This window comes from Ziziphus jujuba, chromosome 1 (genome assembly GCF_031755915.1).
Source record: "Ziziphus jujuba cultivar Dongzao chromosome 1, ASM3175591v1".
Lineage (NCBI taxonomy): Eukaryota > Viridiplantae > Streptophyta > Magnoliopsida > Rosales > Rhamnaceae > Ziziphus > Ziziphus jujuba.
This window is the reverse complement of record NC_083379.1, coordinates 30643206-30711401: the sequence shown is the minus strand read 5'-3', so window position 1 is coordinate 30711401 and position 68196 is coordinate 30643206. Positions and strand designations below refer to the sequence as shown.

Below are 68196 nucleotides of genomic sequence, written 5' to 3'. Positions count from 1 at the left end.
ATCCGAACTTGTGAAAATTGCTATGTGGTAGGTTTTCTTTTTCTTTTTCTTTTTCTTTTTATTTTTTTTTTGGGTTGGGGTTTTGTTGGGAATCTTAAGGTTTAGTATTATTAATACTTTTTTTTTTGGGTGAATTGAATCTTGAAGCTTTTAATTGATGTTTTTGGGTGTTTAACTAATAGGCTCAATATATATCCAAACTTGTGAAAGTTGCTGGTATCACTATAGCGGCTTCGAGGGTTAAGGCAAAGGCCACTTATGTGATTGTGATGTGCAAGAACTGTAAGAATGTGCAGAGGGTTCCTTGTAGGCCAGGTCTTGGTGGAGCCATTGTCCCTCGTTCATGTAGCCATATTCCTCAGGTTGATTCCATTTCCTAAATTAGTTAGTTTGTTTGTTTGCTTTCAGTGTTTGGCTTTTCTGTTTGAATATTGATGCAAGCATTATTTAATTTTACTTTTGTAGCCGGGAGAAGAGCCATGCCCACTTGATCCATGGGTTGTGGTTCCTGAGAAAAGCAAGTATGTTGATCAACAAACCTTGAAGCTGCAGGAAAATCCAGAGGTATTGTTTAAAAAGTTTGATGGATTTTTTTATTTTTATTTTTATATAAATGAATATTCGTTTAGTTGGTGATTTTGATTTTTTTACTTTTTTATTTTTTTTGTGGTTATTGAAGGATGTTCCTACTGGAGAGCTTCCAAGAAACATGCTTTTATCGGTGGATCGTCATCTTGTTCAAACTATTGTACCTGGCACAAGATTAACCATCATGGGAATCTACAGTATCTATCAAGCTGCCAATTCTTCCACATCGTGAGAATTGTTATATTTCGAGATGAAAATTTATTGTGTTTTTCAATTTGTACTCTTGACACTAATTGTTATTTTTTTTTTTTTATTCAGCCACAAAGGAGCAGTTGCTGTTAGACAGCCTTACATTAGAGTTGTAGGAATTGAAGAAGCAAATGAAGCCAACTCTCGAGGTCCAACTGATTTTACACAACAAGAGGTAATTGTTAACAATTGTAAACGCGTAAGGTTTCTTAGTAAGAAGGCTTCTTAGTGGAAAAAAGTACCATCTACTGCATATTAAGGATGCATGTGTATAATGAAGTTCCTGTTGCAATAGGTTTTTGCATCACCAATTGATTGCTAAATGCTTGTGTAGTAGAATAAAATTCGTTACGTGATGAGAGGTTATAAGATAAGTTAGAAAATATAACTTTTCAATGCATAACCATTTTTTATTTTTGGTGAATCAATGCATGACCATTTTGCAGATATCAGAAATAAGTTTAAGGATAAATTAACTTGAAATACCACTGTAAATCTCAAATTTTCGGAAGTTCGTCTTTAATTTTCCCTATGGTATTGAACCAAGCTTTTTGCTGCTCATGGATCCCTCGTAATGTACCTAATCAATTTAGAGTGAGATAATACAATTGCTGATAGCTATGGATTTGGATCCTTTTTTTAATAATTTTCATTGGTATAAGTGGTATAAGTTATAGGTATCTTTTGCAGATAGCAGATTTTAAGAGTTTTGCTGCAAATCCTGATGCATACAAAAACATATGCTCCAAGATAGCGCCATCTATATTTGGTCATGATGATGTGAAGAAGGCTGTGGCTTGCCTTTTGTTTGGAGGATCTAGGAAGGTATATCACAAACTTTAACTTCTTCTTCTTCTTTTTTTTTTTTTTTTTTTTTTTTTTTTTTCCCTTTTTCCATCACAAACTATAACTCTTAATATGTGAAAATTTACTGAGGGGAATAATCAAATTTTCTGTGAGCAGAATCTACCAGATGGTGTCAAGCTAAGAGGTGATATCAATGTTTTGCTTTTGGGGGATCCATCAACTGCTAAATCACAGGTTAGTTATCTATCTCTTTCAGCTCTCTTACAATTTGTAGGGAAGACTGCTGTCATCCTAGTCTTTTCTGATCCTCAGTTTAGAGCAAAATTACTCTAGTTAGTTTCTGACTAATATGTCTAGATGTATCAAATCTTGTTTCTATGACAAATCTCGCTCATGCATTAATTTCCCAATATCTGGGTGCACTAATTTAGTATTGCATAACTTGTAAAGTTTCTCAAGTTTGTGGAGAAGACGGCTCCTGTGGCTGTTTATACTTCAGGAAAAGGCTCATCTGCAGCTGGTCTTACAGCTTCTGTAATCAGAGATACTAGTTCTGTAAGTTCTTAATCTCTGTGGTTCGTATGCAAAAGTATTATTTTTAAGTTCTTAATCTCTGTGGTTCGTATACAAAAGTATTATTTTATCTATAGCTTTGGCATTGTGTTGAGGAGATCCTTTGAATGGATTAATATATTTTTTTTCTCATGGAGAAAAGTTTTTTCTGATTTCTTGCATACGTGTGCAATCCAGCGTGAATTTTATCTTGAAGGAGGAGCCATGGTTTTGGCTGATGGAGGTGTTGTCTGTATTGATGAGTTTGACAAAATGAGACCGGAAGATAGGTAAAACAAACTAGAAATATATCTTGGTGACCTGTACTTTGTCTTTCATAAGTAGTTTTAGTACTTAATCTTGATCTGCATGTGACATAGGGTTGCTATCCACGAAGCCATGGAGCAGCAAACCATATCCATAGCTAAAGCAGGAATAACAACAGTTCTTAATTCTAGAACATCAGTTCTTGCGGCTGCTAACCCTCCATCTGGGCGTTACGATGATCTGAAGGTCAATATTCATCCTTCTCAATCACTTTCAGTTTCTTCAATTCATGCTTACTATTCCTTATTGAGAGCTAATTAAAATGTTCACCTTCTTCCAGACTGCACAGGATAATATTGATTTACAGACAACGATTCTTTCTAGATTTGATTTAATCTTCATTGTCAAAGATGTTAGGAATCAAGGTCAAGATAAGGTATAGAATGTGTACTAATTTTGTTATCATATTTCAACACAACTTCTCTTTCACAATAGAATATTTTTATTCTCAGCAATAGTTATGGTTATGCACTATATGATTTTGTTTCCTGAAACCTTGATGATGATTTTTCTGACTCTTGTTTAAGGGCTTACCTTTAAATGCTATGGGAAGACAAATTGGAAAAGTTATATCTATATGCGGTCTCCTGATAACCTTAAGAAAATGCAGCAGCTACTAAAAAATTCAAAGTTTTATTTCATGACAGATTATAGCAAGTCATATCATAAAAGTCCATGCATCGGCTGATGCATCTATTGGTGACAATAGATCTTCTGAAGAAGATAATTGGTTGAAGAGGTATGTCTTTTTATAGAAAGTTAGCCTAGAATTCTTTGGTAGTGCTTTTATGTATCAACGAGGTTAATTCTATTGCAAAATATGTGCAGGTATATACAGTATTGTAGAACAAATGTTCACCCCCGTTTATCAGAACCTGCAACAACTTTGCTACAAAATAATTATGTAAATATCAGACAGGTAAGCTTGCTGCTAAATCATAAGCGGAAGATTAGTAGTTTGAAGATTGTTAATTGATGTCAAACCAGCAGAGCAAAATGGCACCAAGTGTTGAAGTAATAGTGATGCCATAAGTTATTTTCAGAATTACCATCCAATTAATTTTCCAGTCTCCCAGTTGGCAATTTAATTTGATTCAGTGCTACTGAGCATTTAATGACTCCACTATGTGGGTTATCTTATAGGATATGAGAAATCAGGCAAATGATACTGGGGAGTCTGCAGCAATACCTATTACTGTTAGGCAGCTTGAAGCTATTGTAAGGTTGAGTGAAGCACTTGCCAAAATGAAACTGTAAGTTCTGACCTTTAACTTGATATTGCTCATGGTTTATGTTATACTTGTCAGATTGATACATAGAACTTTGAGTTTTAACACATTAATAGGAAAGTGAATTTTGAATTTTATTTATTAAAGAGCTGCTTTGATAAGGTTGTGGAAGATATGGGTTATACATGCAAAATTAGGAAAGATATGAGCGTTTAATGGCCACATATGCTTTTATTATGATAACAGAGCCCAAGACAAAGTACTCTTAGGGTTGATTTGCTGGTATTCAAATACTAACATCTAAAATTTCTGACATAAAAATAAATTTATCATAGTATAAAGCATGAAATATGACAATGATTGCTTGAATCTGATCTTTTATATTTGCCTTGTGAAAATGACTTTGATTATTATCCTCTATTTGGCTATCTAAATATTGGAAGAAATGACCAATTATATGCTCACTAATGTGACATGTTAATTGCAATAAGATCCTCATCAAATGATATCAAAGATTTAACTTATGTTTGCTAAATTGAATTTCGTCTTAGTTTCTTTTCATGTTTTGCTATCTGCTTTGTTTCCATAGTCTAATTTGCAGTCAGTTTTTGTATAAGGTTTCTACTCAATTTTCACTCGTTTTATGACACTTTGATATCAGGTCTCATGTTGCTACTGAGGAAAATGTGCAGGAAGCATTAAGGCTTTTTAAAGTTGCCACAATGGATGCAGCAAGATCTGGAATAAATCAACAAATTAATCTTACTACTCAGATGGCAAATGAAGTAAAGGTTTGTAGAGTCAACTTTTCTTGTAAAAATAAGGATAAAATCCTTTTTACTCTCTTATTTTTTTTCTTTCTCCTTTCAGTGGTAGCTAATCGTAGTTCTTCTCTTAAACAGCAAGCAGAAACTCAGATAAAAAGAAGAATAGGAATTGGGAACCACATATCTGAGAGAAAGCTGATTGATGAGTTCACCAGGATGGGAATGAATGAATCTATAGTAAGTTGGAATTTAACAATATCTGATTTAAATTTGAATTTTCCATTACAATTGGCCTATTATATGTGCAATGGCTGAATTGAAACGATGTTCCACATTTTTATATCTAGAATTTATGCTGCCTTGCATTTGGTCCTTTTGTTTATGGTGGGAATTGGTTTTTGAAATGAAATATCAGGCTGTGATATTAATTTTACCTAAAGAATGTGAATATCCAGGCAAATAGTATTATTTCAGTCAGCCTTTGAACTTTATCAAATTATCATAAAGGATCTGCTTCAAATCCCAAGATATTAATAAGTTAAAGACAATTTCAACTAGGAAAATATATTGTGGTGTTCCATTGATTGACGTTCATAATTTGACAACCTATGGCAGGTGAGAAGAGCTCTGATAATCATGCATCAAAGAGATGAAGTTGAATACAAGCGAGAAAGGCGTCTTATTTACCGTAAAGCATAAGATCATTGTAATTATATTTGAAACCCCTTGTGCTTATTAACAGGAGAGGAAAAATCTAGCTTTTAATTATGTAGTGTTCTTATATTAATACCTAGAGGCTACGTTTATCTTTTGCTCGCAAGACCAAGAAAAAAGTCCAAAACAGAGATAACAGTGAAAAGTGGATGCATATCATAATGTATATTTGACCCAGAAGAGACATCTGCATTAATTTCAGACATTGGTATAACTGTAGAACAGCAAATTTTATTTTACTAATTTAATTTTAGGCGGACTAGTAGAAGTTATGGATACATAACAGCATGTTGTTCACTGTTTCCGTGTTAAAACATATGCATATGCATATACAGAACTACTATTATAGTTAATATACGTATATATCAACCACTACAACTGCCTAATCTGCAGACTACAGCTCTAACTGCTAGGTTGCAAGCAATACTAATGTTGAGTCGCTACGGATATGAATCTCTCTCCAACACTGCTTATTTGTTTTGTATATTTTCAATAAATTTCAACCATGATTAGCCTTTTAGTCCATTTGAATTTGGAGCTGTAAGATCTTTGCTCTGCGTAGTCATTCATCCATAACACAGCAAGTACTGCTACTTGGATCAATGATCAAACCATTGAACTAAAGTCTAGCAAATACTTGTAGAAGAATCACACGTCATTTTCTTCCCTGTAATATGAGCTCTAGAGCCACCCTTCCATGGTTATACACATCCTTCTTTAAAAAAATCCAACTCCTAGACCCCACTATTTATGTACGGTCCCGTATCAGTGCTGTCATTCGGTTGCACAAAGAATTGCCACTCCATGATTCATACGATTGTTGTTCCAAACTTGATTATGGGCCTTGAAGTAATTAACGATCAAGTGAGAGAGAATTGTGGTGCAATGATGTAATGTACTAATCGAAACCGATGGCAATTTTGACTCTGAAAGGCCATTCCTAAATGTTGTCCCCAACTGCTTTTGCCAAGTGTTGCCTAGGGTATTGTCCCAATCTTTCCCATTCCCAAGACATTATGCACACTGAAATTGTCCGTTTAGTGTTTCCTTGATTAGTTGTGCTAAGTTTATTTTGTTTACCAATTTTTCAAGCCTAGCACTCTGTTCATGAGATCATAACAAACTCAATTCATACATGAAATAACTCTATATTCATATGATGACCATATTCATATGATTGTGGTCATCCAGGTGTTAGCATTCAACCCCAAAACAGTTCAGATGTGCAATCTTTTGCATAACTGTTAAACGGATCTTCAAGAGATTCTTGAATACACATCAAGCAAATTATATCTTTCTCTCCATCCATCACTCACACTGAAGCTACCTAATTCAGCAAATAAGTGAAGCCAAAGAGGAATGCTAAACTAATTACAGGAAAGAACATTTCTAAAGCTTTGGACATCCTTCATGGAAAATATCCATATCTTGAATATCATTATGTTGAGATGGACGATGCTGAAATTTCAATCTTACTCCAAGTTTTCTAATTTCCCTATTTAACTCATATTTAATTTCTAAGTCAAAGGGCTACATGACAGATCATATATAAACAAAAAAAAATCAAAAAAGCATATATGACCTAGAAGAGAGATAGATAGGAATAGGATAATTCCTTACACTTTTGATACAGGTACATATATACCAATTAGCACAACAAATTTGTATTTCTTTTCACTTATTTCATTTTAGGCATACTTGGCCTAGCGTGCATGCATGTGAATGTGATATATGTAATACATCCATCATGTTCATGTGGAATAGCATGGAAAAACACCCTTCTCAAAAGAGATTTATAGTAGTCATTAGTCTGTAATTTCCATATCTCAACCACGCAACTACTTCATCTGCAGCACTAACTGCTTCTCGGTTGCCACAATATTAATGTTGAATCACTTTGGATCCCATATTTCTCACCAAAACTGCTTATTCTTTGGCATACTTGAAGCATTGTGGATCTTTGGTATGGAAAAGGCCGCACACAGTCTGTTGTGATTCGTAGGAGCTCCAAGATCTCACCATCAAATCCTTGTCCAATTAAACGTTTATCAATGATTTCATCCATAATACAACTAGTATTGCTATTTGGAGCATCATCAAACCATTCAACCAAGTCTTGTGCATACTTGTAGAAGAACCAGAAATAGTTTTCTTCCCTGTAATGAGCTCCAGAGCCACCCTTCCATAGTCATACACATCCTTCTTGACAAAATCTGACTCCCAGACCCCACCATTCTCATACAAGCCAGAATCAGTGCTACTGTCTTCTGGATACACTAACGATGCAGCATCATGATTTGATATGATTGATTTTGCAAAATTCGATATCTTGGGCTCGAAGTAATGATCAAGCAAGATAGAATTGGTATCAATGTTACGATGGATTACCAGAAAGTTGCACTCATGATGGAGCCATGCCAAGCCCTGGCTATTTTGACTCGCAGAGGCCATTCCAAGATCTTGTTGTCACCATGCACCGGATGTAACCAATCATCAAGATTACCATTGGACATGTATTTGTACACCAGCAACTTTTCATTCTTTTCTATGCAGTAACCCAACAGGGGAATTAAGTTGTCATGTTTCAATATACTCAAAGCCTATAGCTCAGATATGAATTGGCTCTCAAATTGCTGGGACTCGTGTATCCTCTTAACCGCAAGGAACTGATTGTTTGGAAATGGCGCCCTGTACATTGTCCCAATCTTTCCCTTTCCGACGATGTTATCCACACTGAAATTGCCAGTTGCTTTGATGAGTTCTGTAAGGCTTATTTTAGCAACCAATTTTTCAAGCCCTGGGACCTGTTGATGATAAATTGCTAACCAATGAATCTAGAAGTTCGTTTAATTATTGAAGATTTACAGTATTGAGATTTTAAGGTTCAAGGACAACACAATCAATCTAATGAATTAACTTTGGTATTTTCTCAATCAATCATATTTGAAGTGAATGATACATTTCCTTTATTATATACCCTATACCTATAAATATAGGGTATTGTAAGCAAGCAAGAGAGTATAAGAAGATATAGCTCTCAGGGTTTTGTGTCTTTTTTTTATCTCTTCTACTCTTTTGTTTCTTTATATTTTATCAGTTTAATTTTCCTATAATCTTATAAAAGGAATTTTTTTTTTTTTTTTTTTGGTGAAAAAAGAGGGTACAATTTAACTACTGGAGAGAGAGAGAGAGAGAGAGAGAGAGAGAGAGAGAACAAACCTCCTCATTGTGCTCCATGGTTGGTAAGTGGCTCTGATGGTCATCAGCTTCGTTTCTCTTGTTCTTGGTCCCCAGCATAGACAGTAGTAGCATCAACGTTCGGGTTACCAGTTCCTTAATTTGCACCCAAGACCAACACATAAACTCACTGCAACAACAATAGTATTCAATCACAGCTACAACAGAAACCGCATAACCAAATCCAAATCCAAATATGAATGGATTTCGATCTTTGCTGCAGGGATCCAAAGGCCCTCCACAAAGATGTTGATTGTTTGCATAGCTCTCATTCGTAAAATTAGCATTGATGAAAACAGGAACTGGTCCTGACAAGAGATTGTCAGCAACACTAAAACTTTTGATCCTATGTAGCTCACCAAGTTCTGTAGGTATATCACCTTTAAGTTGGTTGTGGTCAAGTTTAAGAACATTCAGATAACTAAGGTTAGCAAGGCTTTTTGGGATTTCACCTGAAAAATTGTTGCTAGAAAGATCAAGGAATGTAACATAAGGTAGCAAGTCTGCTATGTCAGATGGAATAATTCCTGAGAGTTCATTTTTGTAAAGGTCTAACCCTGTTAAGGTGGTGCAGTTTTTAATCCCCTTAAGGAAACTACCCTTAAAGGCCAAAATGTGAGAGTCTTATGTTTAGTACCTTGTTCTCATCAGGTTGCCAGCACTCAACCCCATCAAAATGACAGATGAATCCAATCCTTTTGTATGATTGTTGAAGGTCCATGATGAGGCAAATCTATTGGAAGGATCTTCAAGGGATTCTTTAATGGATCTCAAGCAATCTATATCTGTCTCCTCATTATCACTCGCCGCGCTCCTGCTGAATCTACATACACATGAGCATACAAATAAGTAATGAAGCAATAGGATAAGAAATATTGTTGAATTGAGGGCCATTGCTGTGTAATTCTTACTCTTCTGAGTTCATAACATTAGCGGTACATATACATATATATATATATATATATATATAGGACAGGAATCCTGTAGAGGATTTAGACTGGCAAACCAAGACCGAGACTTCTCTAATGTCAAGACTAGAAAAGTCAATACCTCTAAGTCAACAACAAGGCCCCACAGAGAATGGTTCCTCGCATTGCTCTTTCAACACAGGGTCCCCTTATTTCAAAACAATAATAACGACATTGATATGCATGCGTATTCTTAAAAAAAAAAAAAAAAAGAAAAAAAAAAGAAAAAAAAAAAAAAAGAGGAAATGATATATTTGGGATATGAAATTTACATTAATTACAATTTTATGCCTTATATTTTAAAAATTATAGCTAATATTTTTTAAAATATATGGATAATATTATTTTTAAAAATATAAAAGAAATAATTAATTATAATTTTTTTAAAATTAAAAAAAAATTGATGATATTTTTAAAATTAAAAAAATTAATTTGTATTTAAATTAAATTTCATAGAAGATGTATGAAATTAATCCAATTTCTATAAATATAAAAAAATAATAATAAAAAGAATAAAAACTAAAACTAAAAACTAAAAACCTATCGTATTAGCATAGGACATCTTTTATTTATTTATTTATTTAGGACGGCATGTATGTGATTATGATCATTTTGTGGACAACTTTTCAAACCATAAAAATTAAAGAAGGGTTTTTTACACCATTGCCTCTATAACCTTTCCGTCATTTTCACAATTTATTCCTAACCTTTATATTTGACAGTATGGGAGATGTTTGAAATTAACACAATTTCTATAATTAGATTTAAAAAAATAAAAATAAAAAGACTAAAAACTAAAAACTACCATATTAGAATAGGACACCTTCTATTTATTTATTTAGGACGGCATGCATGTAATTATTATCATTTTGTGAACAATTTTTCAAAGCATAAAAATTGAATAATGAGAAGGGTTTTTTTTTTTACACCGTTGCTTCTATGACCTTTCCATCATTTTGACAATTTATTCCTGACCTTGACTTTTATATTTGACACTATAATTTCCTGATCTTTACAAAAAGTGTTGTTATATCCCAAAATGTTAACACCGTTTATATTAAAGTATTAAAACCCAAGTTCATTGCATGCCCATATCTTTTTTCTTTTTGATTTCAAGGACAAATTAAGAACGGTAACCAACCTAACTCACCCATTCACATGCAGTGCGCACACACCCAATTACCTTTTCGCTTAACCAACATCACATATCAATTAAGGCCAATGAGTCTAAGAGCATCTCTCTGAATAGGCTTTATCAACTAATCACAAGCTCCATGAATTATACCCTTCATTAAAGCATATTATTTATCATAATATGATACCACTAACAAGCAAAATCTGGAACATTCTAAATTAAGAAACAATCAAAAATTAAATTCTACAAAATAAAAACCAGGATTAAAATATTCTTCCCAATTATACTAAATCTTGAAAAAATTATTTGCTCAGGTTAAGTAAAATTCAAATGTGAAAGCGAACAGGTGCACTCAACCAATTTATTTCTTATTGCGGCTTAAATATTAATCATCTCAAGTATATTGTAAAGGGATTGCAAGTATGACATTTGACTTGTTGCCATTTCTTCTGTTGGAATCATATTTGATAGTTCTATTTAGTTTTCTCATCATTACGAGCAGGGTACCTTTACCATCCCTTTTAATCATATCAACTTATATTTTGAAGTCACGGAAAATTTATATATTTATTATTATTTTTTTTAATCAAAAGCTTTTGTATTTGGCAAAGTATTGCAAAACTCATTAATTAATACAGTGTAAATGAATAAAATTAAACACAAAGATCATTAAAGTTTTTGGTGGCTAAGGATGGCAATATCAGTTCATTAAGGATTGCACCCACCAAATCTAAGTTTGGACAAACCGAACTAAAAAGAAAAAGTAAAGAAAAACTCAATATTTAAGACTTTCAAATTTGTAGTTATCAAATTTGTGGCTTGATGCGCAGTAGTGGTGAGGAGATAATATGATAAACAAAAATTCAACATAGCCTACTTAGGGTAATAAATAATTAAATTAAAAACCATAGTCTCCTTACCTTGTAAAATTCTTTTTCTTTAAAATAGGAGTTGTATTAACCAAAAGGAGTCAATCATACAGAAAAGCACACTGGCAATGATTCAAGATGTGGTTAACATACCACATTCCTGAAGTATAACTTCTACAAAATGTTTGGAAATTATAAAGGGGGATTTTAAGTACTCCAACTTGTTATTTTGTCTCGGGATCCAAACGAAAATTATAGAGTGAAAGAGGGAACATAAATCTAAAATCTTCTTGATAATTCCAGTTGCAGACCAATGATCAAATTGATTCCCCAGATTATTCAATTTTTGTATTACAGCTTTGGCATCACTCTTGCAATAGAGATTGAGATGACCATCATCAAAAGCTAGCAAAAAGGTATCAAGAGCCAGCAAAACTGCATTGAAAATTGCTGCAGCTTCCGCAGCTTTAGGGATTTCTATTTTTTTCCTTTAGTACTTGAACTTTTAGTACTCTTCCATTATGGTTCCTCCCAATAGAGGCATCAGAGTTAATTTTAATAACTTCATTCGGGGGAGGGGACCAAAAGCTGACTGCATCTGGGGGCCATTGGATGTGGAATTAGTGTTCATAAACTCTTCAAACCTTCTCTACAAAGCCCTAACCTCTTCTTCAAATAAGCTCCTTACCTTGTAAAATTCACACCATAAAATTTCCACCCACGAATTATATTTGTCCATGATGACCTTATGGTTTGTTGCCCTCTATTGTAGTATAACACATCCTCCATCTTTGATAATTTCTAAATTTTCAAATAAACCCTAAACTTTTACCTCTTTTGAAAATTGCAAATTGTTTTAGGTGCCAAAGAATAGTTTGGATAGATGATGTTCCACATCCTTCATCTTTGATAATTTCAAAATTTTCAAATAAACTCTAAACTTTCACCTCTTTTGAAAATTTCAAATTATTTTAGTTGCCAAAGAATAGTTTGGATAGATAATGTTCCAATTTACCCTTGAAATCTGAATGAAAAAGGGATGAGCATGTACTGCACATGGATTTTAACACCTTATATAAACGGTGTTCACATTTTGAGGTATAACAACCTATTTGAAAAGATCACTGAGTTATAGTGCCAAATATAAAAGTTAAGGGACAAATTGCAAAAATAATAAAAGATCAAAGGGCAATGTAGCAAAAAATCCTAAAGAGAAAGAACAACTGGACTAATCTATTTTATTGAAATCGACAAATCTTTCATGAAAAATTAATAATAAAAAATTTAAGTTGGAAAATAATATTTTAAAAAAATGAAATACATATTACATATAAAAGATTTTTTATTTATTTATTTACTTTTTAAACTAAAAAGAATGTATTTAATTTAAAATTTAAATGATTTTAAAAATTTTTAAAAGTTTAGAAGTATCCGATTTATATTTTAAAAGAGTCCATACAAGTTTAATAATATTCAATTCAGATTTTGATAAATTTTATAAAAATTCATTAAAATCTAGGTTTATTCAATTAGGATTTTATAAAATTTTTTTAAAATCTGATGGTATTAAAAAATGCATTAATTTTAAAAGCTTTTAAAAAATGATAGATTTTAATAAATTTGAAAGGATTTTAACAGTGAAATTATAAAAAAAATTGTTAATATGAAATCTAGCTTTAAATCCAAAAATTTCGTTGGATTTTTATAAAATCTTTATGGAATCTGTAGAATTCCATAACAATCCATCAAATTCTTTATAAAGTCTATAGTTTATTTTAAATCCATCAAATTCTAAATTAAATACATCCCTCTAAATATTTGAATGTTAGATGGCTAACTAATATTAAAAAGTGTATATATTTCTTCATTTAAAATAAATTAAACTCTTTTAAATAATAATAATAAATATTATGAAAAAAAAAATAGCGAACAAAAATAAATAATTAGTCATTCAATAAAATTTTCAAGTTATTATTCAATTTTTTCTAAAATATGATTTTGTGCTTCAGAGTTAAAGTTTTTATTTTTTATTTTTTTTAATCCTCTTTATTATCATTATTATTATAAATTTATAATTGATTTGTTTTTTAATAAATTTTATTTATTGTAATGGTGGATTATTAATTAATTGGCAATTGTGAAATGTTACAAGACTTAGAGCTAAGAATTTTAAGTTTTTATAAAACAAATATAAGTTGTTTCCGTCCATCGACATACTGTATTTGGGTCGATACCTATCTTTCCATCCTCAGTAAAATTAAGAAGAAATTATCCCAAAACTCGACACTGAAAGGGCCGTCGGAAGAGAACGATGGCTATGGCCATAGGCAGCTTGAGTCGTTTCTGTGGAGTTGATTGTAGACTAACAAACCCTCCACCATTTCTTTCCTTCTCCTCGTCCTCTGCTGCTTCTCTCTCTCATCACCATCCTCCTCTCAGGTACTCTCTCTCTCTCTCCATATATATATATATATAATATTAGTACATCTATACGCTGAAAAAGACAAGGATATAACTGAGAAATGGAATATTGTTTTGTTGTAGATACGCCGTGCTTGGTGCTGGGTTTGCTGGGCTCTCTGTTGCATGGCATTTGCTCACTGTATTTTCTGTCTTGTATCCCTCTATTTCCGCTAATGGTGGTAGTGCTTCCAAAGAGTGTTTGATATAATAGTATAATATTTTCAGCAGGTGGCTAAGGACTTGAATGTCTGCATCGACATATATGATGAATTTGGGGTTGGGGGAGGTGCTTCTGGTGTTTCTGGAGGTCTTCTTCATCCTTATTCCCCCAAAGGTTTAACATCATTTCATTTTTTTTGTTTTTGTTTTTTGTTTTATTTTATTTTATTATTATTATTATTATTATTATTACTATTTTTTTGGCTAAAACTATTGTTGCTGTAGTGAGTTTTACCTACAGTCTGCTAATATATTCATAATTTCCACAATTCCTTTCTGGGTTTCTACCAGCTAAGCTTCTCTGGCGGGGTGCTGAGTGTTGGAACGAATCCATGAAGCTTTTGAGCGTTGCCGAAGCAGCAATGGGTTTTAAGGAAACTGCACAACTTGATCCTGAGTTCCAAGGCCTCATAGTTCGCAGAAGGTTTTTTCCTCATTTTTGTTTCTCTCCAATACTAGGGTGTAGATGTTCTTTCTTTAAGTTACCATTTACAGATAAAGCGAGTAATACATTTTGATTTAGTACTCTCACATTTGAGAATGTCCTCCACTATCGTTTTGGGCTGTTGCAAAATGTGGGTATGTTTATTTAGTTCCGAATTTTAGATCTCAAACTTACTGAGCCCTGAATTCCTTTATATGGAATAGTCTGAATTATAAAATGCTTTGGTTTGAATGAAAATTTTCCGAACGTCTGGAATCCTAGTACGCAATGTGCAACTGTACTTATTCAAACTTACAGTAAGGATCATTAATTGATAATCTCTTATTTGTTTAAAAAATTTTCTACTAGGATGTTCATGCACGAGGGGTATCATTTTGTTGCCTCCTATCGTCAAAGAGTTTCATTTCTCTTATTCTTAGATCAGTTAGCTATTATGCATGGGGTTTATTGCTCTTTGCTTGAATTTCTTGATTCAGGGGCATCTTGAGACCAGCAGTGAGCATGAAGAACCTGACCTTGTTTAATGAAGTAATTTGTTCTCACCTTATCGTATGCACAGGGGATTGCTTGGTTTTGATATATGATCTCATGATGATGTTGTTGGTGCTTCTTGCTTTACGTGATTAGAATGCTCAGAATTGCCTTGCCAGTTGCAGAATAGAGAAAGTTGACGAGGATGCTGCCCAAACTCTTGTACCCAATCTATCTCTACCTTTCAACACAGCATTCTATATGCCAGAAGCTGTAAATATCCATCCCCAACGCTATCTCCAGGTCTGAATAATTCATATAATTTATCTTTTGAGCGAGTATGCTCTTTTTATTTATTTATTTATCTGTGGTTGACTTCTTCATGTCGTGCTTATTTGATAGGCACTCTACTTAGCTTGTGAAAGTTTAGTTAAAGAGTCATGCTATTCTGGTTTTGGAGGAAAAGAACTATATTTTCACAAGAAATCTGTGCACAAACTCCTCGACTTAAAAGGTGCCTTATTTTTGTTTTTATCTTTAAGTAGGTTCATGTTATTAGAACAGTTCTAGGATCTTTCGATGATTTTATTTTATTTTATTTTTCAGTTTCATGAAACTCCCACCCATAAATTTATGTTGTCTTTTTTCTGATGGTTACATTCATGATAATGAGCTTGTATATAAAACTGTATGTATGACATAATGGAGCAAAATCCAACTACCTTGAAAACATCCTTATGAGCCCTTTATATTTCAGTCAGATACCGGATCGGATTTGTTAATTAAATAGTAATATGTGATTGCATACCATGATAGGGGAGTACCAGGCAGTAATAATATGTCTAGGTGCCAAAGCAGACACACTACCTGAGCTCTCTGGAAAGCTTCCTCTAAGGATGTGCAGAGGTGTTGTTGCGCACCTTCAGCTGCCTGATGATATAGGGTAAAGTTCTTTGGTGCCTTGTATATAACATGAACTTTAAAGTTGTCATGAGGACAACTTGAACCCCTTTTATATTTGGATTGTTATCAGATATATACGGACTGCCTAATGAGGTATTTTTCATTTCCATATTGTTGGATGCATGCATAATTGCATGAACTCCGTGCTTTAAACTGGTTATGAGAGCCAAATTCAACTTTACAGTACATGTACATAATCACATAATGGATATTGAAATAGTACTTCAGTATATATTACATGTTTCTTTGAGATTGGAGTTGGTATTGCAGTGCCAGATGACCCTTTCATCCTGATTTTCCAAAACTCATATAAGTCAATGTTTCAGAGAAGAGTATCCAGATCATGGACCCTCAATATTGTCAGATGCTTGGCTAGCGATCCAGGGGCGTCGTAGCTTATATATGGGATCTACTTGGGATTGGAAATCAAGAAATTCATCCCCAAATGTCTCAACTGCAGAAGCATCAGAAGCACTCAAGGAACTTCTGCCAAAGGCATATGCCATTTATCCAGATCTAAAGAAATGGGTGTTTGCTGAAGCTAGGGCTGGTCTGAGGGCAATGCCACCACTCACTCCCTATGGATCACTTCCACTTTTGGGTTGTGTCAATGACATGGTAGGTGGAAATAGTAAATGCAAATACTGGTTTTTCGGAGGGCTTGGTTCAAGAGGATTGCTGTACCATGGTTGGCTTGGGAAGTTGATGGCACAAGCTGTGCTTTCTTGTAATGAACGGTTAATCCCATCTGAATTAACCTCATGGAAGAATATAAACAGATAGTAATAAAATTATTATTCATCTGTGTTTTTTAGCGCCAAAGCTCACCTTCAAGCATTCAATCATCAGTTACAATATATTTTGGTAAGTTCCTAAGTATAGATTTACCTTCTATATTTGCCCATGGAAAATGCAGACAACCTTCTTTGTGCTGTTATAATTTTTGAGGCATTACAGTTTCTCAAATTCAATAATTTTCTAATCATCATTCTGACTTGAATCATCCTTATTTTTCTTAATTTCTCATTAATATTTAGGACTATCAATATAATCTGAATTCAAGCTCTTTTGTCAGCAGTTAATTATGACCAGACATACTAATTTCACCAAAACTAGGGAGAAGTAATATGGAGTTTTAATTTAGGGTATATGAAACTTGTGTCATAGTTCAAAAGTCAAGGGCATTTTTCACCTCATAGCAAGAGAGAGAAGACACCTAATAACCTTTCGCTCTTTCTGCCACTGCATATTTATTTATTTATTTATTTATTTTTGGGTGAATTCTTTCAGCCCCTGCTGAAAAAGATTTTTCTACTTTCTAATGTCAACTGTCTGCTCACCTAGAAGCTGCCTAAGGTTAGCTAGAACAACAAACCATGTCTACATACGACAAGAACTCCCATTCAAAGACTAAATTCCATGGCCCAACGTCCACACATAAACCTTGCTACCACCTGTAGCTCCTGCTAGCATCCCAACATCAGAAGGGTGAGCATCAAATCTGCATGGAACTGCAGAAATGTGCGGGCTATGCAAGGTAAAAAAATATTTCCTTTGAACAGGGCAGATAATATTAACACCTCTTTTCATATTGCCAATGAAGACACACGATTTCAATTAGCAACCTTTAAAAAAGAGACAAGCAAGATAGACAAGAAGTATTTTTAGATTCAAGCAAAGGGTACCCTACAGAGTTATGCGAAGAAAAAGATCTTCCGTATTAACAACACTTGTTATGCCAATGTTCTTGTCAGAACTACATCAACAGACAAGAAAATCCCTCAAAAGTCAAAAGCAAGATCAGTCAAAATGTAACTAATAAGTCAAATGCTATGTTATATATAAGATAGAATAGAACCTTGACAGTATTATCAGTATAGCATTGAGGAAATAAATACTTAAACTGAACGTCATCTTATTTTTGAGCTCTATTGCTGCAGACTGAACTAAAAAAATATAACCGTAATTCTATATGCATTTAATAGAAGTGTTGATAATTTTAAGAAATCCAGAGGTTTTCACCTCATCTATCACTTTCACTATCAACCAAATTGCTGATATGATTTTCTTTCGGGTAGTAAATATTGCCTAATAGAATCATATGATGAAAAACAACACTGTCTAGTACATACCTAGTTGTAGCGAGGGAACTTCCATAGGATGAGAAATAAGCAGAATGTACAGCCCTTTCGTGGCTACCCGTTTTCAAGGTCTTAGGCTTATCCGCATTAATATTTCTCAAATCCCAGATAGAGGCAGTTCTATCTGAGGAACTAGTGGGGATGATGTTCGGGTTTCCTGGATCGAAGTCAATGGTGCTAATCCTATCACCATGCAAACTCCATTTGGTTGGGCAGTTTCCTGTCCTCTTATCAAAGATATTCAAACCTCCACACCCCTCACAAAAATATAAGCAGTTTCCATCGTTTGGTTGTTGAGAGAAAGAGAATATAATATTTTCACAGGGATATACTAGATCAAACACCTTTCTCCCAGCATCCATCAACAGGACAACTCCTTCATAACAACTGCTAAATATCTGCATTGAATACAACAACCATGAATCATCTAAACGTCAGAAAAAACACTAATCATTACCAAAATATATATGCAAAAAAATATGGCTGAAGTTGCTAGTGGCAATTAACAAAAGCCACCTTCAAAGCAGATGGGATGGCTTTGCAAATGGCTCAAACAAACACTTTCTAAGGAAAGCCATCTGCATCAACTATCCTACCAAATCACCAGCAGGAGGCACGGAACACGTATTAGATTGTGATTTCTTCTCGATTATACAAAATACTATCACGTGGATAGACATATATCAGCTTCAAAAATTCCTCATTCTTAACTGCGATAAGCTTCTGCTTTCATATTAATAAGTTTACCTTATCTGAATTAAATGGGCTTTCACCAAATCAAAATATTATAACAAGTAAATACAAGTCACGTTGAGAACTTAATATTAATAATGTACACACACACACACACACACACACACACACACACATATATATATATATATATATAAAATTAAAAAGCAAAAAATAGTTGTTATTTTCTGCCTATCGCATATTCCTTCATGAGGAAGCTAACAAAAAAGGCTCTTTTAGTTGTTCAAGTGTTCAACCATTTACAAGTATTCCCAAAGCAGATTCTTTTACTTAAATTTTGGGGGCAATCTGTCATTACGATAACACTGCAATATGGAATCAAGAGCAATACCCCCAATCCCAAGAGCATAAAAAGGTAATCTTTGAATCAAATATTACCTTTTTATGCTCTTGGGATTGGGAGTATTGCTCTTGATTCCATATTGCATAAAAAGGTAATATTTGAATCAAAATTACCTTGGACATGCAATGGTGCTGAACTGAAATCCCTGTAAAATAGGACCCCAATGTGGATGATTCAGATAGATCCCATCTTCTCCCTCTCCATTAGAATCAAGATTCCAAAATACAATATAACCTGAAATGTTTCCGGCCACAATCATCCTTGAATTACTACCAAGGAAGAAACTTGACCTCCGTAATCCGTCCCGGCATGACGTGTGCTACATTCTCTGAATTCAGAGTCAAAGACGACAACTTCAAACAACTCCCACCATCAATGTCATCTCTCTTAACCAAATTTTTGGAAATTTGGTCTTCCCAAGCCTCAAGGCTAACAAATTCCACTCGCTTAACCAAATTTTTGCAAATTTGGTCTTCCCAAGCCTTAACGCTACCAAATTCCACTCCAACTGAAGAATCCACTCCAGAATTCTTCTCAATACCGACAAGGGTTTTAATCAATGCTCGACTAGACTCATCTTCAACATTTAGAGGGCGGGGTGCACCAGGCTTGGCAGTGGTGGTCAGAGGCTTATGGATCCTGGCAGCTGACTCGGCTCGTTTTGCACCGGGCTTCGCACGGGTCAGAGGCTTCGGGTTCTTGGCGGCTGACTTGACGTGGAGATCTTCGACCTCCGGTGGCATTCCTCTGGTACGCAGAGACCGCAGCATTACAATCGGGGCCTCTGTTTTGGGTTTCTTCTGAGCTCTTTCTTTGTCCAATTTGGTTGCGGCCCCGTTACAAATATGAGAAATCCGAAGTGGGTTTTCGGTAAAACAGTGAAATATTAATGTCAGTATGTGTGTGTGTGTGTGTGTGTGTGTACATATATACATATATATATATATATAGAGAGAGAGAGAGAGAGAGAGAGCGAGAGAGAGAGAGAGAGACCTGTGGCGCTTGGTTGAGGCGGAGAGTTGAGTGGCCATGGAGTGAAGCTCGAGGGTAGCCACCATTTCCACGTTCAGCCAGATGTTGTCGAGCCTCTTGCGCTCGTAGTCTGTGAGCTCCTGATCCGACATGATCGATGACATCAATAAGAGAAGAAGATAGAGAGACTCAGTGAGAGAGAGAGAGAGAGAGAGAGGGAGAGGGAGTATATATAATATAATTGCTTCTTCTGGGAGTGGGAAGGGAATTTGGCGGGAATTAATATTTAATAGACTACGTGGCACGACATTGGTCGTCGACTGTAGTATGCCGTTCCGTTTGACCGTTAGATTCTGAGCATGTTATTGCAAGAGAAGAATTTTTTTATTATTATTTTTTTGGGGGAAATAAGAAAAGGAAATAAAAGCTAGACCTCATTATTGTTTTATAATAATAATAATAAGCATTTTTCTAATTATTTGAAGAATTAATGCTCCAAAATGGTTGCATATTTGCCTGAAAGAATGATGAAAAAAGAAAATAAAACTATTTTTCGATAATTTTGCCTTTGCATTACAACGTTTAAAAGAAAGATGTGGTTGGCTGTTCCACTATAAAATACTAACAAAACTTAACTTCCACTCCATTTTTTTTTTTTCGACAATTTTATAGGCCAAGACAATGTTATCCTCGTATGCCCAAAATCATATGATACATTTTTGGGCTAATCATGCAACTCATCAGAGATTAAAAGATTGTGATATTTGAAAATGTTAATTACAAATCATAAATTTCAGTTAAAATCCATATTCAAGACGGTATTAGTGTAAAGACAAGGGAAGTAAACAAAGCAAGCTGATTTTTGAAAGGAATAGAATCCATTTGAATAAAGCAAGTTGTATGATATTATACTGAAAATGAATTCAGCTTCTATTCTGTTAAGGACCTTCCTCGATGAACTGTTACGTATAGTTGGCCATGGAAAACAGTAAGCATATTGTTCATAGAACCTGATCCTCTGCCTTTTTTTTTTTTTCAAAAAAAAAAAAATAAATGCTTTTTTATTTCTAAAATGTCCAACTCATATTGTATATCTTCTATGCGAAAATGTTTCATTTTTGTAAGATCTTCTTTATTGTTATTCAAAAATTCTAATACGATATGTATATTGAACTTTTTAAAGTAGTTATAAATCCTAGGGTGCAATTCTAATTGATCAATGAAAATATATTTCAATGCTATTTTTTACTTAGTTTAACCAAACTATAATGAAAAATAAAAGAAGAAAGTAACTTTATATTGGTTTTTTTTTTTTTAAATGAAGTTTTCTTCTTTTGCATGTAAAAAAATAATAAATAAATTAATCAAACTCTGAACCTTTATGAAATTCTTCTTTAGAAGTTAAACTTTCATTTCTCCATATTTCAAAATATATATATATATATATATATACACGATGTATGATATATAAACGGAAAAAATTTATTTATCTTTTTATTCACAATATATCATAATATTATAAATTATTATTTATTTTTTTATTCACAATATATCATAATATAATAAATTATATATATATATATATATATATATATATATTGATAAAGATGATTTACCTATTCAATCGACAAAACACAGCTCAAATTGAAAAGCAAACATATATTGAACTATAATATACAAAAATAACATCATTTAAAAATGACATTATTTAAAAATCAATAAATTAAAAAAATAAAAATAAAAATAAAAGCTAGACCTGTTTATTGAAAATAAGCATTTTTGTACTTATGCTCCAAAAACGTCGTATATTTTCTCATCAAGCTGCCTGATTGGTGGTAGTAAAAACAAAGAAGCTCAATACTAACAAAACAAAACTGAATATTAACTCCCACTCATTCACCAAAATAATAATAATAATAATAACTCCCCACTACATTTTATTTTATTTTATTTTATTTTATTTTTTTTGTCCCCAAAGAATATTTTTCTACTTTTTCAATAGCCCCAACGATGTGATCCTGGTATGTCCAAATCATATGACACATTTTTGAAGGATTATGATATTTGAAAATGTTATTCACAAAATAATAATAATAATAATAATAATGATATTTGAACATGTTAATTGCAAGTTACAACTATAAACTTCATTTAAAATCTATATTCAAGTAGTGTGAATGTAATGAAAAAGGAGGTAAATAATAATTATTTAAAACCTGAAAGTAAACTGTGATTTTTCGAAACCAGTAGAATCCAGTTGAATTTAGCAAACTGAATGATATTATACCAAAAATAAATTCAATCTCAAACTCTGCAGAGGACCCTACTTAATAAACTATTACATATGGTTGGTCAGGGTGAACAGTTCGCGTAAGACTTGGTTCTAACCATTCGTCCTTGCTCTTTTTTTTTTATTTATTAATATTAATAAAGATGATTTGAACTTAGAGAAGTCTTTTCTAACAATTGCAAAATAACTTTATATACTATCCTATTCACACACATTACCGGCATAAAAAGAAAAAAAAAATAAAAAAACATATACGTATATATAAATAACTTTGTATAATATTTTTTAATTTTTAAAATGCCTATATTTCATACAATCTCAGTTAAATAAAAAATACTTTTTTTTTTTTCATTCAAAATACTTAACAGAAACTCTCTACGAAAACTAGTAGTTACGGCTGAAATGGAAACAACAAAGAATTTTCTTTCAACATTTTTTAGTAATGAAAAAATATATTTATTTGATCGCATATATATAAATACATTTGAAATAGTATTGTTTAATACATCTAAAATGTTTATCTCTAAAAATATTTAATTGCACATTTTGTAAATACAATTGCAATGTTCAGTCATATAATTTTGAATATATTTAAAATATTTAATTATATATTTATGAATATAAATATATTTATTTATTAAATATCTTTAATAGTAATTTTAAATAGAAATAAAAATATAAATTTATAATTTAACTGCATAGAGTTGATTTAGTAGTCTAATAAAAACTTCTCGAAATTATCTATACAATTGACAATTAGAATTAAAAAGCAAACATAGAAAGACATGGAAAAACAAAAATTAAAAATTAGATAGATGATTCTAATTCATTTATCTCAAAAACATAACGATAAGACAATCTGTCACAGAAACGGATTTTTCTACCATCCAATGTCAACTGTTTGCTTACTTAGAAACTGCATAAGGTTAGTGACAACATCTCTAGATACAACAATAACTCTCATTCAAAGACTAACTTCCCTGGAGCAACGTCCACACATAAACCTGGCCACCACTTGTAGCTCCTGCTAGCATCCCGACATTATAAGGGTGTGCATCAAATCTGCATGGAATTGCAGACATGTGTGGGCTATGCAAGGTAAAAACAGATCTCCTTTGAACAGGGGAGATAATATCAACACCTCTTTTCATATTGCCAATGAAGACATACGACTCGTCCCACCCCCATATCGCCCTATGTACACAGAAGTATGCTAGTTGTCAATAAGCAACACAGGAAAAAGCGACTAGTAAGAGAGACAGAAAGTATTTTTAGATTCAAGCAAAAGCTTCTCTCTAGGGTGAATCTAACAGTGGTCAAGAATTAGTAATTTGGGTGGACATAAACAGAGTGGTGGCTATTGTATTCAATCATTCAAATATTCGTAGAATTTTTTATAGAAGACTAAAACACCATACAAGAATTATGCAAAAATAAAGACCATCCGCATTAGAAATTTGCCAAAAGTCATACCTGAAAGTAGAAATCCATCGACCAGTCTGATTATAATGGTGTATCATTGATGTTTCCTCAAAATTTACTCCACTTGTTATGCCAACATTGTCATCATAACTACATCAACAGATGAAATCTCTCAAAAGCAAGAACAGTTAAAATGTAGCTAATAAGTCAACTCTTATGTTTTATGTACAATACAACAAAACTTGGACAGTATTACCAGTATTTAAAATGTATCTCAACTGCATATGAAAGAGGAAATAAATACTTTTTAACATTTACCACATCTTACTTGTGAGACTATTGATGGAGACTGAACTGAAAAATATAACTCTGATCCTATATGCATTTAATAGCAGTGGTAATCATTTCAACAAATCCAGAAGCTTTCACCTCATCTATGACTTGCACTATCAACCAAACTTGCTGATATGATTTCCTTTCAGGTAGTCAATATTGTCTAATGGAATCATAAGACAGAAAACAAAACTTTCCAGTACATACCTAGTTGTAGCGAGAGACCTTCCATATGGTGAGAAATAAGCAGAATGTATAGCTCTTTTGTGGCTGACCGTCTTCAAAGCCTTAGGTTTATCTGCATTAATACTTCTCAAATCCCAGATACAGGCAGTTCCATCTGTGGAACTAGTGGCCATGATGTTGGGGTTACCCGGATTGAAGTCTATGGTGTTAATCCTAGCATCATGCAAACTCCATTTGGTTGGACAGTTTCCAGTCCTCCTATCAAAGATACTCAAACCACCATACCCCTCACAAAAGTATAAGCAGTTCGCATTGTTTGGTTGTTGAGAGAGAGAGAATATGGTATCCTCACAGGAATATACTAGATCAAATACCTCTTTCTCGGCATCCATCAACCGGATAACTCCTTCATAACAACTGGTAAATATCTGCATTGAATGCAGTGATCATGAACTAGCTTAAACGTAAGAAAAGACATTGTGCGGTATTTAAATATATTTGCAACATAATCAGGATAATCTTGGTAGTCGCATTTATCAAATGGCACCTTCAAAGCAACTGGTCAGAACAGACACTTTATGACCTAAATGACCTAGAGGTGGCTAAGAACATGAATTAGATTGCCATTTCTTATTGGTTATACAAAAGAGTTACCGAATTAAATGTGCTCTTGTCCGCTACATCAGCATATAATAACAAGTAAATACAGGTAAGACTGAGAAAAGGTTAATGGCATTTGAAAAAGATCTTGCTTTGTACTTGTATCTTTTCTACTGCATATTCCTTCATGAAGAAGATCCTTGAATTTCACTCTAACAATATAGCAAATTGCCTTCTTATTTCCAAAACTTACATCCATGTAACAGAAAGAATGTTAATGCATGTGGAGACAAACTGTGTAATTTCAAAGAAAGATAATTAGAGAGCCAAAGCACCTATCTTTTTGTCGTCCAAGTGGATAATGTTTGATTGACAAAAGAATGATGCAGCAACGCTGTCTACTGGTGTTAGTTTCCATATGAGTTAGAGTTCAGTTAGATTGTTATGAGTGTAGTTTTTTTTTTTTTTTTTTTAATAACCATTTACGACAATTCCCCCGCTATCTCAAACCCATGAACTCAGTTTTGATAAGCTGTATGGTTATAACAAATACACCTGTAACAGTTTTATTGGTCTATCATTTATATATATATATATATAAATGAATCAGAGAGATAATCAGAATCACCTTTAGCATTGTTTAACACTTCGTCCTCTCTCACTACAACTCTCTCCAACTCTCTCTCTTTCTTCCTTGAAACTCAATCAATGTTCAACTATTTACAACCATTCCCGAAGAAGATTTTTTTACTTAAATTTTGGGCAATCTATCATAACCATAACAATAAAAAAAAAAATAAAAAGAAAAAGAAAAAAATCAAAAGCAATATTCCGGACAGCATAAAAGGGTGATATTTCAATCAAAAATTACCTTCGACAAGCAATGTTGGTGAACTGAAATTCCTGAAATAGGACCCGGATGTGGATGATACAGATAGATCCCATCTTCTCCCTCTCCCTTAGAATCAAGATTCCAAAATACAATATTACCTAACTTGTTCCCGGCTACAATCATCCTCGAATTATTACAAGGAAGAAAACGGACCGCCATAATCCTTCCCGGCATGACCCTCGCTATATTCTCCGGATTCAGAGTCAAAGACGACAACTTCAAACAACTCCCACCATCGTTGCCCTCTCTCTTAACCAAATTGCCGGAAATTTCGTCTTTACAAACCTTAACACTACCAAATTCCACTCCAACTGAAGTATCCACACCAGAATTCTTCCCAATACCCACAAGGGTTTCAATCAATTCTCGATCAGACCCACTTCCAGTATACGCTTCTTCCATATTTAGAGGGCCCCAAACGCGGGACGCACCGGGCTTGGCAGGGGTCAGAGGCTTATGGATCTTGGCGACTGACTCGACCAGATCATCGTCGAGACCTTTGGCCTCCGGTGGCATTCCTCTGGTACGCAGAGACCGCCGCATAACAATTGGGGTCTCGATTTTGGGTTTCTTCTGCGGACTAGTTTTGTACGATTTGGTTGCTGCCCTATTACTAAAATCAGAAATCCGAAGTGGGTTTACGATAAATCTGTGAAATATTGATGTATATGCACATATAGTATATATAGAGAGAGAAGGAGAGGAGAGAGATACCTTTGGCGCTTGGTTGAGGCGGAGAGTTGCGTGGCCATGGCTTGAAGCTTGAGGGCAGCCACCATTTCATCATTCCGACGGATGTTCTCAAGCCTCTTGCGCTCGTAGTCTGTGAGTTTCTGAGTCTCCATGATCGATGAGAGCAATTGGAGAAGACGATTGGGAAATAATAGAGGACTAAGACACTGAGTCAGATATATAGATATATATATATATATAGAGAGAGAGAGAGAGAGAGAATGTAATTAGCAGGTCTGGGCGGGAATTCAATCTGGCGGGAATTAATACTTAAGAGACTACGTGGCACAACAATTGGCCGTCAATTGTACAGATAGATTTTCAGAGTTTTTTTTTTTTTTTTTTTTTTTTTTTTTTGGGAAACAGAACGTCATTGCTACAGGAAGATTTTTTTTTTGGGAAAACAGAACGTCATTACAAAAGAAAACTTATATATTTTATATACATAATAAAAAAATAAATAAATAAAGAGATCATAGGGGTCTTCATCATTTCCAAATAAACATTTTTATAATTACATGAAAAATAAAGTTCCTGTTTCCCCATCAGACTGTTCGGTTGATAGGACTGTTTGGTTGGCAGGAAAGAATGGCGGTGTATTCATTTAACCAAAAAAAAAACCAAGGTGGTGAACAAGGAAAATTAAAGCTATTTTATGTAAATTTGTAATTACATTGTAATGTAAATACTAACAAAAGTAAATATCAATTCACCCAAAAAAAAAAAAAAAAAAAAAAAACAAACAAACAAACAAAGGTGAATATTAACTCCCACTTATGGAAGAAAATTTTTCTACTTTTTCCATGTGCCCCATCCATGTTATCCCAATTTATCCAAATGATAAATTTTTTGGTTAATCATGCAACTGCTGAGAGATTGAAAGTTTAGGATATTTGAAAATGTTAATTACAGCCATAATCTTTACTTAAAATCCATTTTCACCTTCAATTATACATTTTTTTTTCTTCTTATTTAACAATTATACATAGTTTTGATCAACACAAATGTAAAAATTTGAACTTGAAATCAATAAATAAAAAAAAATAATGATTTTATCATTAAATTGTTAAAATATAAATGCATTTTAGATAGCTAATTTGGCTTGGCATGATCAAGTTTTGCAGCTTAATTATCGTACATCACATCCATTGTTATATAGTTGGTGAAATGCCAAGTTATTGACAGTTAAAATATCTAAAACCTCAAAATGAAAAAGAAAACTCTTGTATAAAAAATTGAACGAGTATATTGGAAAAAGAACAATGCAGAAACAAAAGAAATATATGAGGAAACAAATATATACAAAAGGAGTTTGTCATAAAAAGAAAAAATTATGACACAAAAGCTCATTTCTATAGTAAGATATATAAATTATAAAAATGGCTCCCTTGCTCTCCATTCCATCTCATAAATTTCTTTTCCAAATCTCAAGTTTAAGGCTACATAAAATAGTCCCGTCCATTCAATCTGCTTATTTCCAATAATCTAATTTTTCATTATTATATGAAAAATTAAGAACAAAGAATGCAAGAGAGAACAAAAGAAGAAAAAATATTTAGGTTTCTAAAGAAATGTTTGTTTCTTGTACTCCCTCAGCCAATCATCTCCGTTGGTTTTTCCAAAAACATTCTAAATTTATGTTTTCTTTTTTCTTTTTTGAACAAGATGAAAAGAGAAAAAGGAAGTGTTTTTAAACAGTGTAATGTTGTTGGATAGTCTCAATGTCCAGTCCCTTTATCTTCACCACAGATTCAACATGTCCCTTCAATGTGTGGAGCTCCCTAAGCCTGCAAAACAAAAAAATAAGCTTACAATCTTTCCTGACCAAGTGTTTTGAGTTTTACTTTCTACCATTGTTTCTTTTTTTTACTGTCTTTTTTTCGAAGTGGTAAATGAAAAAACAATTTCCAGTCAATTTTGTTAATGAGCAGATGAAACATTTAGTTTGCAGAACATGTAAAAAGAAATGGAGTTTCAAAAGATTTTGGTGGGCATTCAATAGTTTTGCTCCAACTAAACAGCTTTTTGGAGTACATGGTAGCTTTAATGGTGCTGTTTCTTTTTTTTTTTGTTTTTGTATTACCTAGCAACTTCAGCACGCCTTTTGGCTTGCTCAGCAATATCTGACGTATCCTGGTGGTTGCTCTTATCATGGAAGAGAGCTTCTGGGGGTTGGAGACCATGAAGTGTGCGTTGAGCTAAGGCCCATTGTGCCTCTCTTTCTCCTTTTCCGTAGTCCATCTTTGTTGAGAAGGCAACCTTTATTGGTGTCCGCAACATACATGATGAAAATCCAGTGAGGCATATACACATATAAAAGAAAACAGAAAGAAACTAGGTAAGAAAATAAGGGGTTATGAACTTTTTATTCAGAATAAACCTTGTTCTGGTACAGGTTTTCCCAACCCTTGCCGCTCAATCCATAGCGGATCATGAATTTGAGGATATCAAGAGGGATGTACGTGATGAGGCTGAAAATCCATATAACACCTGCCCATCCCCACCCAATTCCATGGATCCTGGCAAAACCCCAGTCTGCATACACGGCAATGATGGTAGCCAACTGATTTTGGAGGAGTTACCAAATTCAAAAGACAAAGTTAGTTGTATCGGTCTTTCTTGTATACCAAAAGAAGAAAGATTTAAATTCAATGACATGGAAAGTGAAAACCTGAGAAAAAGTACTAACCAGTTGTGCAATGAGGAATGCAACAGCGAGCAAGATACCAGGGCGTTCAAAATATGACCAGCTTCTTGATCGGGTCACGAAGATGAGCGCTTGACTGATGATACTAACTTGAAGGTAGAGAGCTGAGTTAAGCTCATGCTCATTGTCTCTGATATGCCTCACGCCGAATGCATTCTGCAAAATTGTTTGTAAGTTTTTAAGTATTGTGTTCTTGATTTAAGAAGATCAATGTGTTGTTGGGATTTTCCATCTGGAAAATTTTATATACTGTTATTGACTTACAGGGAAGAAGTCAGTTTTGTGTGCAAGCCAGAAGAAGAGCACTGATATGAGGGCCATATAGGTACCGAGGACAACTCCGGTGGAAAAGATTTCCTTGAGTTTCCATGAGTCAGGCACAGGAGATGGCTTCACCCTGTCCTTTGAGATGGTCATGATGGTTCCGTCATTCAAGATGGCAATGATGAGGACCATGAATGGTGAAAAGTCAAACTTCCAGATGAGTGCAATTAGCATGAATCCCATAACAATACGGATTGTGATGGAAACAGCGTAGATTGTGTAGTTCTTCATCCTTTGGAAGATGGCCCTGCTTGTCAAAACAGCACTGACAATCACACTCAGTCCAGGCTCTGTCAGAACAATATCTGAAGCACTTCTGGCTGCATCAGTTGCATCAGCCACTGCAATGCCAATGTCTGCCTTCTTAAGTGCTGGCGCGTCATTCACACCATCTCCAGTCATACCGCAAATGTGTTTCCTCCCCTGAAGCTTCTTAACAATCTCATACTTGTGCTCTGCAATACCCAAAATTTTGAATTACCTAACAACTTACAAAATGGAAGATATTTTTGCATAAATATGACAATATCATTACCAGGGAAGACCCCAGCAAATCCATCAGCCTTCTCTATAAGCTCATCAACAGGAATGGTAGCAATAGATTCATCCTTGCACTGCCCGAGGAGAGAAGATGAAGGATACATGTTGGTTCCCATGCCAAGCCTACGACCAGTCTCTTTTCCGATGGCAAGTTGGTCTCCGGTGATCATCTTAACATTGACACCGAGTTCAAGAGCCCGACGGATGGTCTCAGCACTGTCATGTCTTGGAGGATCAAAGAGGGGCAGGAGACCCACGAACTCCCATGGTCCTCCTGCACTCTCCTTGCTCTTCTCTGGAACTGTCTGTTTGTTTTAATAGAGTACACAATCCCATCAATGTCAAAGAAACTTGAATTTGGCAAGGATTTTTTTTTCTTTTTTGAAAAAAAAAAAAAGCAAAACCTCCAGATGTTAGGCTTATTTACCTGTCGAGAAACTGCCAAGGAACGAAGACCGCGGTTAGCATAATTGTCAATGATGGCATGAGCCTTGGTCCTTTCATCTCCCTTGAGCTCACAAAGGTCGATAATCTGATGCACAAATGATACGATTAGTAGCAACAAGGAAGACGGAAATTCTATAAAAGGGTAGGAGAAAATATCAGAGCTAAACGGCCAAATTAGCACGAGAGATATTGGATTGTCTTACTTGCTCTGGAGCTCCCTTGCTGCATCTGTGCCAGTTACCTTTGCTATCAATGTAGGTGATTGCTGTACGTTTATCCACTGGATTGAATGGCAGGAAATGAATCTCTTCGATTCCGGCTCTTGCCTACAAAAACATCAAAAAGTAGAACCAATCAGATTAAAGCATTTCAACTATTCAAGGTTGCTGCTTGCTGCATGGAAGTAGCAACGGAGATATATGAAAATGTTGTATATTGAAGGTCATTGAATTTGTATTATACCTCCTTGGGATCGCCCAACATTCCAACAATTGAAGCATCAATAGCATCTTGGTTCTCAACCCTAGAAGCCCTGGCAGCAAGCAAGAGGAGAGTGTCTTTGTCCACGTCCTTGGGGAACACCTCAACCAAGGTCTTGTCCACAGTTAGCTTGTTGAGGGTAAGGGTTCCAGTTTTGTCACTGCAAAGGACATCCATTCCTGCCATTTCTTCAATGGCTGTCATTCTCTTAGTAATGGCACCTTGCTCCGACAAGCGGTGAGATCCAATAGCCATGGTCACAGACAAGACTGTCGGCATGGCAATTGGAATTCCTCCGATCAGAAGCACCAATAGGTTGTCAATACCATTTCTGTATGCCCTCTTCTGAATTGGGTACATCACAACAATCTCAATCAACATTCCCACTGCTATGGAGCAGATACAGAAGTTACCAATGGCAGTCAACACCTGTTGAGCATAGGATCCATTATCAACCATATCCAAATGTTACTTCAAAAAAAAAAAAAAAAAAAAAAAAAAAGAAAGGGTCCTCAATATGACTTAGAATTCAAAAAAACAAGTCTGCATATTTTATAAAATCCAGATCATATATAAATGTACCTTTTGGAAGTGGCCAACTTGGTTGGTGCTGTCCACAAGGTGGGCAGCTTTGCCAAAGAAGGTGTGGACACCAGTGGCAATAACAACAGCCTCAATCTCACCCTGTTTGCATGTGGAACCAGAGAAGACCCCATCCCCTGGGTTCTTAGTAACGGGAAGAGACTCACCGGTGAGAGCGGACTGATCAATTTTTAGGGGATCTCCTTCCAAGAGACGAGCATCAGCTGGAACAATGTCTCCCAACTTAATGCTGATCACATCTCCAGGTACCAAGATTGATGCTTCTTGTTCACTCCACTTTCCATCCCTCAAGACCTGCACTAGTTTTATTTTCCTATGTAAGTATGCATATACATTTCTTCGGTGAGCTGCAAAATATATACATATATATGTATTATATAACCTTAGTCTTGGGGGCTAGACCAGCCATTAAAGCGGCTGCAGCGTTGCCAGCATTATTTTCTTCAATGAAACTGATAGTGGAGTTAAGAATGAGCAGGACCATAATACCAACGAAGTCTTGCCAATCTGGTGCTTTGCCCTACGAATAATTTTTTTCAGTGTTTTTCGTAAATCATTGAGAAAGAGAGAAAAAGAAAATGTGGGTTTTGTATAAACAGTTGTGGTTACCCCTCCATTGGCCAAAGCAATGGCCATGATAGCAGCGCATTCCATGACCCAAGATAAAGGATTCCACATAAAACCCAAGAACTTGAGGAGCTTGCTATCCTTTTTCTCCTCAAGCTTGTTGGGACCAAATATCTGTAGCCTCTTCTCTCCCTCGTCATTAGTCAAACCCCCTCTAGTACATTTCAGCTGCTCAAAAACTTCCTCAACTGGAATTCTCTCCTGACAAACAAACACATGCATACATATCCATGTGAAAAAAAAAAAAAAAAAAAAAAAAAAAAGAAAAATCTCATGCATGCATGTAAAAAGAAAAAAAAACTCATGCATGCATGGAAGGAATATATTGATTTATGATCCAAAGGGTTTGTATAACTTACAAGGTCGACGGTCTCATTCTTGACATCTTCTAAGGAGATGTTAGCCATGATGATATGAAGTTAAAAAGTTCCAAGAAGAAGCCCAAGCAAAGAAAACAAATTAGCTTGAAAAACCAAGCAGCTTGGTTGCGTCCGCTTGGTTTTTCTCTCTTGCAATAGACAGACCCCTCCCCTCAGGTCCCTCCTCTTCCCATTGAAGAGACAGAGAGGAAGAGAGGACGGAAAAAAATTAAAAAAAAAAAAAGAATAAACAAGTTAAAAACTAGAGAATTTGTGTTGCAACGTAGATGCAGCAGCTTTAGCTTCAATTGCCTCTCTGTTTATATAGTGAAAAAGGTATGGACAATGGAGGAGATTTAGACTGCTACCATCTAGCGGTTTTGACATGTTCATCGTTTTTCCTGGTGCTGTTTGTTACTATTACACTTTTTACTCTGTGGCTGCCCAAACTCCACGGTCATTCTTCTTGCTGGTTCATTAGTTTTATTATTATTATTATTATTATTATTATTATTATTATTATTATTTATATTATTGCGCTTCATGCATGGTTATTGTATTGAGCTGTACTTTTTCTTTTTTTGGTTTTGTCTTCATTATTTTAACTAAATTAATGCAAAAATTATATATTTTGGGTTTGATTTTAATTTTTATGTGAAAAAGAAACTAAATATTAAGGGATTAATTATCAATTCTTAGTTTAGGCAAGAAATTTTTTTTTTTTTGGTGAAACAGACGGAACCACTCTAAAAGAGACAGATAAGGGGAACGAGTTTGTTTGTTCACTTATTTATTTATTTATACTAAAATAAGGGGGAAGAGTTGGAAAGTTAAATGACGTATCCGTTTACAATGGGCAAAAACATCATCGTGACAGAGAATAAAAGATTCAGATTTTTCCAAGAAAGGGGTAAACAAAATTTTAATTGGATAGCATAACAATGGGTGAAAAATTGCGTTTAAATACAAACCAGACTTACATTTTTTTATTTTTCGTTTAAATACAAAATTTTAATTGGATACCATAACAATGGTTGAAAATTTGCGTTTAAATACAAACCAAACTCACATTTTTTATTTCATTATTTTTCGCTTTACCAACATCCCAATTTTGTTTTGACCCAAAAAAAAAAAAAAAAAAAAAATCCCAAGTTTGGGTACCCTATTTTGGATTTACTACTTAACACTGATCAAATTTGGTTATTGACACTGTATTATATTTGTACCTAGTATGTGCTACAGTAATCTTGTCTGATTTTTCCCACTTTAGCATGAGGAAATTTTACTTTGTTTTATTTGTTTTGGTGGTCTAAGTCACCGTGGAGTTGAGGAATATATTGATTTATGAACCAAACTATTTTTATTTGTCCATAAAAACAAGGGATGTTTTGTCATTATGTTTGAAAACAATTTTTAAAATAAAAAAATATCATTTTAATTTTTTTAAATATTTTTTTAACTTGTTTTTTAAAACTGTTTTTAAAAATTGATGGTTAAATAAATTTATTTTTATTTTAGAAATAATTTTCTATTTTGTACAATCGAAAATTGTTTTAAAACCAATTGCCCAAACAGTTACGTTGTATTCAAAAAAATAAAAAATAAAAATGAAAAAAATGAAGGATATTTTAGTTACTTAAATAAATTTGCCGTGCGATACGAAATTTCTGTGGTGTAAATATCAACACCCTTCAATCCATTCGTACAGATAATTTGACTTTTCTATTCAATGAAAGAGAAAGAAAATCATATAAAATTAAAAAATGTAGATGAAGAGAAATTGTTCATTGTTCATAATACAGAGATTTACCCTTCCTTTGCTTGAAAAGTTAATGTTTCCGATTTACAATTTTTAATTTTTTCTTAAAAGGTTTTATGTTGAGTTGAGTTTACTTATTTTTCTGTAAGGTTTATTCAAATTGTGGACAATTTGCTTATGGTCTAGATAATAGTCAAACTTTCAACTAGCCATAAACTCAAAAGAAAAAAGTAAAAAAGAAAGTACCAAACAGAAACTATTTCGAACTGTCTACGATGAGCTTTAGCTGGTTCATTGACTAAGCAAAAGATAAATGGTGTACACGAATGCCATTTCGCAGATGAAGTTAGTGCCCATTTTTCTCTTCAAATTGTTTTTGATTCTCAAATGCAGGTGTGACTTCAGTTTACAAATAAGAAAGAGGTAATTGTAATGCAGAAACCCATGTGAAAAAATGAAAACTGGTAAAGTATAAATTTCGATAGAAATGGCCCGTAAGTTTAACCAATAAGACCTGTAACGTCCAATGAATATTAAGTTGTAATAATTGATTTTGTAAAATTCCCAGTTGAAAACCAAATTCAAAATTGAATTTATCTCCTTAATTTGAAATTTGACAAACTGAAGAATCAAGTCTCCAAGGAATTATGATAATTAATGAAAGACAAAAAGGGGTAAAGTAGAGCAACAATCCATGTGCAACTTGGAAGTGTGACTTCTTCGGTTAAGGGGGTTTCTTGATTATTATCATATTCCCACTGATCATCCTCTCTAAAACCATTCCAACTTAAAGAATCATACGACTAACCATATTTACCTTCGGAATGAATGCAATTCCCAGCACAAACAACTAAGAGTTAAAACATATCTAAAACCCCATCAAATATATGAATCAAGCGAGGTTTGTAATTGCAGATTCTTCAGAAATTAACCATCTTAAATATTGGCGGTTTCAAAGATAGAACTGGCCAAGACTCTTCCTACCTCACAAGTTAACAGGACTGGAAAGCTAAATAATCCTCAAGCATACAACCCCCCTTAATCAATGGAGAATTTGAAAGTCAACGTTAAAAATTTATCTGCAAACTATAAAGAGTACTAAGATCACATACTGCGTTCCTGCCTAATACCGTATGATCGACTAAGCCGCAAACTGACATTCTTGTCCTCAACTAGGGTTAGAAGCCACTGTAAAAGGGAAAAGAACATCAGAAAAATCTAACCCTGCCACCTTCCCTACTATGGCCTACTATGGATTATGGATCACCTAACAAACCATTTTAAATATGCCCATTTTTGGTCCACCTCATCTCATCTTCTCACGCACACCCTACCCTAGTATTCCATCAACTAAGTCTAAGAATCAAATCAACAATTACTACAAGTTTCATCACACAGAATGATAGCTAAAAAAAGAAACATATTTCTTTTTGGAAAGAAAGCAAATGCTATACCAAATGAATTTCGCAACAGCTATGAAGTTCTAACAAGTACCAGAGCTTTACATATCCAAGTAACTGAGTTACACATTAAAAATAGCCCAGAAAATAATAATGATAAAAATCAGACAGCAAGAACTATAATCGGATTAAATCAAAAACAGATAAAATTCCCATTACTTGAAATACCGGAAAAATTATAAATCAAACATCAATCAATCTCATAAAATATCCTTGCTAAAGGACTCTTCTAGAGTTCCTTACAGATTTAAATTAAAACATTTTTTTTTAAGTCATTTTCCAAATCACGTCTAAAAGCTAACAGGAAAATATAAAAACTAACTCCAAAGGCATCCATCCAACTCAAAATCCGAGCTTCGTGCGACGCCAGTGTCTGCGCTTTGCGTTGTATCTGCACAAGAACAAAACTCACTCATATCAAAACCAAGTTCGCGGCTTTTGCTTTCTAGATTTCAAAAGTAAAAAAAAAAAAAAAAAAAAAAAAAAAAAAAAAAAAAGATAAGACAAACCAAAATTCATTACAAAAAAGGGCTCAGTTAGAAGAGGACCAACCTGATGGTGTTGTCGGTCCTCATGCGGATCCAGTGAGGAATGGGCCTGTTCTGCCTCATCTTCTTCGCCAGCTTCTTCTTGATGATGAACGTCTTGTGGGACGGCTGCGAATCAGAAAACCAAAAACATAACAAACTTCGTAGATTAGAACAACACCACCGATTATTTAGGGTTCCGATAAAGAATCACAGAAAAAGTAAAAAGTAGAATACAGGGTTTTACCATTTTCGCTTGGAGGCTGGAGTTGCTCAGACACGTAACGATACAAAAACCCTAGTCTGTTCAGATTCAGCTATTTATAGTAGCAGCGATTTCAGTCGGCCGAAGGAGCTATAAGCCCCCTTCAGGCCCAATATGATAATTTTAATGTATTTGTTATTATTATTTTTTGTTTAAAAAAAATGTTTTATAAAATAAATTACTTTTATTTTTGTTAGAATATAAAAAAATGTTGGTATTATTCATTAATATTTTATACATTTTTTGTATAATTTTAAATAAATATTTTGTGAAAACATGAAATCGTCAATAATTTGAGTAAAATAATTTTATAATAGTCTAAATTCCTCTATCTATTAGAATTTCTTGGCAACCATAACTGTATGCGTAAAAAAACTCGTTTTCTTTTATTGAAATACAATTTTATAATTCCAAGCTTATAAATTACCTTAATTTATTGGGATACACAAGAAATGTAAGATAAAAACAAACCATATATCTTTTAGCCAAAAGAAAAGAAAAAAAAAAGGAAAAAAAAAAGATATCTCCTACTATGTGGCCATCGTCATTTTGATATAAAGTTATAGGTTTTCTTTCTGATATAAAGTTCTCAATTTTATTTATTTTATTTATTTTTGATAATTTATAATATATTTTTCTATATTTTGATGTTTTAAAAATTCATTACTTATTAAGGATGTAAATAACACATCAACCTAAATCAATCTCTATTGATTATCAAAGTTTTAATTTTAACAAGTCCAAAAAAAAATAATAAATGCTGCCAATTAAATCATGTTATCAATGAATTATACTAGTAATTATTTAATAATTACAAATAGCAAAACTCTTTAATTAATACATCCAAAAAATATAAAAACCATGGAAACACCTAATTTTCCCAGCAACTTTTGAATGCTTATCGCATATATTTTTTATAACCAACATGGTTTGTAAAAATTTGTTTGTCAAATGTCTTGATCCATATAACACTCTTCTATGCATATTCAATAGAAGTTATATGGTCAAACTGATGATACGAAGTAGCAAAAATGTGAAGTTAAACAGAGATTAACATTTTATATTAACAAATTGGATTGTGCTAATTAAATATATTGATTTGTATAGCAAAAAGGAGAATAATGTATCATCATTCCATGATTTAGTTTTATCATCACCATGTATATATATTCATTACAACATGATCAACCATCGTGCAATAAACTGATATGATTAACCAGTAGCGCTCAAAATTGATCAGTAATAAAGGCTGTACTGTAGCATAAATCTTGGAGAACTTAAATTAATATCTAAATTAATATGTAGCCAATGGCCATAAGAGAAACGTAAACTACAATCTAAAACGATAAAGTGTATAATCCAAGCTTTTGTGCATATTGCCTCCGAATCTTTACCAAAAAAAGAAAAAAAAAAATCCCAGAAGCATATAATGCAAGACTATCTCTGACTAGTTTCTCCATAATTTTCTTGGTTAGTTGATATTGAATCTCTTCGTGGCCGGTGCTCCTTCCATCTGAGTTTGGGCAATGTCAAGGCCCAAGAGGGAACCTCACAGCCTGATGCTGCCATCGCATTAGCAATATTTCGCAAAAATGGGATATCTTGCTCTGTGTAAAAAGTAATTGCTTCTCCCCTCCTCCCTGCTCTGCCAGATCGACCTTGATGGAAAATTAACAAATTTTGTTTCAGCAACCACATAAATCAGTTTTAAAACCAATACAAACAGTTTTTTCAAATCATATTCGTTTAGCCTTAGAAAAATCGTGTAAAAACAATAATTTAGCTGTCTGAAGTTATATCACAATGAATAAGATATGTAAGATACAATAAACAAGGTAGTTCAGCAGACTTTAGAGGCAATTAATAAACTATAAACTTCAAGAAACTGTAACAATCAATAAAATTCTGAATATCTTAGGAAAAAAAATAACGTTATTTTAAGGATTTGAGCAATTTGAAAGCTGCGATCTAAGAAAACAAATGAATCTAGCTTACATCATCAATGTTCTTAAATAGTTCCCAAATAACTTTTTATTCAATCATTCCAAATACCACATGTAGTATAAGACTAGAAGTCTGGAAGTCTGGAATTCAGTAACGTACCAATTCTGTGAATGTATGCGGCAGCAGAATCTGGAAAATCATAATTAATCACACAGTTGACACCTTTGAAATCCATACCCCGGGCAATAACATCAGTGGCAATCAAAACCCATGTTTTGCCAGCTCTGAAGTCATCAACAGCATTTTCTCTCTGCATTCCATTTGATAGATTAAGACACAGGACTACAATTGTTATTCAAGTAGATAGAACCATAAAGACATACTTAAGCACTAAATTCCAAAAGAAAGTTCAAAATCTATAAGCACAAAGGTGGGCAACAAACAGAAGAACTCCTAGATACCAAAAGTCTTTACTTGAAATCATATAATCGGAAGTCTAGCTTAGTCACTTCAAGGGGAAATAATAATAGTAACAAATCCAATGTAAAATAGTGCAGCAATAGAACCTTTGAAGACAAGGAGATGGACAGTGAAGATCTTTTTGAGAAAGCTAAACACTTAGCATCTTTGCGGGCCTCTACAGATAAAGCTTTCAAAGATTCTCCTTTTTCTAGATTGTTCTAAATTGGAGAGATGTCATGGGTGGCTGATGTGTTCATAAGTTTTATTATCGTCTTAATTTTACTGTACTGCTTTGTTTTTCTGCTGTATTTTCGTTTTTGATGATTTCCTATCCACTCCTTTACCCTTTGTACTGATTTCCTATCAATAAAAGGTCGTTTCTTACAAAACAAGCCAATACATAGTCTCAGAGATATGAGATAATGTCCTTATTCAAGTTTTACCATAATCAAGAATTTTCATCAAATAAAAATTTTTCTTGAAAAGTATGGTATGAGTTGTGCAAGTTAGAAGGGGCTTGCTAGGTAACAACAAGATTAAATTAGTTAGTCGGAACCAGTAAAACATACCTGCATCTGAGACAAATCAGAATGGATGACATCAACTCTAATGTTGGCAACTGATAGTTCTGCATAGAGTTCCTTAGCTCGCTCCTTGCTTTGGAGAAAGATTAACACCGGTGGATTCAGACTCTACTGACAAGTAAAGGGAAAACAAAAAAGTTGGTAAGGATAACAAAATGCTCCAATTAAAAGTGCTGGTAGTGAATGACAAAAGAAACGCTTAATACTGCATAACCAACAAGCATGCCAACCACCATTCCAAGGGGATTAATGAAGCACTGAACGCATTGCACAATCACTAATAAATAATCACAGACAACATTTACTAGGCCCCACTTTCTATGGATTGGTATCTCAGGCCAAAACTAAATTGTCAGAAATGCAAGCTTTCGGTCTAGGTAATGGTAAGAAAGAAGCTTTCTTTAGCAGCATACCTCTGCAAAGCTTTGACGAAGTGCTATAAGTTTCCCTTCTTCACTTCCAGTAAATATCAACTTTTGCTTTACAGTTTCAGTAGCAGTGTTCCTGTTTAAAACCAAAATAAGTCATGTAAACACCAAAATGCAATACACATCAAACTCTGGTTTTCTGTCAAAGTTACATCAAACTTACTTCCTGCCAATAATAACTCGAACAGCATCATGCATTTTTGTACGTGCAATCTCTTCAACATAATCAGGTAAAGTAGCACTAAACAATGAGAGTATGATTGAGGGATTTGTGCATGCTTTTACTATTGAATCAATCTGCTTTATCATCAAGCTCTCAAGCTCAAATAGCTTATCAGATTCATCCAAGACAAGATACTCAACCCTGAATAATAGAAAATTGATGAGAAAGAAACTCAATGTAACTCATATTAAGTGAGTACTTATTTTACTTTAGTATTACCAGTTATTCAAATTGACATTCTGAAACTTCTGACCATTTTATTACTTCTGACCATTTTATTATCATGCGAGATATGCATATTCTCAACAATCACCAAGTTATGTTTTGCATTATACCAAAATACATGCAATTATACATTTTTTATTTTTTTTCCTGTCATTTGAATTGAAGGCGAACTAATCAGTGCAGGAAAGTACATAGCTTCTTTATTTTTCTATCTGCATATGAAGATTGTACTAGATCATAAAAATTAATAAATATTTCAGCAGATACCTGCTTAAATCCATCTTCTTTTTCCGCACAGCCAACCTTAATCGAAGTGGAGTAGATATAAGTACATCACAAAAAAAATTTGATAAATCATTCTGTCTTACAAGCTCTTTAGTCATCAACTTAATACGGAATTTATATCCTTTAGCCATTTTTTTGCACTCTCTGATCGATTGACAAGCTAATTCACGTGTAGGACAAAGGATAACAGCTCGGATGCCATCTCTAGATGGATGCTGGTTACATGGAGAAAGCTCATCAGGTTAACTCTATAATCAGCTTGCAAAAATAGTTCAATTAAATGAAGATTACCTTAAGTTTCATAAGCATAGGGCAAACGAAAGCCAAGGTTTTTCCAGACCCAGTTGGAGCACAAGCAAAGCAATCTCGCCCCTGAGACAAAACATGGCAAGAACAGCTATTAGGACATAATGTTTAAAATTAGAATGGTTGTAAACCTCTCTAAAAGCAACTCATAATGTTGCTGAAAGTAAACCCTGTTTGATTTCAATCACTAACAACAAGTACAGAGTAAAATAGAAAGCAAACTATAGCTTAAATAGAAGATCATACAGATAAGAGGACTGGTATAGCCTGCCTTTGAATTGGTGTTGGTTCTTTAAATCCAAGTTCTGCCAAATTGCGTAATAATTTTGACCTGCATCCATATCTATAAGAACAATCCAAATAAAGGTTCATTTTCAGTCAAGATAACAGGAGACAATTAAACAAACAATTTTCAAAATAACAAAAATTGAAAGAAATAGGACAATGTAACTGGAATAAAAATCAAGAATTCCATTGAAAGTAAGAGAGAGCCCCATATCAGCTTCTAAAAGCTATAATATGAACAAAGAAGAAAACAGAGGAAAATAAAGGAACAGAGAAATGAAGTAAGGAAAACTCATTCTCCATTTCTCTGCTTGCATGTCATAAGCACACAGATGTTAAAGGCCAAATTAGTAACATATGATAGAAAATATTATCATTCTGATTTATTATCAATCTGATTCAGATAGAGGTAAGTGTGGCATTTATGAAATACATAATAATGACACTAAAAGCATTTATAATAATAACACTAACAGTAACAAGCTAAATTATAAACTACTCCGATGCGAATCTGTACAATCCAAAACAATGCCTAAACATACAACAAATGTTGGACACTTGTAGCATAACCCATATAAATAAATAAATAAATACCTAGAGCTTAGTTCTGTGAAATTCTGAAGTGGGCAGGGGACATTATTCCCAGACACATGAATGTTGTACTTCTTCCGAAAAATTGCATCTTGCTGACCGAAAGGAGAACAATCATACATATATCAAGCGGAAACCAAAAGCATTAATTATAAACAAACAGTACTAAGGCAACCAAAGAGGTACCTCAAGTTGCCTATTAAGTTTCTTTTTCTCCTGAGAGGATTCTTTTTTAGCTTGCTCATTCTCTACTGATGCTGATTTCGAATTCTTAAAGACGGTGAAACCCTCTACGGTTTCTTCTTTCATCAAAACAGAAAAATCAGCTCAAAAGTTAAAAAAAGCTTTATACCTTCAATTGCAAGCCCAATCAACACCCAGAAATTAAAAATAAAAATAAATAAAATGAATTACCAGAAACCGCTGCGTTTCGCTTCCTCTTCTTCGTAGACACTTTCTTCTCTTCCTCTTTTTCCACTTCAACCAAGCTCAAGTTCTCTATCAGGTCATCACTATTTTCCTTCTCCTAAAACACAATTAATCAAAGCAATATTAGCACAAGAAAAAAAAAAAAAAAGAAAAAAAAAAACTTAGAAATAAAAAGCCGCTAAATCCTAAACCTTCTTTCTCGGGAACCAAACACAGATTGCGGAAACATCGTACCTTGAATCTGGAGAAGTCTTTGGCGAACTTCTTCCTATCAAAATGCAGGCCAGAGAACAAAAAAGAAGTGTCTTCGCTCATGGTTGAAGAGAATGATGGGCTTTTGGGTTAAACCCTAGGATGATGTATTATGTATTTTGTTTTATTTTTATTTTTTTGGTTAAACCCTACCTACACCTCAGTATAAACAATAATCTCATAAAAACAGGTCAAACATTTTACCGAAGCTAGTTTACATGGCATAATCATGGTAACTGCACACTTATCAGCAGGACAAAACAGCAAAAAGACGAATTGAAGCAGAGCAACAAGGTAATTTCAGCTGTGATCGACGGATATGAGGAAATTTCGCCCAATACCCTATTTGTGGGTTTAATAATAGGATGTCAATTTGCCCCGTCCATTTCTAAAATCGCGGTGCACTGCCCCTAGCGGAGCAGTTTTTCCCTGAAAATTCGAGGATATGGGGCGGACTTGGGGCAAATGTCTAAAAATCGAGTTGGGGACGGATCGGGGATGGGGAATAATAACCCCGCCCCGAACCCGTCCCGACATATATATATATATATATATATTTTTTTTTTATAAAATTTTATTTATGTAAAATCATTTTTTTATTTTTTTAATTTATTTTTCTAAATATGTATTTTATTATAATTGTAAATTTGTTCCTTGATGTATTTTATTACATTTTTATTGCATTGTAGTCATTTTCTTTATATTTTAATCATAAAATAATTTTTTATATAAATTTTTTTAAAAAATATCAATTAAAAAACAAAATGGGGAAAATCGTCCCGTCCCGTCCCCGCTCCGCAAAATCCCTGATCCCGCCCCCCACCTAAAGAAACGGGAAAAACCGATCCCGCCCCGCCCCGTTGACATCCCTACTTAATAACATCTACCCATCCTATTTTAATTATTTTTGTTTTACCATTTCATTTTTTATATTTTCAAATATCAATAGGAAAAATTAATATGAAAGGATAAGAGAGCATGAACTAAAGAGGAAGAGAAAGTGAGAGAATGGCGAGGTGGCTTGGGACAGAAAAGAAGGAGAGAGAGGATTTGGAGGGGGGAGAATTGGATTTTAGGCTTTAGCAGTTGTTGTTAGATTAGTACTAGTCGATTGCGGATTAAAAATAGCATTGAGAGCGGTTGTTCTACAATAAGACAGAGGTATTACTATCCATTATTTGTTCTTTATGCTTTCATATTTTTGGTTTTTTTAAATGAGTTAATCTGAAAGTCTTGTTCAGATAGAGAGATTTCAATTCGCTGATAGACTTTGCTGATGAACTAAGCAGATGACTACATTCTCTAAATTATAGAGTGATTTGCTTCTTGCTAGACCAAGGGATTTCTTATTGCGCTATTTCAATGGAAAGCATGGAACTTCGAAGATTACATTGCTCAAAACTTGGTTTTTCTTTTACTATTTTTGCCAAGAGGTGTTTCATTAATAACTTAATGGATAAGCATCTAAGAAAGATTATTTGTGTAATGGATAATGCAATTTTCAAAGTCTTTAAGCTCAAGAGGGAGGGAAAATGACTTATTCTAGGAAGATTATGAGCTTGCCTTTCTAATCGCTAAAGCGGAATAGACCCATGTCTGTTTCAGTGATTTGAACTCGAATGGTGCTTTATTGAAGGCTTAAAAAAAATCTATGGGCTAGATTTTGACTGTTCAGTCGCACTATAGGTTCTCTGCTTTGATCGTTGTTCTTGCCATGAACTATTTTGATAGATTCATTTCAAATGTGCAATTTCAAAGGGATAAACCGTGGGTGAGTCAACTCACTGCTGTAAGTTGTTTATCTCTAGCTACCAAAGTGAAGGAGACCCATGTGCCTTTGCTTCTGGACCTGCAAGTGAGTACAATGCCCTTTTATGCAATCCGGGTGTTTATTGAAATGCCATACTATATTTGTGTTTCTTTGGTCCCTTTTGTAATCAATGTGGAGTCTTATTGTTGTGTGTAGTAGGTAGAGGAATCAAGATTTATATTTGAAGTGAAGACTAGCCAGAGAACGGATCTCCTAGTACTATCAACTCTAAAGTGGAGACTAAAGTGGAGAATGTATCTGGTAACCCCAATTTCATTCTTTAATCACATCATCAGGAGGCTTGGTTGGAAGACCCATTTCCACTGGAAGTTTTTATGTAAGTGTGAGCACCTCCTCCTCTCTATCATTCCAGGTAAGAGTTTAGAGGCTTGATTATTTGATTACTAGTAAAAGATTTGTCCATATAAAAATGATTTATGTAAAGCATAGATTAAAAAATAAATAATAAAAATCCTAATTTGGTTTTCTAATATTAACTTCAATATTGGATTTTGATTTCAGATTCAAGATTTGTAAGCTATCTCCCTTCCATACTAGCTACTGCAACAATGCTGCATGTTATTAATGAGATTGAACCATTTAATCCGTTGGAATACTAAAACCAGCTCATATGTGTACTTAAAATCAAATAGGTTGATAGCTAATTTCATTTCATTCTCTATTTTTATGTAGTTTATTATAAATAATTGTGTAATGCTAGTTTTAAACTGATGACTCTATGATGCAATAGGACACTATGAATGAGTGTTATAAGCTCATCTAGAAACAAACCATGACTACATCCAACAGCCAAGTCATTTTGATCTTCCCAGAATGAGGAGTGTACTTGAATAGGTTAGTAGAATTTCTATCTGAAAGTCTTTGCACACTTTCCACTTTGATACATAACCGTTCAACCATCAACTTCACATGTGAGTGCATAATCATGACAAGAGTTCGTGAGATTTTGAATTTCAAAAAACTGTCTCCATCTAATCCTGTACCACTACTTTGACCAGATGGAAGGTTGGGATATCTTCATCCAAATTGCTTGAATTTTGGCATGTAGCATGTTGAAATATCAAGGATGAAATCTGGAGAAGACCAAGTCCAAAAGAATTGGGTAAGACCTTCAATTCATCTCAAACTCGTGGGCCATGAGTGCTGGAAATCTCAGCAGTTATGTCAACTTGCAACCTACATATCTTGGGCTTCCCAAGGCCTTTTTGAGTCATTCTTTTTTGATATTTTCATTTGCATGTTTACTACAACATATCCAAAATTCATAAACTTGTTCTAAAATATCAGACAACGCTAGCCCCAATAATGGACCTATGTTGCTGGAAACACTGTTTCCAGCACATAGCAATTTTACAAAATAAAATCAATACCCAACAAAGAGAAAATTCCTAAGCTGAATTCAATAAAACTTAGGTATTCAAAAGACATTAAAAGAAAAATAAAACATAGACATAAATATTGCATTAGGTCATTCAACAAAAATATTTCTTTTAAAGAAAGAAAGAGGGTGCAAACCTTGGTGGATTTTAATTTGCACAAGGTGGCAAGATTATCACCTTTTCAACACCGACAACTCGCTGGATTGCTTACCCGATACGGATGAAGATCGGACCGATCACTAGGGCTCAAGCTAAGAGGTTTAGGGACAAGTTTTCTACCTTTATCCAGGGGGTAATTCATTCTCAAGAGCACTTGTCCATACCTGAAGATCCAAGACCTGTTTGGGGCATACACGTGGTGGGAGTCGATACGGACCTGGGTAGCGGTTTTGGTGCATTTATGGAGTCCGGGTAGCAAGAAATGGTTCTAACTCTTTATGGATTCAATAAATATCACTAAGAGGTTATGGAAACAAGTCAAGGCAGAAGTAAAACTAACTTGTATGGACAGCTTCAAAATTTGGTCCAAAATTGCTATATTACTTGCTGACTTTATTGTATTTTGCTGAGTTGGCTTTTTCTCCTTCCTCCAAGCAAGGACAGCGTGTGGGACTCCATAATAATCCTATTTGGCATCCTACAAAGCATATAGAAGCTGATTTGGAGCTAAAATTGGTCAAAGATTGGTCAAAGTTAACTTAGTCAAAAAGCTAGTATTTTAGTTTCCTAATTTGATTTCTACTTTTTGTTTTAGGAAATTACCTTTACTTTTGGTTTTTATTTATTTATTTGCTGCAAAAATAAGTTTACAAAAGTTATTATTTTATTATTTTCATTGTAAATTAATTAATTCCTAATTCAAAATAAGAGAATTAATTAATTCAAATTAGATTAGGAAAGGATGTGAAATTAGGCAATTTCCTAATTGGATTCTATGTTGGCCAAAATTTCCTAATCCTTTTAGGGTTTTATTTTGTTCATTCAAAGCCTATTTCAAGGCTTATTTTCTATGAGAAATCAAGCTTGAATTTTATACAGTAAATTATTTGTGAGATTGAATTTTCTTTGTTCTTTGAACACCTAAAACACCATTAGTGAATGAGTGTTTTAGTTTGACTTATCAATAGGCCTTCCATCACCTATTGTGGCATCTTGATTATATTCCAAGGTTTCTAATCACAGGTTGGTTAGGGGTCAAGGTGACCATTAGGACTTGAACATAATTAGATCGGGGCTAATATAATATGGGTTTAGACGTAGGTCGTCCTACGTTAGTATTAGAGCCAAATTTTGTTCAGGTTTGATCTATCTTTATTTGCTTTCTTTGTTTTTGTGTTAATCTGCAATTTTAGCATTAGGTTAAGGTTGCTTCTATCATCATCCACATTCTGCATATTTTAAAAAAAAAATAAAAATTCATTCCTAATTAAATTAGGTTTTCCTAGTTTTACTGTATTTTTATTTGCTAGTTTGTTGGTTGTCTTTTATCATTGTTCCTGTTAATTTGGTTTTTGTTGATTTTTCTTCTCTTAATTCGATGTTGGGAGTGTTGAACATGTGAGTTAGATCTTCAATGTCCTTTCGTAGCAGCGATACGTGAAATACATCACATACCCCTACTAACTTTTCCTAAAATGCTAACTTATATGCCACAAAACCAATTCTTCTAATGACCTCGTAGGGACCAAGGTAATGAGAACTTAGCTTTTCTTGTCGGCCAAAGCATACTACTCTCTTCCATGGAGATAACTTTAAAAAAATCTAATCTCCATTTTTGGATGCAAGATCCTTTCTAAGCACATCGACGTAACTCTTTTGTCAATCCTGAGCAGCCTTCAAAGTTTCTCAGATGACCTTCACCTTGTCTATAGCCATCCGTAAGTATTTAGATCCAATCATATTGGTCGTTGTATGGTGCTTCTCCTTACCCACTTCACTCCAATATAGTGGGGTTCGATGTTGCCTTCCATATAGAGCATCATACGGAGACATGTTGATGCTCACTTGGTAGCTAATATTATCACGACTCCTATCAACGACAATTGCTCATCCTAGCTTCCTCCGACATTGCATAGTGCAGGGTCTTAGCATATCTTCCAAAGGATGAATTTTGCGCTCCACTTGTCCATCAATTTATGGATGAAAGGCGATACTGTAATTTAATCTTGCTCTCAATGTAGCTACTAACTTCCGCCACAATCGTGAAGTAAAAATGTGGATCTTTATCGAATGTGATGATGATTAATACAATAATATAAAGATATAAGATTAAGGGAATGATTAATACAATAATATAGAATTCTTTCCACCATTTCTTTACTCTCTTGTGTTCTATATTTCATATTATATTCCTCTATATTCTTGTTAAGTTTTAATTAATTTATAATAGGTACAAGTAGTTGTAGTAGTAGTAGTATAGCAGGAAAAGAAAGAGAGTAGTGAGTACTTAAAATAAAGTTGATTAGCACTACAAAATAAAGTTGGTGGTACTAGTAGTAGTAGTAACAATAATAAGAATAATAGTAAGAAAAAGTGATTAAATTACTTAAAGTTACTGGATATCCCAACTAGGTTAGCATTCCCTAAAGACCCACTAACCCCAGCCAAACTATTTTGAAATAAAAATAAATGTAATACAAACCAAACTGAAAAGGCCATGCAAATGTACAGAAAGAACTAGAACTATAAAACATACAAAATTAATCACCAAAATAAAATTAATCACCAAAACAGCCTCATTAAAACCCTTTTGGAGAAAAACCCTAGAAGGAAAAATAACCAAAGTGAAAAAGAGTACGGCAGAAATTTGAAAGATGTCACCACCAAAATAAATCGTCATGAGCAAGAGCATACTTAGAAAAAGTGTAAGCCACTTAATTACCCTCCCGATAAATGTATGAAACTCGAAAGTTAATCTTTAAAATGTAATCCTTACAATGAGACCAATGTGCTTTCCATTTCTATAGCACTAAAGTAGAATTAGATTGAAAACATGAACCAAAGTAGTGGAATCACATTCAAGCCATCCTAAGAATATTTCTTAGCCATCTTTTCCATCCATAAGTTCAGCTATAAAAGCAAGCCCAATGCCAAGAGGAAGATCAAAACAACCCTTCATAAAACCCCTACTGGTCTACAAGATACCATCGTAATCCGCAATACCAAGACTACCACTAGTAGCACCATCAAAATTAATTTTAATCCAACCATGTGAAGGTAAAGCCCAAGGAACATATAGAATTTTTGGAGCCTTGGCCAACCTATTTGAAACATTAATACATTTAAGAATGAGCAAATCCTTAATAGTATTAAGCATGGAACCAATTTGAAATTTGTTAGTTTATGGACAAATAAAATATCATTTAAAGTAGGAATGAAAGTATCATCATAAAATCTTTGATTGCAGGTGAACAACATAGCCACCAAACTTAAAACAATTGTAGACTGCCAAAGAAAAGAAACTTAAGCACTTAAATTTAAGACCATTACATGCATGAAAAACTCAACCACATTATCAAAATAAACAATTAATACCCAAAAATACTGCTAACATATCTCTAAATCTCTACTGCATGAGAACAACTCAAGAAAAGATGAGATGACGATTCATAAGCAACCTTGCAATGACCACATTATGACAATATGAAAAAACCTTTAGAACAACTAAAATCATTTGTCAGTAGTTTATTATTAAACAAATGCCAACAAAGAACTAAGCGAGAATGAGGAGTATAATGGACCCACAAGTATTTCATCCACGTAGGAGCAATAACAAAATCAAGAAAATGGATGTACAAAGCATTGAAACTACCCTCATCGTAGCTATCCATATGCTAGACCAATTGGTTAGAGGAATTACAATCCGTCCAAACCTCATCAATAGTTGTAGAAATGCTAGGTAAGGAAGATCAAAAACTAGCAAGAAGACACCATTGATTATTCACCCCCAAAACATGTGAAACTAACATAGGTGGATCCCAAAGTAGACTAGGCAAATTAAGAAGCTCAATAATTGTTTTACGAATTTGATTGTTCTACAAAAAGTAAACCTTAGAGTGTTAACCAAATAACTAACAACATTCCGAACTTAAACTAAGCTTTAGATGTGACAATTAGTGTGGGTAGGTGCTAGAGGCAATGGCAAGCTATCTGGTGTCCCATCCTATCTCATCTCTGTGTAGAATAGAGGATGTTAAAATATAATGATAGTCACTCTCATAATGCGAAAACCTTTTCAAAATGGTGGGCTTCAGAATTTGATTGAATTTCAAAGTTAAGAGTGCTCAAGCGATAGTATTCCAATGATAGATGACCTCTCAGGAAACTCTGAATAAAAAACCCTCATAGCGAGTGCGGTAACTAAATTAGGAACAATATTAGCAGAAAGTGATAAATCTGCCAGTGAAGGCATGGTGTTATATAAGATATCTTACTACATAATTTTTGCAAGATTACAGCACTCCGAAAAAAAAAATAATAAATAAATAAAAGAATAAGGCACAAAATAATGATTAATAATTATGCAGCACTAAGCAAGTCACCAAATTCACAATTCAGTATTGGTGCATTCTAAAATTTATACGATAAAATAAAACAGAAATATAGAAAGAAGAGTTTGTATTTGATTGCGGCAATGAAAGGAGTTAGTCAAAGGAACTTGCAGCCAGATGATCGATCCACTACTTATTTGGACTTAGAGGAAAATGTTGAAAAACGAGGAAAAACTAACAAGTTGCTAATCATTTCAATCAGTGGCACCACTTCAATTACTATCAATAATATTAAATAATAATAAAAATATGCACATGAATACATAAATAAATAATTAGGAAATTAAAGGATTAATAATGGCAAAGGTAATTTAAGAAATTATTTAGAAATATAATTTTCTCTTAAAACCCTTACCAATTTACTCCATTTGAAAAGTTTCTCCATTTAAAATCATTTCTCACAAAAAAACTATAAAATATTATTATGGGAAATAAAAATTAAATAAGATACAGTGAAATAAAATAAATTTTAAATAAGATTAAAATGAAATAAAACATTATTTAGATAAATGTCCCAAAAATATTTGTCTAAAATAAATAATAAAATTAAGATGAAAATAATATGATTTAATAAATATTATATACAGACAATTAAATAAATTTTATAAATGAGTAACCAAGCAATTTAAAACATAATTTAAATAAATAATTATGTTTGAAAACAGTTTTAAAACATGTACTAGATATATATTTGATGCACTATACTATATACTAAATAATGTCATATGGAACTTCGCGTCCAAGGTAGCACTAGACATGGAAATAGGGAGAGGTATTTGCAATCAAATACCTTGGCATCCCAATGTATTGATGTTAACAACCTGCCATTCAATGGCTAACGGGAGAGTAATTAATGCTCACAGTGCAAAATACCTACTGAGAATCTCTCACTTAGCTCTCATCAGATGACTAAAATAATATCTGCTCATTAAACAATAATAATAGTAGTGTAGAATACTAGTACTGTATAATGCATGTAAAAACAGTAAAAATGTATAGATTCATCATAATACCATTTTTATAAATTTTTACATTACAGTATACCAAGCCCATAAAAATTACTCAATTTAATTTAAAACTTATTTATAAAACTCATGGCTTTTACCAAAAATACTTTACAAAAGATAATTGTAAACAATTTATTACTCAAATATCAGTCAACCATTTTTTCAAAAATAATTGTAAAAACATTATTATCACAGGTACATAAATTAATAATTTTCTTTAAGTGATTTACAACATATTTAACAAAATTATAATAGCAAAAATAAAATAATTTAATTCCCAAAATTATGCTTTGGAAAATACATCACTTTCTTGAAAATATGAGTCACTCTAGAGCCTCCACAACATCTATCCCCCCAGTTTACATAGGTGCCTAGAATACCAACAAAAATACAATATCCATTAAAAGATTATTTTTATCAGATACTTTACACAAAATTTACCAGGGGATTCAAACACAAACCTCAACCAAAACTAGCAACCTATATACCAAAACAAAACTTAGGATACAAGGATCACAAATTGAGTTTTACTTATCGAAGATTTGGCCGACAAAATAGAGATCTCGTTGAAAAGATCGGGTCCAATTAATGTCCCTTAATCTTACAAACTATCTCAAATTTGGGTTTAAAAGGGTGAAAAATGGTGGGAAATAGTGGTGTGTCGGTCAAAAACTCATAGAAACTGGGAAACTAGTGAGACACCACTGTCATTAGAAAAGATCATTTGTGTTGGCTCGTCAATAGTCCTTCAGTTATGAAATTTTAGGGTTTGGTTGGTTTTAAAAGGGTAAGAAGGAGGTGGCAACAGTGAAGCAAGATGGTGATCAAGAGAGAAAAATCAGTCAGCATAGTAAATGACCACCGCTGTTGAAAATAACCTTATCCTAATGAGTCGCCAACAATCTTGTCGAGATTTTTAGCTGGTCAATTGGGTTTGAGGCAGACTTCATCGTGGGGTGGCACATGCGGCAGGGAGATGGCTAGAGATGGAGGTAGCTTATGGTGGCTAGAATCTTCCTTTCTCTCCTCTTTTGGCCAGGTGGCCAAATTAAAGCCTTCCCCGATACCACTTTGCACTCATGGGAGTGGCTTTCACATTGACACATGGTGTGTGTTAGTTGGGTCTTTAATCTCACATGTTACACATGTGTCAAATATAGCCAAAAAAAATTTAAAATTTTACAGGTTCACAATTTTTCAACTGTAAATCCAAATTAAATATGTCATCAGTCAACGGACTTGTATCGATGAACACTATACAATGGTACACAAGTCAAAACCATAACCCATAAAAATAAAAGTCAACCCTAGCCTCACTTGATTAATTAGGATCGTACCTGGTTCTTATCAAAACTTTCTAATTTCAGTTCCAATTTTGGTGTGCTACTAATGTACGAACTTAGGATGATGCGTACTTCATAATGATGCCTCGGTCAAAGCAAAATTTATCTCATGGCAAAAAGTCAATTATAGAACCCACTTGGTCAATCTCGATCAACTCTATTCAAACTTGGTGAAAGTATGAAAATTTCCAATACACTTTGGTATGAGTGTTATAGAAAGCCACTAGTTTATCACTGAAAAGTTTTTGCATATGTTCGTTACTACCATATACCTTCACAAAATAGGGAAAATGTTGATGAGAAATGTGTGAAATGTATCTTCATTGGGTATAGTGATGAGTCAAAGGGATATAGTTTATATAATCCTTATTCAAGGGAACTAGTAATCTCAAACGATGTCATTTTTTATGAAAATGGAGCTTGGAAATGGAACAATGAGGAGCTACTAGAACCCCCATTATTTAAAGCAGCTGAAACATAAAAAAGGAGTGAGGAAAATACATTTTGCACTTCATCGGCAAGTCCAAAATAGCAAAAAGACACTTCATAGCAAGTCCAAGACAACAACAAAACATAAGTCTAGGCACAAATTCACCAGACTCATCATCAACACCACCAAGGAAGACACGCTCATTAGAAGAAATTTATCAAAATTGTGATGTTACTTATATTTCTTATGAGCCTAAAAAATATGAAGAAGTTGTGAAAGATCCAACTCAGAGAAAAGCAATGGATGAAGAGATGAAAATGATTGAGAAAAATAATACATGGAGTTTGTTGATAAACCAAAGGAGAAATAGGTAATTGGACTGAAATGGGCGTATAAAACAAAATTCAATGAGGATGGTCCAATTCAAAGATATAAGGCGAGACTTGTGGCCAAAAGGTACGCGCAGCAGCTTGGTATTGATTTTATGGAAACTTTTGCACTTGTAGCAAAAATGGAAACCATAAGAACTGTTTTAGCATTGGCTGCACAAATGGAACTTCAAGTTTTACAACTTGGTGTCAAATATGCGTTTTTCAATGGACAGAATAAAAGGAGGTGTATGTTGAACTGCCACATGGTTATGTTATTAGGGGACAAGAACACAAGGTTTACCGTCTTCAAAAGGCTTTATACGGAGTCAAGTAAGCACTCGTGTGTGGAATAGCAGAATTGATCAATATTTTTAGCAACGTAGTTTTCAAAAAAGTCCAAATGAACCATCACATTATGTGAAAATACAAGGTACGCATGATTTTCTCATTGTACGCCTTTATGTTGATGATTTAGTTTATATGGGAACTAATAAATAAAATGATTCAAGATTTCAAGGAAGCTATGATGAAAGAATTTGAGATGACTAATCCTGGTCTTATGAGGTATTTTTTAGGTACTCAAGTAAAGCAAGAACCAGGAAGAATTTTTTTTTTTTTTTTTTTATCTTAGGAGAAATATGCAGACGATTTCTTGAAAAAGTTTAATATGTCTAATTGCAATCTTACACAGACTTCCATGAGCCCAAGTGAAAAGTTATCAAGATACGATGTAAAAAGAAAAATTGATGAATTAATTTATAGGAGCCCTATTGGATCACTTAACTATCTTACAAACACAAGGCCAGATATTGTTTTTCCTATCAATGTTGCTGCCGGATCCATGGACTGCCCAAGCAAGGAGCAATTTCCAGCAACTAAGAAGATTTTAGGATATATCAAAGGAACAAAGAATTTTGACATCTTATACAAGAAAGAAGAAGAAAGTAAACTAAAAGGTTACACAGATAGTGATTGGGCAGGTTCTATTGTTGATGGAAAAAGTACTTCAAGCTATGTGTTTTGTTTGGGAACTAAAGTCACATCTTGGTCATCAAACAAGCAAAAGTTTGTAGCTTGTGAAGCAGTATGGCTTAGAAGACTTCTAGAAGACTTACAATAAGAATAAGAAGCTGCTACAAATGTTTTTTGTGTTAATACGTTAGCCATTGCCATGACGAAGAATCCAATTTTTCATGCTTGCCCAAAGCACATCGAGATTCGATACATTTAGTGAGAGAGTTGGTTGACGATTAAAAAATAATAATATTAATAATAATAATAATAATAAAGCTGTAGTTTTGCACAACAGGAAAGCAGCTGGCTGATATTTTTTACCAAGGGACTACTAAAAGAAAATTGGGGTTCAAGATTATTAAATTAAGAGGGAGTGTTGGGTCAGTGGTTTCTATAATGTATCTCATTATTTGTGTTTCATTTAATTAGCTATTGAGAAGAGTAAAAGAATGTAATTAGCTTATTCTTGGACTCTTTATGGATATCTATATTTAGAGTCCTTGTTTAAGATGTAACGCAATGAGAAAATAATAAAAAAGGAATACCACTTCCTTATTAAAATAATAAAAATCATTTCACATCATAGTATCATATTTTTCATTCTCGTGTTTTGTTTGCTTTATATTTCAAGATTGCTTTTATGCATACAGAACCCAACAGAAGTGTGTAGTTTTTGTGTTGGAGTTTCATGGTCGGTATTCTGTGGCTATGATTCCTGAATTTTGATGAGCCCAAAAGCTGTTCTGCAGTGAGTTATTATTATTATTATTTAATATAATAACAATAATAATAATAATAGAAAAAAAAAAAACAAAAAAAAAAAGAAAAAGGATACAACTGAACAAAGGATATAAATAAATGGAAACTTTTAATTTTTTTGGGGATAATTTTTAATATTTATTTTTTTTTTGCAATAAGCTTTTTGACAATTTAACACTAAATTATTTGGATCTTTAATTTGGTGTGCAAATAGATGAAAATCCCTGCAAGATTGCGGCAATGTCGACTTTTTCCTTGTGTCATATGTGAGATCCTGATTAAATTAAGCCAATGATTAAAAAAAAAAAAAAAGATAGGCCATCCTTTATTTTTAATGTGCTGTGGTACTTCCAATTAGTTGTTTGGGCTAAAAGTATATATATATATATATATATATATATATTATATATATATATATATATATATATATATCTATATATATATATATATATGTATATATACATATGAAGGTAATAACGTAAGACGAGAAGTTTTATTTCACATTAGACGAGGCATAAGCCTCGAGTTGCTGGGCATAAGCCTTTCGGGTATTTGAATTTATCATATATTAAAAAATTATAAATAGTTTGGGTTATACATATACATATACATATATATATATATATATACTATATATTATATATATATATATATATATATATATATATATATATTATATATATATATACTATATATTGATGATTATTACTACATATTGGCTACATAAGCATTTTACTAGTTGAAAAGGAAATTTTCTTCATAAGGTAAGAATCTAATGTTAAACATCATTTTAGAAATATCAATTTTGCGTTGGTACGGACAAATCTGCTCTATAAGTATGTTTTGTGTAAAACTGTCTATGCCGATACAATACTGGTCCTTCCAAAATGATGTTTAATATTAAATTCCCACTTTATAGAAAGAACATGATCCTTTCTATAGCAAAACGCTATATATATATATATATATGCACATTCAAAACCTACACTAAAATCTTTAATTTGGTGTGCAAATAGATGAAAATCCCTACGAGATAGCGGCAATGTCGACTCTTTCCTTGTGTCATATGTGAGATCCTGATTAAATTCAGCCAATGATTAAAAAAAAGAAAAAATATAGGACATCCTTTATTTTTAATGTGCTGTGGTACTTCCAATTAGTTGTTTGGGCTAAAAGTATATATATATGTATATATACATATGAAGGTAATAACGTAAGACGAGATGTTCTATTTCACATTAGACAAGGCGTAAGCCTCGAGTTGCTGGGGCATAAGCCTTTCGGGTATTTGAATTTATCATATATTAAAAATTATAAATAGTTTGGGTTATACATATACATATACATATATATATATATATATATATATATATATATATATACATTTATATTTGTGTTATACATATGCATATATACAGTTTTGCTATAAAAAGGAAATTTTCTCCATAAGGTGAGAATCTAATGTTAAACATCATTTTAAAAATATCAATTTTGCGTCGGTACGGACAAATCTGCTCTATAAGTATGTTTTGTGAAAAACTGTCTATGCCGATACAATACTGGTCCTTCCAAAATGATGTTTAATATTAGATTCCCACTTTATAGAAAGAACATGATCCATTCTATAGCAGAACGCTACATATATATATATATATATGCACATTCAAAACCTACACTAAAAATTAACAAATGGCATAGGTCTCAACTTTATGCCTTTCCTTTTCATACTAGCTTCCTTGACCACCATCACCGGGTGCCTCGGCGAGTCATCTCCTCCACATGTAGGTGAACAAAGATTGTTAATGGATGAAGGTGGAAAGGTTGTAGACCAAGAAGGATGATACTTTCCACCAAGAAGGAATATATATATATATATATATATATATATAAGCACATTCAAAATCTACACTAAAAATTAACAAATGGCAAAGCTCTCAACTTTATGCCTTTCCTTTTCATACTATCTTCCTTGTCCACCATCACCAGGTGCCTCAGCGAGTCATCTCCTCCAAATGTAGGTGAACAAAGATGTGTTAATGGATGAAGGTGGAAAGGTTGTAGACCAAGAAAGATAATACTTTCCATCAAGAAGGATAATAAGCACCAAGATGTGTTAATGGATGAAGGTGGAAAGGTTGTAGACCAAGAAGGATAATACTTTCCATCAAGAAGGATAATAAGCTCCTTTGACTACTGGTGGAGGAGATGACTCGCCGAGGCACCCGGTGATGGTGGTCAACGAAGCTAGTATGAAAAGGAAAGGCATAAAGTTGAGGCCTTTTGCCATTGTTAATTTTTAATGGAGGTCTTGAATGCGCTTATACATATACTATTCAAAAGGGTGGAATTTTGTGGTTGATATTTTTGTATTATTGTGCTTATTCAGAGAACAAGCAGGGAATAAATATTGCTGATGGGTGGTTTTAACAATATATAGTGAATTGAGAGAGCGATTGTTGACATTTACAGCCCTACCAATCTTTTTTCTTGTTTCGAAAAGTAGGCACTACTAGTTTGATAATTCTTAAAGAGTCGGTAAAATAAATTGTTGGGATTTTATATTTTTTGTTCATAGCTCTAGAAAGCCGACACCTTTATGACTAGTTCAGAATATTCGCTAACATTTCGAGGAAGGTGGAGACACGTTTTTACTGTGCTCTTTGGCTTACAACCCTTTTTTTTTTTTTTTTTTGGGAACAAGTTGATAGCTTCTTTTTGATGTCATCTTAAAGTATAGTATGTAATTGTTGATTATTAGATTTAAAATAATACAGTAGTGGATAGTAATTTTAATTTTTTTATTAAAAAAATAGTATCATTTATAAAAAAATTTATTGTTATACTAAAAGGAAATCGTAATAAGTACCACTTATCATATAACTGATTGTTTATAGAATTTTTTTTTTTATATTTGACTATAGTAAAATTAAGTTATTATATATCTATTTATGATTTTAAAGTTGACCTATATCATGTTATATTTACTTTTTTTTAAGTTTTCATCATTTTTTTAATACTATACAAATATATAAGTATTGTTCAAAGTTTGGGTATAAACACATCATTCAAATTATATTATCTAATTATAAAAAATACAATAATATATTACACTAACTATAAACTATATAATAATTTTTACACTAAAATACTGTATAAATTTGAATTAATTTCATAAAACATAAAAAATTCATAGCTAAAAATTAGGAAAAATAATAAAATGAAGTAAACAAAGTGTAAAAGCAAAGGTCTATCTTTATCTCTTTCTTTTTCTCTCTTGCTAGACAGAGAGAAAAGAAAAAGAGAAACAAAACAAACCAATAAAAAAAATAAATAAATAAAATAAAGTTGAGTAGATAAGGGATTTTTAACTTCTCTCTCTCTCTATCTCATAAAAGACTATGGATATCTTTTTGTGGGATTTTCATGTGTGGATGATTTTATTATTCTTATATTTCTAAACTAATAAAAAAGAAGAAAAAAGCATACTTAAAAATCATTTGTATAAGACATACTTAAAAATCGTTTATAATAACAATTAGCCTTTTCATAATAAGGTCATCAAAAATGGCATCCTCTACTGATTTGGCTTTAGATTTAAGTTGGAACCAAAACTTTTTTAATTTCTATGACGCTAAGTTTGTGTTTTGATGGTGCTTTATTTTCATCTTCTCTTCTTATCAATTAGTTTGTTCCGCTTTACAAAAGTCCCAGCTTTGGTAGTAAGTTAGAAAGAGAGATGAGTTTCACTAGAAAGAAGATGATTTTTACGTGATTTTCCTTGATTTCACATTAAATAAGAATAATTTGAGAATAGATTGGCAAAATAAAAAATATTTTAGTGAAGAGGGCATCCACTTGTTGAGGCCAGATTCCTATTCAACAATTAAACAGACCACATGCCAGATTTAAGTACCAGTCCAAAAATCCGTTGGTTGCATATATAAATAACTAAATACATTTTTTTAGAGAAAAAAAAAGAAAAAATAAATAATACATTTAATTAATAATTTTAGATCTGTGAAAGTATTTATCAGATAATGTGTAAGAAGAATGATATATCATCATTCCATGATTTAGTTTTATCATCGTCACAATCAATATTTGTCGTTGTGCTTTTTACATACGTATAAACTATATACCAACAATTGTAAAATCAAGTTTGTCCACAGTTACTTGTAATTACGTATATGTAAAATATCTTTTTATATTACTGTCAATATACATGCGCATATATTTTTACCTTACCTTCTATTTTTGTGGCCAAATTGATGTGCTAAGAGTCTAAAGAGCACTAAATATCAAGCTTGTAATTATTTTTCAATTCTGTACACTCTTGCGAGAGAGGGATGCATTCCTTTTTTCATAACATTAGTTTTCAATATAAATTACTTTGTGCAAATTTTATTCACCGAAAAAAAAAAAAGGGTAAAATGTCTTCTTTATTAAAGAAAATCATTAGAAGATGTATCTTAAGCGAATATTAGAGATAAATATTTGTTTTTGTTATTTTATTAAATCTACAACAATGAATATCAAATTTTACAAATACAGCAACAAACACAATAAACATGAGAAAAAAAATCGAAAGATTTTCATTTATTTTTATTTTTATTTTTATTTTTTGCATCCTACCGCTAAATTTTACACATTGAGAATCTTATATCCAGTGCAATGTTAATGAAATCTTGCAAGAACTTGAAGTATGATTCTCATTACTTTGGCTTCAACTTGAAGTATCATTCTGATTTGTCTAGAACCCATGACTTTGAAGCTGTAAATACAAAAATTAGTCAATATATTAGTATTTAAATGTAAAAAATAAAAAATAAAAAATTAAAATTACATTTTTTTGCCTTTTGATTTTGATTTTTTTTTTTATCATTTAAGGAATTTATGTTTGGGCTCATTCTTTAGTGTGCAAACAGAAATACCTTGTGATGAGATTTCCCACTTCTGATCATAACTCAAGGCCCAAAAGAAATATCCACGAAGGCCTAGGGCTTGAGCAAATCCAACCTTTGTGGTTGTGGTAAGGGCATCGTCGTATCCAATCCATGAAGAGCCCACAGCTAAATATACAGACACAGTGTCCACATCATACACAACAGTGGCATCAGGCTCATTCTTCAACTTCACTATCTGCGAGTAAGTTTGCACACCATCTCCTGGGCCTGGCCCAATAGCCTCTGCTCCTATCCCAATTACTTTTGGGTTTTTGAGCTTCCAAGACCGACCGTAAAGCGGCAAACCCATTACTATTTTCTTCGGCGGCAAACCAGCATTGATCCATGAATTGATCCCGTAGATAGTGTTTATATTACTATTTGGGTCAAACAATGCGGCATTTGGACCTGTTATATTGCTCCATGCACCATGATAGTCGTAACACATTGCATTGATCCAGTCCAAGTTTCTCCGAATTGAAGGCACCGGAAACGACCGCCTAACGTTGGACAAGAAAAAGTCAACGGAGAAGTAAACGGCTGCTGTGAGCAAAAGAGGTGGCCGGTGGGTGTCTTTAGCCTCTTTGTTAATTGCTTGCCGCCAGTCATCAAACAAATGGGCCAAATCTTCCATCTCTTTTGGGGTTCGAGGAGACTCCCAATCAAGGTCCAGCCCATCAAACCCATATTTACGAGCAACCTCAATGGTAGAGTTTATGAACACACTGCGTGAGGATGGTTTGGAGGCCATTCGAGCAAAGGCGCCTGAATCGGAATCTCCACCACCAATGGAGTAGAGTGTCTTCACCGGCGGAGTACCATAACGTAGGGTGGTGGTGAAGTTGAAGAGCTTGACAGCCGTGGAATCCGATATGTCGAATTTGAATGTGACATTGTTAGGCACAAGGAAAGCATAGAAGATGTGGGTGAACAAAGATGTGTTAATGGATGAAGGTGGGAAGGTAGTAAACCAAGAAGGATAATAAGCACCTTTGACTACTGGAGGATGAGCCGACTCGCCGAGACATCCGCTGATGGTGCTCATGGAAGCTAGTATAAAAAGAAAAGGCATAAAGTTGAGGCTTTTTGCCATTTGATAAGTTTTAGTGTAAGTTTTGAATGTGCTTATACAAACATCTAGATATATATAGCACAAACTATTTAAAAAGGGTGGAATTTTGTGGTTGATATTTTTTTTTTTTTTTTTTTTGGGCTCTGGTTTTGTATTCTTGTGCTTATCCATAGAACAAGCAGAAAATAAATATTGCTTGTTCGGTGGTTTTAATAATATATAGTGAATTGAGAGAGCGATGTTGACTTTTTTAGGCCCTACAAATTTATTATTATTATTATTATTTTTTTTCAAAGTAGGCACAATTAGTTTGATACTTCTTACTTTTTTTTGTTGGGTTTTTACTTTTTTTTTTTTTTTTTTGGTCGAAGCTCTAGAAAGCCGCCCCTTTATGACCTGTTCAGAATATTTTGTTATTATGGAATTGAGTATAAAAATGTGACTGCATTTAAGTTTTGGTCGAGTAATTGACAGGGAATGTGCAAGATATCAATAAAAAAAAGTTTTGAATAGTCAACGATCTTAGGGCTTACGGGAAATGAACATGGTTTATCTAGTTTCAAATAAAGAATTTAGAAGCTAATCAATTACACATAAGGAAGGCAAGATTATATATTGAAAGCCAAAATTTTAAAATGGGTTTGTATTAATTATGAATTCTCTTTTGGATGTTTGAGTGGGAAAGCAATAGGTTTGCTTAACTGATTTACTAATAGATTTTTTTTCTTGGTCAAAATTTTCAGCTAGAAGTCATACATTAGAAAACAATATTTAAAATGCGTTATTGCCAAATTTTTCCAAAGCAAGTGAATCATGAAGAAAGAAATGAAAAGACAATCACACATATATATAGAAAGCTGAGTCGTATTTTTATTATTTTAAAAGTACCTGTTTTTGAAGTTTTTTGTGGAGGAGAGTATTTAATCATACAGTGTTTTTAACTTTTATTGGTTGTATTTTGCACTTGTCCTGCATTACTGAATGCTTTGTGATTTGTAGTTTTGTGAAGAATTTGTCAAATAGTGAAGGGAGTAGTTAAAACTCTACTCTTTTGAATTAACAGATGGCATAAGAAAATCAATTGTCAAATAATTATTTTTGATTTTTCAAATAAGAAAAAAACGAGTTTTCAGTACATTAACCGAATAAGAAGTAATTTAACAAACAAGGTTTTCAAAACTTGGTATAATCATATTATAAATTTATAATACTACTTTTAACCCCTTAACTTGAAAGCCAAATTTGACTGATTTGCCTTCTAATTTAACCCCAACTAATTTTAAATGGCATAGAAAGGATTCATTTATGGTTAGCAATGGTTATTTCTCTTGTTCATGAATGTTCTTGATTTTGCATAGACTCCAAATAGGAAAATTGACCAGATATCTAATTGGGAACGAAATTTTGTTTTACTATTCATATTTTTGGCCAGAGTTAGAGCCCAAACCTCATGCTAAAAAGGCAAGCATTGAGTATTTGAGACCAAGCTTGGACCTGCAATGACAAATATTTATGTGATTAACATTTCTTTTAAGGGTATATATAAAAATTAAAATTAGTTTTTTATTTTATAATATTCTATATTTTCAGTCTATCTCCAATGAAGAACCCCATGTTCATGCCAAGTAAATTTATAATTCAAAGTTAAGAAGCAATTACTCATTGGACCTATATGGTCTCAAATAAACGAATATCTGCTAATTTTGTTAAGCAGGAAATTCCAAATACAAAGCAACAAATCATCAGAATAATCAAATAAGCCACTTTCAATTGCTGTTATCAACCGCAACTTTAACCTTACTGAAGCCATCTTCACTTCTCTAAGCCACTTCTATTTTAACATAATACTTTTAAATTTGCTTTTTCTTAAGGAAGGAATAAATGGTTTTCCAAAGCAATATAAAGATTCAAGCAATGATAAAGAACTTAATGAATTATTACAAATTGAAGGAGGTCCATATTCTTTTAGGATGGTATTGCTTGGGGGTAAAGTCAAAACAAAGTATGAACTTTAATATACATATCATGAAAGCTAACTTGAAGAAGACCAAAAAAAAAAAAAAAAAAAAAAAAAAAAAAAAAAAAACCCATATTATGACTTCTATATTCTTTTTGTATTTTCAATGCTTCTTGCAAAAACTTCAATAGGATTGGATTATGAAAAAGGGTGGCATAAAAAAAACAGATTAATTATTGGACATCAGACTATTTTTTAGTGTAAACAATAAAGTCAATGAGGAGCTGATCTTTGAATGTTGAACATTTTTGGCCAAATAGAATCACTGGATTTTCTTTGGCCATAAGAGTTCTATACAGAAAAAGTTAATAGACGTGTGACGTGGTCCTACAATAGAAGGCTATTGATTTGTAGACTCACACTTATTGTAAATGGGATGTTGTTCTTGGGTTCTTCTCTATCTGTTTTGGTGTGTCTCAGCTGTATGCATTCCGTTTCTTGCTAGTTGGCATTATGTTTTCTTTCTTGAATAAAATCATTTTGAAATATTAAAAGCAATTTAAACCTCAGTAGTCTAACCTGATTTCAATTTGCTTATAGAACTTCTAGCATACCAATATCTTCTCCATATTTTGTGCTTTTTTTGAAAATACAAAACTTCTGGGAAAGTATAGTGACAAGAAAAGAAAGAGAAATTTCTTTGCTGACCCATCTCTGGTCAGAGGCTGCAGTATCATCGTGGTAGCACTTGGGAAATCAATGCATCAGTTACCGAAGAACTGCCGACATTATCATCTTCTTTTACAGAGAAAGCTGGTCTTTTAGGAGTAGAAATAGCCTTTGTATCATTTCTAAGCATTGAATAGATTTCCAACATTGAAGGCCTATCCTCTGGATTTTCTTGAACACATAATAGAGCTACTTGTAAGCATCTAAATACTTTGCAAGATGAAGATGAATCATCCAGTGATGGATCCACAAACTCAATTCCTTTGCCTTCTTTCCATGATTCATATGCCTGGTGTAGAGTTAAATGTTAACAATTTAAACCATTATTATGATAAGATAAGGGATTATAAGTAACTTACAAATTCTAGAAGGTTCAAACGTTCGTTCACACCATAAAAACGTGTACTTCTCTTTCCGCTTATGATTTGCAAGAGCAGGACTCCAAAGCTATAGACATCATACTTCATGGAGTATATACCTTTTCTTACATATTCAGGAGGAACATAGCCACTGCATTATATGATATAAGTAGTAAATTTGACAGATTAGAAACATGTGTGATAATACCAATTAGGAGGCAGTTACTTACTATGTTCCAACAATCCTACTCGTATTTGCTTCAAGTTCATCTTTCCTGAAGAGTTTAGCCATTCCAAAATCTGATATCTTAGGGTTCAAGTCATGGTCCAGTAAGATGTTGCTAGATTTCAGATCGCGATGAATTATAGTGAAATTGGAGTACTCTTGGAGATAGAGAAGTCCTTGAGTAATCCCATCGATAATCTGCACCCGTTTTATCCAATCTAATTCATACCGTCTGATTGGATCTGCATAATATCTCATTAGTAACAAGCAAAGACTGGGTACAGATAGTCGCAAAGTGAAAGGCACAAACTCAAATGTTTCTGCTATATCCAAAAGCTTAAATAGGACTAACCATTTATTTGAAGATATACCATTGAAAGTTATAACCTATCTATGTTAATTTGCATTCAAAAACTACTATATTTATCTAGCATGAAGCATGAAAGACTGCAGACCAAAGATGTAGAAGTCCAAGCTATGTTTTGGCATGTACTCGTAAATCAGCATCTTTTCTTCCCCTTCGGAGCAAAATCCCAGTACTCTAACTAAATTTACATGCTGTAGTCTTGCAGTGAGCGTAACCTCGTTTTTGAATTCTTCCACTCCTTGAGTTGATGCTTTTGAAAGTCTCTTAACTGCTACTTCCTGTCCCCTAGGAAGTCTACCCTATCAAAATTAAAATCGATATGTTATTTGTAAAGATTTACAAAAAAAAAAAAAAAAAAATTCTAAGAACTATAAGAAAAGTTGAAATAAAGCCTGTCTAGACTTGAATACAAGCACAATTTTGTCAAGTGCTTCCAATATGTGCTGCAGAAGTTGGTAAGCTTTTGAACCATTTAAAGGTAACAAGTTTCCAATCATTAGGCTCAGCTTTGATCTTTATATTCTATATCTTTTGCAAAACAAGGAGGCTAGGTACTTCTATAAACGAAAAGTTAATAGCCTCATTTTGGTCCCTTGCCACAAAAGAGAATAAAAGTCATCAATCTAGCTTTGCTTTTTTGTTCAACATCTAGATAAAACCAAATTTTACCTTGTAGACAGGGCCAAACCCACCCTCTCCAAGCTTGTTTTCACTTGAAAAGTTATTTGTGGCGGCTTTGATTGTGGAAAAGCTGAATGCTTGCAGATTTGGAACATCACTGCCAAAATTTTCAGCAGGCGCTGGAATAGTGGTCCTTGGTGTTGATAGATTTACATTTCCTAAAACTGTAGTCTCTGTAATCACAAGAGAAAAAGGAAGAAGATATGAAAAGCAAGTTTGTTCATCTTAAAAAACAAAGTCAAAGTCAAAATCTCTTCAATTAGTTGTCAAAAATAGAAAATTGTCACAATTAATGGAAGTTACCTTTTGATTTTTTGTGTCGTACATACAAAATCACGAAGATTAGGAGAATTATGACTACAGCAATTGGAAGCATGATTAGTAGCAATAACCTCGTCTTGTTTTGTTGACCGTTTTCTTCGTCCTGGGCTGTCATTCAAATAGCAATCGCATTCTGTCATATAAAATTATAAATATATGCACCTAAACTTTTCAATTGTCTATTATCATTCATTGAAAAATATAAAGGAGGCCTTTTTGCTAATATACCATACACCATATAGGTGCTTGTTGCTGTACATATTAGTGGCCTTGCTTTCTTCCAAGAAGTGCAACACTTTTCTAAATTTCAGTAATGGCTTGATACCATGTTAAGTTACTATCCATGAAAAAAGAAAAAATAAAAAAAAAATAAAAAATACTTGGGCACTTTGGAAAGGAGCCCAAATATGTTTATTATGCTAATACAACAGATAGTTGATGCCGTTCAATGCACAGACCAAAAGTGTACAGACTGCTCCTATTGGCACAAAACAGAACATAGGAAGAGGATTAGCCTCCTATCGTGGCAAAGACATTGGTGCATTATGCGAGCATCCCAGTTAGGCTATAGCTCTCTTTGGATGCAGTGTTTAAGAACTACCAAACTGATAATATTTACACAAGCCTTGAGAAAGCAATTTTTTATTTCCAAAAAAAGCATGTTAGCATGGTTATTCTTCATGTAATATCATGAACTCTAAAATGGAATAGCAAAACTATGGCAGTCTCTCTTGCACAAAGTGACAGATAACCTACCTGCACGAGAAAGCACCCAATTATCGTCATTGGTGACCATAAACACATTGTAACCTAGTAGCTTCTTCTCCTTGGCATAAGCAATTTTAGTTCTGATAGCCTCCACATCATCAAAACCAATCCAAGTTGATCCTATGCTGCAGTAATTCACTACATAAGTAGCATTATATGTAATATGGGATCCATAACTTCGAGTATACCACTTGATGTACTTATAACTCATTGACCCGTCTTGTGTTACAGCCAGGCCTGATGCCAATGCATTAATTCCATTATCATTGGCATTCACAAGTGTCCATGCATAGCCATGGTAAGGCAAACCCAAAGCCAGTTTGCTAGCAGGAAATCCTTTGCTCAGCCATTTCCCTATTCCATAATCTGTACTTATATTGCTTGATGGGTCATATAAAGCAGCATGAGCATGAGTAACGTTCTCCTTTGTAGGCAGATGATAGTCATATGCCACAACATGTGCCCAATCCAAATTCCTCCGTATAGACTCAATTGGATAACTCAAATTTCCGAAATCAGGCACATAACGAAGTGCCATTGTCAACATCAATTTTGACTGATTTGAGTTTCTTGGCTCGGAATTTATAGCGGCACGCCACTCCTCCAAGACGATTCCCATGTTGGTCATGTCAGAAACTTCGTTAGGCCACAGCCAGAACAAGTCCATCCCTTGAAACCCATATTTCCTAGCTGTTCTAATAGAAGACTCGATGAAAGACTTTCTGTTGGAAGATTGTTCAAGCATTGAAGATAAGACTGAAGTATTGGATTTCTCTCCAAGAATGGATTGAGCAGTTGCAGCCTGTCCATTCCAAATTGAAAGAAGGGTTATGATCGACGGGTTTTTGCGTTTGACAATGGAGGTGAAACCAGAGAAATACTGGTCATCTGCAGTGGGGATGGAGAGCTGGTAGGTGGAGGAGTTGACATTAGCAAAACCACAAAGAAGGTGTGTGAACAAGGCAGAGTTTATGTCTGGTATAGGGGATTCACTACTTGCATACCAGTAACCGGCTCGAACCCAAGTTTCTGCACTGCAATAGTACAGATGAAAAGAAAAGAAGAGACAGAAAAGGAGGATTGGATTTTTGGATGCCATGGAAAGAAAAGCTAGCATAGTTCTTACTGTTTATTCTTAGTAGCACCATAGATCTGATATACCCAAAATAAGGAATGATAATCTACAAATAGTTTTCACACCAGAATTGAAAAAGAAATTGGATGGAAGAAGGGCATACCTTGAAAATTATGAATGGAAAACATATATGAATGTATGTGAGTTTAATATACCATTCTTTATGAACATCCAT

At 33.4% G+C, this 68196-nt stretch overlaps 11 protein-coding genes and 1 pseudogene across 19 annotated transcripts in view; 3 read left to right on the top strand and 9 right to left on the bottom strand.

Moving 5' to 3' along the window:
- Window positions 1-5530, top strand: part of LOC107427351 (DNA replication licensing factor MCM5) — a 6370-nt gene extending 840 nt beyond the window's left edge. Inside the window, exons 3-18 of one of the 2 annotated variants that reach the window (XM_016037737.4) lie at window positions 183-362; window positions 466-564; window positions 680-816; window positions 907-1012; window positions 1528-1662; window positions 1801-1878; window positions 2095-2199; window positions 2395-2486; window positions 2577-2709; window positions 2804-2899; window positions 3171-3262; window positions 3352-3442; window positions 3667-3776; window positions 4414-4543; window positions 4655-4756; window positions 5135-5530. In XM_016037737.4, the coding sequence (XP_015893223.3) occupies window positions 183-362; window positions 466-564; window positions 680-816; window positions 907-1012; window positions 1528-1662; window positions 1801-1878; window positions 2095-2199; window positions 2395-2486; window positions 2577-2709; window positions 2804-2899; window positions 3171-3262; window positions 3352-3442; window positions 3667-3776; window positions 4414-4543; window positions 4655-4756; window positions 5135-5218 (1770 nt within the window). In that variant the 3' untranslated portion in view covers window positions 5219-5530. Of the gene's footprint in view, window positions 1-182; window positions 363-465; window positions 565-679; window positions 817-906; window positions 1013-1527; window positions 1663-1800; window positions 1879-2094; window positions 2200-2394; window positions 2487-2576; window positions 2710-2803; window positions 2900-3170; window positions 3263-3351; window positions 3443-3666; window positions 3777-4413; window positions 4544-4622; window positions 4759-5134 lie in introns of those variants that run through there. The other variant, XM_048469824.2, reaches the window with a different exon arrangement.
- A 1299-nt stretch (window positions 5531-6829) lies between these two features.
- Window positions 6830-9384, bottom strand: LOC107427371 (probably inactive leucine-rich repeat receptor-like protein kinase At5g48380; annotated as a pseudogene).
- Window positions 9385-13636: 4252 nt separating this feature from the next.
- On the top strand, window positions 13637-16825 carry LOC107427083 (uncharacterized). Of its 3 annotated transcripts, none has more exons than XM_025070312.3 (9): window positions 13639-13881; window positions 13987-14044; window positions 14131-14239; window positions 14416-14548; window positions 15046-15097; window positions 15197-15343; window positions 15443-15554; window positions 15857-15983; window positions 16330-16825. In XM_025070312.3, exons 1-9 carry the CDS (start codon window positions 13754-13756, stop codon window positions 16784-16786), a joined length of 1323 nt encoding a protein of 440 aa, XP_024926080.3. In that variant the 5' UTR covers window positions 13639-13753; the 3' UTR covers window positions 16787-16825. The 3 variants fall into 3 exon arrangements, with proteins under 3 accessions (XP_048323537.2, XP_024926080.3, XP_048323536.2); XM_048467579.2 differs by having other exon boundaries at window positions 13640-13881; window positions 14134-14239; XM_048467580.2 differs by lacking the exon at window positions 15046-15097 and having other exon boundaries at window positions 13637-13881; window positions 15226-15343.
- Window positions 16826-17689: 864 nt separating this feature from the next.
- On the bottom strand, window positions 17690-19499 carry LOC132800199 (uncharacterized). Its single transcript, XM_060813308.1, has 4 exons — window positions 19354-19499; window positions 19196-19202; window positions 18136-18542; window positions 17690-17759 (listed from the first exon to the last, which is right to left on the bottom strand). Exons 1-4 carry the CDS (start codon window positions 19497-19499, stop codon window positions 17690-17692), a joined length of 630 nt encoding a protein of 209 aa, XP_060669291.1.
- Window positions 17900-20424, bottom strand: LOC107427288 (uncharacterized). The gene is made up of 3 exons (XM_060813930.1): window positions 20234-20424; window positions 19354-20047; window positions 17900-18542 (listed from the first exon to the last, which is right to left on the bottom strand). The coding sequence occupies exons 1-2, from the start codon at window positions 20374-20376 to the stop codon at window positions 19510-19512; spliced, it is 681 nt and encodes a 226-aa protein (XP_060669913.1). The 5' UTR covers window positions 20377-20424; the 3' UTR covers window positions 17900-18542; window positions 19354-19509.
- A 2873-nt stretch (window positions 20425-23297) lies between these two features.
- LOC107427308 (uncharacterized) lies at window positions 23298-26887 on the bottom strand. Its single transcript, XM_016037688.4, has 5 exons — window positions 26650-26887; window positions 25915-26548; window positions 24465-24871; window positions 23976-24074; window positions 23298-23696 (listed from the first exon to the last, which is right to left on the bottom strand). Exons 1-5 carry the CDS (start codon window positions 26778-26780, stop codon window positions 23474-23476), a joined length of 1494 nt encoding a protein of 497 aa, XP_015893174.3. The 5' UTR covers window positions 26781-26887; the 3' UTR covers window positions 23298-23473.
- A 1047-nt stretch (window positions 26888-27934) lies between these two features.
- LOC107427432 (ATPase 8, plasma membrane-type) lies at window positions 27935-33060 on the bottom strand. Its single transcript, XM_016037818.4, has 13 exons — window positions 32755-33060; window positions 32378-32596; window positions 32151-32288; window positions 31748-32062; window positions 31148-31594; window positions 30889-31011; window positions 30666-30770; window positions 30234-30543; window positions 29639-30153; window positions 29357-29530; window positions 29048-29230; window positions 28751-28926; window positions 27935-28454 (listed from the first exon to the last, which is right to left on the bottom strand). Exons 1-13 carry the CDS (start codon window positions 32800-32802, stop codon window positions 28358-28360), a joined length of 2850 nt encoding a protein of 949 aa, XP_015893304.3. The 5' UTR covers window positions 32803-33060; the 3' UTR covers window positions 27935-28357.
- Window positions 33061-36101: 3041 nt separating this feature from the next.
- Window positions 36102-36904, bottom strand: LOC107427361 (large ribosomal subunit protein eL39). Its single transcript, XM_016037746.4, has 3 exons — window positions 36748-36904; window positions 36526-36629; window positions 36102-36364 (listed from the first exon to the last, which is right to left on the bottom strand). The coding sequence occupies exons 1-3, from the start codon at window positions 36748-36750 to the stop codon at window positions 36316-36318; spliced, it is 156 nt and encodes a 51-aa protein (XP_015893232.1). The 5' UTR covers window positions 36751-36904; the 3' UTR covers window positions 36102-36315.
- Window positions 36905-38020: 1116 nt separating this feature from the next.
- LOC107427319 (DEAD-box ATP-dependent RNA helicase 57) lies at window positions 38021-43089 on the bottom strand. 3 transcript variants are annotated; one of them, XM_016037715.4, is made up of 12 exons: window positions 42762-43089; window positions 42513-42624; window positions 42285-42400; window positions 42102-42193; window positions 41469-41553; window positions 41208-41288; window positions 40899-41131; window positions 40347-40547; window positions 40169-40259; window positions 39741-39863; window positions 38869-39019; window positions 38021-38423 (listed from the first exon to the last, which is right to left on the bottom strand). In XM_016037715.4, exons 1-12 carry the CDS (start codon window positions 42840-42842, stop codon window positions 38203-38205), a joined length of 1587 nt encoding a protein of 528 aa, XP_015893201.2. In that variant the 5' UTR covers window positions 42843-43089; the 3' UTR covers window positions 38021-38202. The 3 variants fall into 3 exon arrangements, with proteins under 3 accessions (XP_015893201.2, XP_015893185.2, XP_015893193.2); XM_016037699.4 differs by having other exon boundaries at window positions 41469-41565; window positions 42762-43087; XM_016037707.4 differs by having other exon boundaries at window positions 41469-41565; window positions 42285-42397; window positions 42762-43085.
- Window positions 43090-43657: 568 nt separating this feature from the next.
- On the top strand, window positions 43658-45621 carry LOC112490484 (cyclin-D3-1-like). Of its 2 annotated transcripts, XR_009635414.1 has the most exons (4): window positions 43658-43940; window positions 44511-44634; window positions 44749-44962; window positions 45112-45621. XR_009635414.1 is itself a non-coding variant. In XM_060813863.1 (3 exons), the coding sequence occupies exons 1-3, from the start codon at window positions 44494-44496 to the stop codon at window positions 45207-45209; spliced, it is 453 nt and encodes a 150-aa protein (XP_060669846.1). In that variant the 5' UTR covers window positions 43971-44493; the 3' UTR covers window positions 45210-45621. The 2 variants fall into 2 exon arrangements, 1 of the variants encoding a protein (XP_060669846.1); XM_060813863.1 differs by lacking the exon at window positions 43658-43940 and having other exon boundaries at window positions 43971-44634.
- Window positions 45622-59943: 14322 nt separating this feature from the next.
- LOC107427342 (nod factor hydrolase protein 1) lies at window positions 59944-61649 on the bottom strand. Its single transcript, XM_016037726.4, has 2 exons — window positions 60395-61649; window positions 59944-60234 (listed from the first exon to the last, which is right to left on the bottom strand). Exons 1-2 carry the CDS (start codon window positions 61647-61649, stop codon window positions 60200-60202), a joined length of 1290 nt encoding a protein of 429 aa, XP_015893212.2. The 3' UTR covers window positions 59944-60199.
- Window positions 61650-63646: 1997 nt separating this feature from the next.
- The window catches only part of LOC107427397 (cysteine-rich receptor-like protein kinase 34), a 4776-nt gene continuing 226 nt past the window's right edge, over window positions 63647-68196 (bottom strand). Inside the window, exons 1-8 of one of the 3 annotated variants that reach the window (XM_016037791.4) lie at window positions 68125-68196; window positions 66875-68038; window positions 66101-66226; window positions 65786-65970; window positions 65205-65415; window positions 64754-64991; window positions 64524-64674; window positions 63647-64453 (exon numbers count right to left, since the gene is read on the bottom strand). The exon at window positions 68125-68196 is cut by the window's right edge and continues 226 nt beyond it. In XM_016037791.4, coding sequence (XP_015893277.2) covers window positions 64169-64453; window positions 64524-64674; window positions 64754-64991; window positions 65205-65415; window positions 65786-65970; window positions 66101-66226; window positions 66875-68003 — 2325 coding nt within the window. In that variant the 5' untranslated portion in view covers window positions 68004-68038; window positions 68125-68196 and the 3' untranslated portion in view covers window positions 63647-64168. Of the gene's footprint in view, window positions 64454-64523; window positions 64675-64753; window positions 64992-65204; window positions 65416-65785; window positions 65971-66100; window positions 66227-66874 lie in introns of all 3 variants that reach the window. The other 2 variants (XM_016037799.4, XM_016037782.4) reach the window with 2 other exon arrangements.

Excerpts from the sequence above, each read along its gene's own strand:
- LOC107427288 (XM_060813930.1), bottom strand. The coding sequence starts at position 20,376 with ATGTCATCGATCATGTCGGATCAGGAGCTCACAGACTACGAGCGCAAG. Across the intron at positions 20,048-20,233 it reads GCCTCAACCAAGCGCCACAG|AGCTCAGAAGAAACCCAAAA; the intron begins GTCTCTCTCTCT and ends GGACAAAGAAAG.
- LOC132800199 (XM_060813308.1), bottom strand. The coding sequence starts at position 19,499 with ATGATTGTGGCCGGAAACATTTCAGGTTATATTGTATTTTGGAATCTT. Across the intron at positions 17,760-18,135 it reads AGTTCCCTCGCTACAACTAG|TTCTGACAAGAACATTGGCA; the intron begins GTATGTACTAGA and ends CTGTTGATGTAG.
- LOC107427432 (XM_016037818.4), bottom strand. The coding sequence starts at position 32,802 with ATGGCTAACATCTCCTTAGAAGATGTCAAGAATGAGACCGTCGACCTT. Across the intron at positions 30,154-30,233 it reads ATTTGCTGGGGTCTTCCCTG|AGCACAAGTATGAGATTGTT; the intron begins GTAATGATATTG and ends TGGGTATTGCAG. Across the intron at positions 29,231-29,356 it reads CATTCCTCATTGCACAACTG|TTGGCTACCATCATTGCCGT; the intron begins GTTAGTACTTTT and ends CTCCAAAATCAG.
- LOC107427308 (XM_016037688.4), bottom strand. The coding sequence starts at position 26,780 with ATGGAGACTCAGAAACTCACAGACTACGAGCGCAAGAGGCTTGAGAAC. Across the intron at positions 26,549-26,649 it reads GCCTCAACCAAGCGCCAAAG|TAATAGGGCAGCAACCAAAT; the intron begins GTATCTCTCTCC and ends TTCTGATTTTAG. Across the intron at positions 24,872-25,914 it reads ACCAACATTGCTTGTCGAAG|ATATTTACCAGTTGTTATGA; the intron begins GTAATTTTTGAT and ends CATTCAATGCAG.
- LOC107427342 (XM_016037726.4), bottom strand. The coding sequence starts at position 61,649 with ATGGATAAGCACAAGAATACAAAACCAGAGCCCAAAAAAAAAAAAAAA. Across the intron at positions 60,235-60,394 it reads GTGGGAAATCTCATCACAAG|CTTCAAAGTCATGGGTTCTA; the intron begins GTATTTCTGTTT and ends TTGTATTTACAG.
- LOC112490484 (XM_060813863.1), top strand. The coding sequence starts at position 44,494 with ATGAACTATTTTGATAGATTCATTTCAAATGTGCAATTTCAAAGGGAT. Across the intron at positions 44,635-44,748 it reads CTTTGCTTCTGGACCTGCAA|GTAGAGGAATCAAGATTTAT; the intron begins GTGAGTACAATG and ends TGTGTGTAGTAG. Across the intron at positions 44,963-45,111 it reads CCTCCTCTCTATCATTCCAG|ATTCAAGATTTGTAAGCTAT; the intron begins GTAAGAGTTTAG and ends TTTTGATTTCAG.
- LOC107427319 (XM_016037699.4), bottom strand. The coding sequence starts at position 42,842 with ATGAGCGAAGACACTTCTTTTTTGTTCTCTGGCCTGCATTTTGATAGG. Across the intron at positions 42,401-42,512 it reads GCGAAACGCAGCGGTTTCTG|AAGAAACCGTAGAGGGTTTC; the intron begins GTAATTCATTTT and ends TTTTGATGAAAG. Across the intron at positions 40,260-40,346 it reads CGAGTTATTATTGGCAGGAA|GAACACTGCTACTGAAACTG; the intron begins GTAAGTTTGATG and ends GGTTTTAAACAG.
- LOC107427083 (XM_025070312.3), top strand. The coding sequence starts at position 13,754 with ATGGCTATGGCCATAGGCAGCTTGAGTCGTTTCTGTGGAGTTGATTGT. Across the intron at positions 14,240-14,415 it reads TCATCCTTATTCCCCCAAAG|CTAAGCTTCTCTGGCGGGGT; the intron begins GTTTAACATCAT and ends GGTTTCTACCAG. Across the intron at positions 14,549-15,045 it reads GGCCTCATAGTTCGCAGAAG|GGGCATCTTGAGACCAGCAG; the intron begins GTTTTTTCCTCA and ends TTCTTGATTCAG.
- LOC107427361 (XM_016037746.4), bottom strand. Across the intron at positions 36,365-36,525 it reads AGGACCGACAACACCATCAG|ATACAACGCAAAGCGCAGAC; the intron begins GTTGGTCCTCTT and ends GTTCTTGTGCAG.